This window comes from Ruditapes philippinarum, unplaced genomic scaffold, assembly GCF_026571515.1.
Source record: "Ruditapes philippinarum isolate M1 unplaced genomic scaffold, ASM2657151v2 ctg4246_1_1_1_1, whole genome shotgun sequence".
NCBI classification, from domain to species: domain Eukaryota; kingdom Metazoa; phylum Mollusca; class Bivalvia; order Venerida; family Veneridae; genus Ruditapes; species Ruditapes philippinarum.
This window is the reverse complement of record NW_026863783.1, coordinates 21,671-93,759: the sequence shown is the minus strand read 5'-3', so window position 1 is coordinate 93,759 and position 72,089 is coordinate 21,671. Positions and strand designations below refer to the sequence as shown.

Genomic DNA, 72,089 nt, shown 5'->3' with positions numbered 1-72,089 from the left:
TTTGAATTCGACGACCTTATCCCTACTCTGCCACTATTATGTACCTCCATCAGGCTCACTAGAGAAGATATTGCAATTGTCTGACCTTAATTTATACTCTAACTTTGAATATTATTTTCTTTTTCAGAAACATGAAAACTTCTATACAGGATGTCTTAAATAAAAAAAATGACTTTTAATTTAATGATGACAAAAAAATCGTAACTTCAACAAAGAAGCATTTCATTTGAATGCTTTTGGTTCGAGATGAGAAGGGTCTTTAAACATTGCCTTTTTTCAAAATCTATGTTTTGGGTTTTCGTATCCCCGATCGCAACCGAAACCATTTGAACAACTTAATTGGTAGAAAGTCATGTAAATTTCATCACATTTAGTCAAGTAGTTACTGAGCGGATAAGATTGCACACACATGTGTACGACAGACGGACGAATAGCAATCGGCCAATAAGCTCACAGCGATTTAAAAGTCTATGTAACATTCATACATTTTACCTAGTATATATAGGAAATATCGAAGTCTAAACTGTAACCGAAATCTGGGTATAAACTGTAACAAAATCGGATAAAAATCGCAAGGTCTATGCTGTACCCCTGCTCAAATCACCTCGCTGTATACTGTAACATTGTTTATTTTTCAAACGCATTTAACGAACAGGAAAATAGGTTCAACTGGTCATTTAATTTTATAAACGTTTCCTAACATAAAGGACTAACGTTTTGCAGATTTACTTTTTCTAGGCATGCATAAATAATGTCGAAATTGGAGAAAAATGCGTTGGTCTCTCGATTCAAATTTTCAAACTGTCAAATCTGCATATGTATGAGACAATATAGAGATAAATCTGCGGTGCAGGGTCTGAAGAAATATATGACTAGATACCGGATTTTGTTCCTTACAAGCAAAGCACAAAAACATCTTTTAGAAACTAAACTACTTGTAGTATGGACCGGAATAAAAATCACCTACCTGTCCTCCCAACAAATAATCCACCATCTTTAAAATTCTATACTGTAACCGGAAAACGCGATACTGTAACACGTTCCCTACGGTGAAAACATTACCAGCGACTCCTCTTGGAATTTAAGATTTATTGATACTGGTGCAAAAAAATGAGAGTCTATGACCTGGATATGACAATTCGTTTCCTTTCCTTCTTTTTCGTTTATCACTAAAAACATATGCTTATTTTCTTCACCATGCCACGCTGCTTTTGAAACGGATAGAAATATATTTTTTTAAAAGCAATGCCAAAGTCTGGAAATATCTTGGGACGTTATAATGCAAAAACAAAAGGAAAAGCTATATTTTTTTTTATAAAATTGCTTATATCCGTATTTCAGTTCAATATTGAAAAAAGACGGTAAAAGTCTTTCATCCTTTTAAATATACGTTGTAACTTTATGGACTATGTCATGGATGGATTAAATCGTTACATTATTATTCGTTAAACATTCGTGCAGATCTTCATTTTATTGAAAAGCCTCCCGCAACTAACGAATTGAAAGTTTATAGTTATACATAGAAGCATAGTTATAAAATCATTAATACAAAAGTTACAAACACCAGAAATAATATGCAAATTCACTCTAATGGTATGGCTCAACGCGTGAAACAATAGGTTATTAACAATAATTCTGCTTTTTGTTGCATATGAAATTGCCAAATCAAAATGATTATGTCCATTTAACCATTAAGCATTTATTCCATTAGAGAAAGATCAAGTCAGTCTTAAATGATTTACATTACTAAATCTAAAATATTCATTTATTCGAGGGAAAAGTTACAATTTTTGCATCAGTTAAACGTTCTATGATATATTTTATATTATGAAATTTTCTTAGAGAGATTATGTAAAAGATATTAGTGGAAAGTAAATAATCTATTCTTTTAATTTGAACCAATGGTTAAACGAAGAAATGAATGATTCGGTTCTTTAATATGATACGAGTATGTATTGAAATGTGTATAATAATTTGCATACATTTGCATGAGGGACTTTACCAGAAGCCAACGCCTCGAGTAATTAGGGAAAAACAACAAATGAATCAGCATTACATAGAAATTGCAAAATCGCTTAATATGTAAATGAAATGAAAACAAATGAAAACCAAACTTGTTCGCTTCTAATTTGTAAAATGTCTATGACTGACAGGGCGAATGCATTGTTTATTGATGGATCTGATCGTATTGCTGAACTAGGCGAATACTCAGTTCTGTAAATAAATATATCGGAAATAGAGAAATCATATTCTCCCTATATAATAGTCAGTCTGGCAAATATAATTACTGGAGTCTGTCTATAAAAGTAGGATGTACGCACGTATTTGTTCTAGACCTTCTAGTTACGCTTATATGTGAAGTTGTGTCGAAACAGGAAATTGGATACAAATATCAGTATTTACCTGTCTGCGGAGGGGAGGGTGAAAGGTAAATTAAACATCTTCAATTAAAGTCATATTTCGTATTATGAGCTTCTATAGTTTTGTATATAAAACAATGATTGATAGATATATTAACTTTACTAACATATTGTTGAATGATAATATGCATAGACTAACATAGCATTGTAATGACTAAAGAACGTCCTATTTAGGATTTGAAACGAGATAAGAATAATTATGGAGACTTTATTAAGATATGAAGAACGTGTACTGAAAGATCTTAGTTTATTTTCAATAAACGTGAACACAAATTTAATATAATAGTACAACAATTAACTATGACAAATGAATATGTATATGAAATAAAAAATAGTGTTCATAATATTTATAAAGAGCAATATATTTTTTCGTAAACAAATCGTTTTGTAAAAAAAGTCGATTCAGATTAGTTTTCATTTTAGATTTCTTGTGTAATTTGATGTTTTGCACATTTTGAATAAAACAAATAAATTCAAATAAAATAACAAAAAAATGAAAAAGGAGGAAATGATGGAATTTGGACACATTTGAGATCAAACAACAAAATATCAGTATTTCAAAGAAATCTTCTTTCTAGTCCCTTCTTATTATTCAAATGTCCATGCTTCACTTATAGTTAGTTTAATAATATTTTATTACTCTTTGAATACAATTTAAGAACATTATTTTCACAAAACAACATTTTTAACAAGGGCACAAATGTTAAACAACATGTTCTAGCAACATTAGCAACTGTCCTTCCCTTAAACATTATAAGATATAGAAACGAAAACATATTTAAACACATGAGCAATTACAAATATTTAGAAGGATACAAAAATAAATAAGTTCAAAAATTGAATTTTCATATTTTCAAATAAAGTAATTACATTGTAGTCATTCAGAAGTTGAAAATTTAATATCAATAACCGATGGCCAAAGCACATATGAAAACATAACCTGGACTTTGTATTATATACAAATGTATTTATATAGTTAGTGGAGCACGTGGCAGATATCTAGAACCACATGTTAGGAAATATACGTCTGTATTTATCATCAGAGGTTAACTCTTCGAACATAAGTTCAAGATAGATGTTTGAGTTGGCATACTTATGAGGAGTGGACCACTTTAATCTTTTCAAATACATTTGTGTTTAAACAATCTTCTATTTTTATATTCTCTTAAAAAGAATATCTTGGTAATTGCCTGTCTATATCAATATGGCGATTAAACTTTAACTTCTGTTCAGTGTTGCTCCTATGCCGTCGTTTTTAAGTGCATATTCCCAACAAATACACTATCTATGCATTTATGAGTACGATGTCATTAAAAATCAGATAAAAATTAATTATAAATAAAGCAATCAGTTATTTGGATACCATGTCATTGAGATACTTAAGTACAAATCTGTGTGCGTTTCATGGGAAAATTCTACAACACAAATCATATCAATGATTGTTTCGGACGCACAGTTCTAATCATTTTTCTGCGGTACAATATAAACTGTCGCAGCAGTCCAGTCTGCTGATGAGACTTTTTCTTTTTGTATTTGTTATACTTGTATATACGCAGACGTCTTTTGGATATGGTAACATTATATATATGAATAAAATGTGGTTTTTAAGCTAATTTAATTGCTTTAACATTCTTGTCTGAACTGATTTAAGAGAATTTTATCTCTTAATTACTGTTGTTAGGATATCATTGTAATAGAAAATACTCTCTTAATTATTATTGTAAGGAAATCAATGTAATAGAAAATAAACAAAAAGAAAGGATATGAGTTTCAGATGCTAACACCATTATTTTTTACTCGCCATAAAAAAGAACATAAACTGATTTTGTAGGTAAATGATAATGCATGTAATAATTTCAGACAAATAAGGGGTTGCGCTTAATTTTGTATGAGAGCATTCTTCAAATAATAAAATTAAAAAAGTACATCCTGCTCCAAACCACACGTTTTGGCAACATTCAAACGGATAACCTGCTTGTATAATTAGTCTTAACTCAACTGGAAAAAAATGTAATTGGCAAGAAGATTACGATGTAGTATCATTGCTGACAAGATCCGAAAACCCTGAAAATTGGAAAGATATTACTGATAGTTAAAAGTCACAGGTGCCAAATGCTAAAAATTTATGTTTCCGCATTCTGCAGCATTCCCCCGATAGCAACACTTTTAAATATGAATACCAGCCCATTAAAAATTTAACAGTAGAAGAATGTCTATTGGATTTGTTCCTTACCATAGACGCCGTTCAAACCATTGCAGCACATTTAATGAACACCTTTGCTCATAAAACGTTATTGGCAGCCCCTTTGCGTATGTGGGGATATAAAAACCACACAGCATTACTATTTCGATAGCTTTTTTCTTTTGAAAAAAAAAAAAAAACACATCTATTCAAGACTATGAATTCGATTGCAAACCTTACGATACAACTATTTCCACAAAAAAATTAAACTTATGGATAAGGTCACACTTTTATACAACAAACAAGAACATTTCATATCACACTCAAATTATTAAACACTGAGGTCCAAACGTACCTTAAGCAACTAACACCTTTTTCTTTCTTTCTTTCTGATCTTATTTTTTTTCGTTTGTGACTTTACGAAAAAAACTTTTTTCTGACAAATAATGTTCCCTCAATGTAAACTTGTATATATGCATTTTTATGTGAATGTGTTCATTAACGTTGAGGGTTTCTATCAAGGCAGGTTTCAAGTTTTCTTCTTAAACATGAAATGTACTTGATGACATGTTATAAATTATGTATATGAGTAAAACTATTTAAATTGATTTGTTATCGCCCGATGAGCAGGTACCTGAGGGACGGATATTCCGATAAAGACAAATATTACAACATATATTAAATTAATTTAAGTAAATGACGTCATTGGCGGATGAACATACCAGCACATGTTCTTATACAGATTTATACTAAAAGTTTCCTTTTTTAAGGGGTCAAACATAGTTTCTTGTTCTTAATTTGTAATTCAATTCTTATTCTATAATTAATGTAATTGAGGTGTCATATTGTAGTAGAAAACAAAAATATAGATGATGTACGGGCTGCATATTTCATTGCAATTTTCTTCATTATCACACATGGTTTAACAATAAAGAAGACAATGTGTGCACGCGGAATTAATTGGCATATATTACGTACGTTTCGTTCAAAGCATTCTTTTGCAAAGGATTATTTTGTATAATTATTTTTGGGAAAATAAATTGTAAGTCCTGTTTCGCGGAACCACATACGTATAATCCCATACTTAATGGAATTATTAGTTTTGAACTGATGGGCAAATTAGTAACTGATTGGCTGAAAGATTGCCTTTCAGTATCATTATCATTTAGTAACATCCGGAAACTGAACGATGAATAAATATTTTACTGATTACGTTCTTTTAATGAGAGGTATAAAAAAGTGTTATTGTTCAGCACTAATGCTATATATAAAATAGACAGAGAGGAGGCATTTTAACAGCAAAAATTACGGCAGTAGGAATACATTGTTTTATGGATAATTAGTAAGAACTTTACGTGTTGTACAGGTATGCATCTTTTCAGGCTAACCGATACATCAGTAGTGCTTGAAAAATTCTAATACATTTATTGGCCTTCATTGCAAAATGTGTGTTAGCAATAGTGTTTTGTTTTGATAGAACGGATAGCACGGATATTTTTTAAACGTGGAAACAAGTTCTAAATCTGTAAGTAGTTTAAAGATAGGCAATGTTGTATATGACTTGATTTTTCCTCCTAAATTATCATTTTAAGATATATGATGTGAACATCCTTGAGTAAAATATTTTAATCACAGAAATTTATTTAAATCTATGAAATTCTTATTGAATATGTCTAATTTGAATAAAATAATGAACTAAGTGTGGCAAGCTGCATTCAAGTAGTTTGTCCTTTGATTAAATAAACAAACTGCCAGTTATTTAATGACACTACATATTCATACTATGACCACCTATAGTATGTAGAATTTTAATCACAGGATATCTACATTTTGTTTGAAGTCCAAACATGTTTATATTTACACAGAGACTGTGTAGCAATTATTAATATTATCAAATATCAAATTTAAGCATAGCATATCTTTAAAAAAATCGCAATACTGTAATAAAAAGTCATATAATTAATCACGTAAAGAATTTGTGAAACATTTTCAAACAAATTTTAACATCAAAGAGAATCGCATATTCATATAAATGAATAAACAAATCACTACTAGTGTATCATATTCAGAAAGTATGAGATATGCTTCGTTCACAAAATGTTATAACAATAAAGCGAGCTTTGATTCCATTAGCGGAATTGACTTTTGTTATAATATTATTCATATTTGGAATAAAAACCAATAGATACAACAATATATAGCAATTTTACAATATGATCACATTTTAACGACTGTTTTACAATTTAAACATATGAATGTTCGTAGTTGTTGATATAGATAAGTGCATTTTAACATGTTTGGTGGACAAAAAAAATAAAGTATTGTTAACAGTGCTTATTATTTAATATGGTAAATGATTTATATACGTTGTAAACTCTAATACATTATGTCCATTGTAAAAGAGCCGCGCCATGACAAAACCAACATAATGAGTTTGCGACCAGCATGGATCCAGACCAGCCTGCGCATCCGCGCAGTCTGATCAGGATCCATGCTGTTCGCTTACAAACCCTACAGCAAGTAATGAAACTGATAGCGAATAGCATGGATCCTGATCAGACTGCGCGGATGCGCAGGCTGGTCTGGATCCATGCTGGTAGCAAACCCATTATGTTGGTTTTGTCGTGACACGGCTCAAATTTGTTTTGAATATTTTCAAAGGTTCTGGAAATGCGGGATCGTTCGAAAGCAATGAAACAAAATACAAATAGTTAAAAATCACATACTCGGTTTAATTTAGCCTAGTGAGATAATATTATAATATAAAGTGCTACATCTTTCACATCAACGAGCAATAAATTAAATAAAGTACAGTAAAGATCGGCTGGCGTAAGTATAAAAAAAATCTGAAAATGGAAAATTTCTCATCAAACCAAGGTAGTACATCCCTAGCATCTGTAGCAGTAGTCAATAGTTTTGGAAGAGATAAAGTAAGGGGTAAGTCTGTTGGCGTGAGTATAAAAATTCTGGAAAAGGGATTTTTTTAAGGTAATGGCATCAAGCCAAAGTTTTATTTGGAGTAAAAGGAAAAAAGAATAGATCTAACTGAAATTGAATGTCATTTTTAAGACATTGCAAAACTATATGTACAGTATTATTAACAGTATTTACAAAAGATATAGGTAAAATCCGTCAAACTATAAATACCATTTATCTAAGGAACTGTGTGTTATTGGTTTAAGAAGAAACCTTTCTATCTAAACATTTTTTTTTAACATCATATTTTAAAGTTTTGTATTTTTTCTTTTGAGATGACTTGGATAGTGCTGTGCGGCCTTAAAAACTGTTGTTTTTTTATTATTTTAATTTGTTACATTCGGTAACGGGTCTAATTCCTTAAATTACTTATACTATTATACTATGTTTATGCTCAAAAATCGACTTTTTATTGTTGGTCTTTTGCTTATTAAAAGTTAAGATATCGTTTAAATGGGATAAAATTAATAATGTCCAAGGCATTAGGATAAATCATTACGAACATGTCAGCTCTGTCTATATATAAGATACATTGTGTCGGATTCCTGGCACAAAACGACATTGACCAAAGGGTACCCGTCATGTCACAGTATAAAACAATTGAAACTAGTACGACGTAATGAAATTTTCGTGTCGTTTTGCGTCCCCTTTAATGTCAACAACTGTTCAGATCTAACAGACATTCGACTACGTAGCAATTTTTCGGTTATTCTAAAAGTATGCATTGCACAGCTGACCATTCCTTCGCAGCCATTTAAGGCGTGCGTAAAACCTCGCTTGTATGTATACTTGTATATATAGATATATAGTTGATAAGGAAATATGGTACAATTTAAGGCATGACCTAACGAATTTTTAAAAGAAAATTCTTAAACAAATTTATGTACAAAGCATATGTGTAGAATGTGTAATTGTCTATTCAAGTTTGTTCTAATTAGCAGACACTTCATTTTAACACATGCAATGTTCATTTAAGATCATCTCACACATTGGCACCCAGTAGCTTATACAGTGACAACAAAATTACAAGCATCAAAAGAAGACAAGTGAAAGTTTAACAATTATTGTGTATCGCATTTCTGTTATTGTCAAACAAATTTAGAAATGCATTTTTCTACTTAATGTTTTAGGAATGAACATTGACTTATTTTTGGTATTTGAAATAATTATATACAATAATTGTCTATTATTCTAATAAGGCCGAATAATTTATCTTATAGTTTAATTTATAGCATCAGAAATACAACTGTATATAGAATTTTTGTCCCATTTATAAAATAGAATTATTGAAATATACTGGGTTTCAGAAGGAAGTGTTAACTCATGTACTGGAAATTTTTGAATATATATTAATGCAAAACATTGACATAATTATTTGGATTAACATACAGTATTAACATACAACTTTTCCTTTTCAAACATCTGCTATTTACACGTAAACAAAGTTAGCATAAATTACATTTCAATCATATAATAAACCACCGTGTAGCCAATTAAGCCAGAAATAAGCCAGCCTTTTGTCAAAGGAACTTTCAAAAATATGCAGAATTTAATCACGATGCACAATAGCTTTTCAATTAAAACAAATCGTCATTTGCATTTATAAATATATTGATTCAATTATGAATAATCCATTTAAATACTTGATTTGCAGAAAGAGATGATATCTCGACATACTTTTGCAAAAATAAATAATTCATATGTCTTTTAAATGGAAAATACTTAAGCTGTCACTATATATGCAAATGTAACAAAAACCAAACCTTTCCGTTTAGAATTTATTCATTATTGGCAAAGCAATATGTTATTTATTACATGCATCAGATCGGGTTGCAGCAATGGGAAATTGTAAATAAATATATGGGAAATAGACAGCCAGACTGACAAATAATTGTATTGGACTATAGGGAATAAAAAGTATACTGTCTAAATGAATTCATTTGAATATAAACTAGTGAAAATATCAACCCGGACAGTTAGATTATCCGAAATGGGATAAAAGGTAAATAAGATAATTTTAAAAAAGATATATGAGTTTATTTAGAAAAGGAAAGTTCTTTTTCATCATTCAAATTTTCTGCTATTGTATTACAACGATTGGCATTTAAAACGTTATATAAGACTTATAATGTGAAACACAAATATAGGAGTTAATCTATAATAAAGATATAATTTTTAACTTTATATATTCACTGTCGGTTCAAAGTACCGGATTTTTGTATAAAGAATGAAAGGTCAATTGGTTAATTGGTTCCTCTAAGACATATGTCTTTTTAAATTTTACAAAAATTCGGTTTGTTGTGATTAGTTAATATAAATATAATAAAAAAATTGCTCGATTGAATATTCATATCTAATTCTTCGAAAAATATAAATTTGGTTTTGCATTTGTGTGTATGAATAAATTTGATCTAATGGATATTTAATTAACATTTTTGGGGAAAAATAAACATACAAAGCATCAACCGACAATGAACCTTACACATGTGTTTACATGAACTTTCGTATTTGAATAAACACATTAAAGGATATTGAATGTTAAGTATACAATTTTTGATGAAAGGTACAAAGTGATATTGAAGTAGGTATGCTTTTAAAAGCATCATTCAACATTACATTGGAGTTGAATACATGATAAAGAAATGGTTATTCGTTTAATTTTTTTTAAAGCATTTGATTCCGATAGAGTCATTAAACATTTATTTCTTTTTGTTACTATGATAATAGTTGATACCAGTTTGTTCGTTTTATTCCTTAATGAAATTATACGTTGAAACGGTCAAGTAATGAAAATAACTTAAAAGACTCCTTTGTGTATATTTTTGATAGATAAAGTCACGTTGTTAATGATAATGTAAAGCCGCAGAAGAAGGTAAGCAATACAAAGAAACAAGTTGATTTTACGAATGAGTAGTAATGTAAATAGCTGAAGGCTGGATACATGCGTGTTGAGAAGTTGAGAAACTATGGGATATCCCATAACACTCTATTAATATATGTTAATGAAATAAGCGTGGTTCCATGCTTATACATTGTTATAGGAATTGATATAAGAAATCTTAACTCTTAAATAATGATGCATTCACGTGAATGAGAATAAGGAAAACATATGTGATGCAGATATGAATGATTTATCAATAGAATTGCTCTTGTAGAATAACATGCATGTACATGTATCATATGTTTGTTTATAAATGATATGTTGCAAAGCTTATAAATATAGTAGCACATAATTATTTTCGCCAAAGGAGCATGTTTATAAAACACATTAAAAAGTACTTTTTCACCGCCCATGTTTTGGAATTGTAAATCTTTTTCTCATTGGGGTCATCAGTCTCGATTTGATTGGCAACATTAGCTACCAATCGCCTGGAAAATGACATTTAAGTATGTTTACCTTAGAACATTGGATAAATATATATAGAATACCAATTCGTATAGGTATATAAAGAAAAACAGCTAAATCGCGGTAATGCGTTTTACTTACTAAGTGTGCTTTTGGTGAATTGTGTTCAAATGTTGATATGTTGAATAGGTATTTTAATATTATGGGTGATCAACTCTGAAACATTTTAAAGTTCTGTACACATTTCCAGTTGAGTTGTAAACCTTTCATGTTTCATTGATTTTACCTATTTCCTGATAAAACTTAAAAAAGAAACAATATTTTATATGAAACGGTTTTATGTCAAATAAGGTTTGAATAGTACTTTAGACAATTTAAAACATTTAAAATATACTGTATAGGAAATAATTCGTCAAATGTAAACGTCTTCTCAATATTTTCTTTAAAAAAAAACACAATGTTTTGCTGACTATTTTACATTGTTTCTCAAAGAATGTCGTCTAGGTTGAGGTGCACATCTCACGCAAGAAGAGCGTATATATCTACAGAAAAAAGTTCAATGATCGAAATTTTTCGTTATGATTTGGTTGTACTATACAACAGCTGCCTAGCAACGCATGACTATTTTAGTTGTTGCTTTTAGAGAAGTTAGATTTATTGTGAATCTTACTTTCAGAAGATTTTTATTGTTGTAAAAAGGTTATTGCTCTTCAGAGAGCTGCGATACAGAGGTTGGCAATAAGACATTTTTGTTCAAAGCTTTTTATTCGCAAAATGAAGTATGCGTCTTCAGGTTGATAACCCTCGTTAAATAATAACTGCCTGCCGGAATATATTACTGAAACGCTCTTACAAGTTAGCTCGTAATCTAAAAGACAAAATTGAAGGGTACAATGACCTGGCTTATAAAGAAATAGCTGATCCTGATTTAAAATAATTTTGAAATATCAAAAGACATTGTTGTCCACAGCTTCACTTTCGCAAAATCGTGTATACCTGTTCTGGTAGTTAGTAATGAAACTCTCATTTGATTACTGCCTGCCGGTTTGTATGACTAAAGCGCTCTTACAAGTTAGGTCTTAATCTAAAAGACAAATATTGAAGGTGTGCAATGACCTGACTTGTACAGAAATAGCTTACCCTGATTGGAGATAAATTCGAAATTAATTAAACCAGGCATCATTAGTAAGTTATCTGAGAAAAATATTTTCCAGCTCGCGCGTAAATTAACCCTGGTTGCCAAAATTTCAAAGGTGTAGTAGTGTAGTAGTATTTTTACCTAGATAAATCTTATAACATGTATTCATAGAAATATCGTCCACTAATAAAGTACTTTTTTCAAAAACTTCAAAGCAAAATCAGAAGAAAAAAACAAGTAAAGTCATCAGAACTTTTTGGAAAGTTCATTCTTAATTCAAATGTTCATATAAAAATCCCAATAACACAGTAGAGCATTGATTTCAGCACTTTTTAAATGTTGAAAATTGAGTACCGCTCAATCCGGTGCTAGTGGCATGAGTGACGTTAAACTTTTACATTACCCCTCATATAAAGACTAGTTGAACCCGATTCTGCAATTTTCATAAAAAAAAATGTTGTGATTAATGCTTCCGAGGGATCACTGTACTTCCAGAGTTTTATTGTTACTCATATACATTTAGTGAGAAAGGCTGTGTTATCCTAAACATAAAGAGAATCACATATTAATATTTTGACGAAAAAAAATATGACCATTGTTTGGTTTCGTGTCATGTGGATCGTTCGTGACGAAAACAAATGTTTGATTCTTTACAAGTTCTTACATCAAAACAAGTTCATATTCAATGAGTGAAATGACATTTGTGATTTTGGTTGTTCTAAATGATATAACAGGCAGTGCATGTAACAAGCAATCGTTTTTATGACCAACCACATTTGCAGCTGAGAATTCTAATTTGCAAAGCTGTTGCAAATATGTTATATATTACATACCACATACCTTATACACAATGTACTGGCTTTCGGGGTTTTTTTTTTTTGTAGTTCAACCTATTATGTCATATCGAATACTATATCAATCATACATAAATAAGATATCATTAATGTTATGACGTAAAAAAACTAATACGCTTCTACTATGATCTGTGTTTATAATATATGTCTGTAGGAAGTGCCGTTATGCCAAATATTATTTTCTCGCCGTTATGCAGACAAATCATTGAGGAACGTTTCACGTTTCATTAAATGCTTTGAAGTATGAAATACACCATAGGATTGATTGGCATCTTGCTGTTCATACAGTAGAGAAATTCCGAACATCTCTAGTAAAAGTAGTAAAAATAGTTCACAAATCATTGTTATCATATTTCAGTAATATATCAATTAGAAATACATTATTTCTCTGTTTGATTAATGGCATGAACACTGAAAATGTATCAACAGTAAACTTATATTGGTTCCATTATAATATGGCTGTTTCCCGAAAAATTGTAACATAGAATGTCTCTGTTGTTTAATACACATAAATAATGTACGTAAACAGAATAAATGTTCGGGAACAAAATATCATTTTGCTATTTTAAGTAGGGTTTTATCCGTTTAGCAATGATTTTATGCATGCGCCTTTCGCTTTTAAAGCAATAAATCACCATATTTCTTTCTTACAAGCATTTTGAAAGAATATTTTTTTTTAAATTTAAACAATAATTTTTGCATCAGATATATAGCTTTACACACTTTAATACGACGTGGTAAAACATTTTCGTGCATTCTTCTAATGATGTGGAATATTTAATGAAGTTTAAATTCTGGTGTTTGAAAAACATCTGCATTTATTGACATAATGACATAACCTTTTTTGATAATACTTAAAGCAAGAATATCAAATTGAAACCAGAACAAGTATACAAAATTGATTTGAAATGTGCATCAAATTTGCTTAAATAAAAAAACGCACAGTGTCGTTTTTCTAGTTTTATTTCAAGATTTTCAAAGAACCTTATGACATAAAATTGATTGATTGGTTGATTCTTTGTTTTTCCTCCAGTTTAAAAGCATTTTCATAAGGCTATCGACGATTTTAACCCGTTATTAGAAACTACATATAATGGCATTTTAATAACAAATTCACAACAATTGTTACCATTGCATTATATCATATAATTATGATATAATGATTCAATGTTGTGATAACAAATGCTTTATTCTCTAAATTCTATAATTATAAAACAAGTTCACTATTCCATTAGTGGAATTGATTTTTATTGTTCAGACAATTTAGAGCAATGAACCTTCTCATGTAACAGATACAATAATGTCACAATTTATTGTACGAGTATTTCAACGATTCTTGTTCTCAACAGTGCATTTGAATGAACATATGTTATAAAGAACAAACACTTTAAGAGAGATTTGCTTGAAGTTTGCTTGATTATTTGTTTGACCTATCTATTTTTATTTAATGCAAAATGTGAAAAACGACATTACAGTAAGAGGGATGAGAAAAGACAGATATGATATCTTGTCTTCGCACCAATTATATGATTTTTCAATCGTTATTCAAATTAATGTTGAGAAATTGTCTTTCATTCTGCACAGTATGTTTAGTTATCAATTATGTAGGTTACAACTTTACTATATACGGCGATAATTCACTTACAGACGCTCTAAATGAAACAATTGTCTCACATATACATAAATATATACAGAAATAAACGATCTGATGCATAATAATATCCGCTTAAAAAAGGAAAAGGTCCTTTAACTCCATAGTAGTAAAGTGACTTTCTTTATCTTGTTTCCTATCTCTTCTTATTTGCTCTTATTACTTCTTCTTCAATCATTAAATTTTCTCCTCATACTAGTTAAATAGATCAGACACCACAATTAGAAAAATATCCCTTTAAAATGGATTCTTACTCGTGTTTATACCTCAAATCGAATAGTAATGGATTTTAAATCTAGTTCATGAATACTTATTTGAATATGGTATGTATACGTAAGAAAGCAAGAACAAGTCGCTATATGTATAGTTTAATTTATATATTAAATATTTTGTTACCATTTATTTCAAATTTGTTAAATATTGAATACTAAGGGTTTCAAGCTTCCTACTCAATCCGTAAATTTTATTTTATGTACCTTATTATGTAAATGTATAGATTACAAATGAATATTGTTTAAACTTATTAAGCAGGTTGTCCATTCAAGTAAAGAACTTTCCTGCGAGAAATGAATAAGCCTCGTGACAGCGTTGTTAATTTTCAATATATATCCTTTACGGTGTCGGTGTGTCTTACAACTAACAAAATAGACAAAATAGTAAGAAAGTTGACAATTTATCGCATATGTTTCTATTATAGACTGAATGAACGTCAATCTTTATCTAAGAAAACAAAATGTCGGAAGCTAAGAAATGCGTTTGTTTTCATTGAACTGATTGTATATACTGGCATTATAGACTCTATCTTCCGTTACATGATATTGAAGTCCAAGCTTGCTGTAAAGCGATTTCACAGGGTGTCTTCATGGAACCAACAGTGATGTGTCTTTGTCTCCACTACAGAGCTAGGACATCATGTACATCCTGGCAATTTTAATTTGACAAGACTCAATACTATTGGCTGATAAACTTTATCTCAAATTATAATGGACAGTTTAAAAAAAAAGCAAGCTTGAGAAGTTGATTTAAGAAACTCAGCAGGTTAAAGATATACATGTAATATATTTTATACATACGACTTGGATATCATCAAATATAGTTTGACAAAAACGAAATACAAACAAATTAATCATAAAAGAAGAATTTATTTTAGATGTTCAAGCCCTTCATTATTATGAAATGCAGCCAAGTAAAAGCCCTTTATATATTAAGTTCACTTATTGATTCTTTATCGATGATGCCACTTCAAACGAACGCGTGGATTTTTGTTCTATGTTTATGAAGTACTGGTATTCACAATTTAGGACTTTTGAAGTTATTTCATAAGGAAAAAGCATATTTATCGACCAATAGGATAAATGTATGATTTGTTTTACAGCGTTATAAATAAGTAATTATTATAAAACAATGCGTTCAATAATTGTGTGTGGAATATAAAGAAATTATAGTAAGAATGAATAATTGGGTGTATAGGAAATAGATGTTTAATAAATATATAAGCTTTCTTTATAAATAAGTGATATGTCTTGAAGGTACTATGCCAAATATACATTTTTTTTATATCCCGCAGACATTTTAATGAGGTGCACTTCATCTTCATTAACTACTGTAATATATATACATACTTCAAACACATCCTAAAAATGACTGCTGTTCGATCTCAAAGAATATAAATTCCAAGCATTGTTGATAATAATGCTGGAAATTCAACGATCGTTTTTATTTTTTATTACGTTTGTCAATTAAGAAATATACGTTTCATGTCTTACTTTTGAGACATAAACAGCTACTTGTTCATGGTATCAAAAATGGAAAAAACAATAGAAATGAGTGGAAAAAAAAACAATTATCATATGGACCAATGTATCAAAGCTTTCATTTCTTGTCTTTGAAAAAATATACTTGAGTTTTGTATGTTTTTTTTATTTTTATTTTTTATTTTTTATTATCACATTAGACAATATAAAATATACCGTCATTAAAAAGTATTTGTCCAAGAACAAAACAAAAATGATTATGTCTGGCGAGTTTTTAATCTCCGTTGAACAGTATCGATAAAATTTGATGACTGTTATAAAAACATAAGTTTTTTTATTGTTTTTTTTCCTCTTATTAGTCATTTTTCAAGGATTAGTTACAAGATTATCTGATTATTCACCAGTGATGGAATCTTCAACGTTAGTATGCATGGAATGATAATGTCTCATAGTGGGCACACAAAAACAGTCGTATGATACTAAATTGATCAACTGATAGTCAGAAATACTTTTGGCAACTAGCACACTGCTGTAGGCACTTTAACAAAACAATGTACTGTATATGTATTAGTAATTACAGTCAAGCAGGTGTTCAAATATGCCCAGAAATAAATTGAAAACCATGTTCTTATGCCATCCTCAGCAAGATTCGAGTGAAAAGTGGTGCAACGCTTTTCAATTTTGGATCATTTTTCAAAATTATAAGAATAATAACTATTCTGATAGCAAACGATCTGGAATATTGCACACAAATTATTGGTTTAGATCTACATCAAAGGAACATTAATTTTGAAAAAAAAAACTTTAAGCCCCGTCATGTTAAAAAAACCTAAGTAGATTCCTGTCTATCGAATAATGACCTAGTGTTTAATTTGAAGTAATTTATCTTAAAAGTAGTAAAATATAAAGTAGTAATTTGACTTCAATAAAATACTAAATCACTTTAGCTGTCCTTATTATAAAAAGGAACAACAGAAAAAGTGGTTCAGTTAATGGCCAAAAAGCAAACTTTTTTGAAAGAATGTCAAAAAGATTTTGAGAAATAAGAATTAAAGCATTTCTGGACTTGGTTTTGGGTCTTTAAAAAAAGTCAGAAAATGCAATTATTCACGCAATGTAAAAATATTCAGAATTTAGAGGAAGCTTTAATTGTATTATGTCACATATGACAGAATATGCTACAAAGATTTTATCACCAAAGATGTTACCCCATTATTTACGGAGAACATCTCTTAACGCCTTAGGATAAGATAGGTTTAATCACTTTCAAAACTTTACTCATTGAAATTTCTATTTTTTCCTAAAAATAAACTCAAAACCTGGAGCCGTGCTGCTTTAGTACCTCAACTTATAGATAGAAGGCGGCAAGCACTTGATATATGATAAATTTCAAGGAGCAGAATCAAAATTGAGCAAAATTTAATAATTTCTATTTACAAGTAACTGTGTAACGTACATTTACAGCAAAGACAACTACCACGGACATTCTAAATTACGCTCCCTTAGCAGATACTTAAATTCAAACTAAGAAAGTAAACGGTTGCGCAGGAGAGTAAGTCTATATAGGCAGGTTTTACTGTACATAATGCATAGTCATTTCCAAGAACTTATTCGACTGTGAAACAATGACTACCTAAGACATATACTGCTTGTACGCCTCTCATTTCGTTATGACTGTAAATCTGTTTAACTGCAAAAACTGTAAGAACGATACAGATTGCTGTAGAATGAATACGAAACACTTGTGGATTATTTAATTTAATTAGTATTCTGGAATGACTGTGTGAATAGTTAAAAGAAACTATAAAAGTAGAATTCAAAGGGAAAACCAAGGAAATATTAATTTTCATAGTTTTATAGGAAAGCTGAAAAGTGGTTTAACTTCTTTCACAGGTATACTGTTTTCCTTTATTTGCCTATTTAAATCACTTTATTATTGACATTCCGTAAGTTTCTAATTTGAATAATTTCAGTGTTTTAATTTTACTAAGATCTTTATATCATTTAATTTTATGTATAAACTAGATTATGTTAATTTGAATATAAATACTTTCTAAACAAAATTATAAATCTTGTCTGAAATTTCCACTTTCAGTGAAAATAATGATTAATTAGACTCTAAATAGAAAAAAGTTTAAAATAATTAATAATATTCATAACTAAAATGTCTACTTATAAATAGACTGATGATAAATGACCTGCATTTAATGAGATGCAAATTATTAAATAACAAATTAAACCTATAAACTTTAAAGTGATCTCTCTTAGAAATGTTTTTTATGTTGTTCTGTAAACTGTTGTTAATTTTAATCAACTGATTTACATGTGTATACATATAAAATTTGGAAGATGTGAAATTATTAAAATATCTGTTTTAAAGTGAATTGGTCTAAAATACCATAAATTTGTTTGTTTTGTTTGATGTTACGGCGCACCAACACAGTTTAGGTCATATGGCACCAAAACAGGAAAGGTGATAATTTTGGCTAACCTCGGGTGTTACAAATTAAACTTGAAGCAACACCAGGGGTCAACCCAATAAAAACACGGAATGTTGTTGACATGATCCGATTTGGCATATCTATATATAGCAGACCAATTCACTTTAAAAATGAAGAAATTAATGATTGATGGTTTGGGAAAGGGAGGAGGGATCGAAAGTATATGGGAAAAGTAGAAGGGTTTTAGTCGTTCTTGAGATGTTTGTGTCAGTTAATGTCTAGTGGCAACTTTTCAGATTTGACTGGAAATGAATTGAATTTTGATTTCTTTAAGGCAACACCTGGTTGGGTACCTTGTTAAATTTACTCTGAACCTGCAAAATTTAATGCTAGTCAGATTACAGTATACAGCCTGTTTAGACTCAACAGCATGGACCTGCAGGCTGAACAAGCTGTATGTTCATCGCCTATGCTTTCAGCAGAATATTTATAATAATTTATAAGTTTTACAGTCAAAGGTTTTGAAATACCGGTAATTGACAATCAGTTGTAAAATTCAAACCTTCAGCAAATTACTGTGTAGATTGACATCTTTTTATTATATTTGATAACTAAACAAGTATATTATCGCCAAAGTTGTTACTTGTCCTGTACATAAAGGAGCACTATGACAAATGAGTATCATAAATATAATGATTACAAAATAATGTTTTCAAGTCATCTGTGAGTTGCTATATAAAGAAACATGTGTCATCCATTAAATATTATTTGCATGTATTTTATATATACAGAAAATGTCAAAGGTGTATTAATGCAAATCTTAACATTATAATTGGTTTATTACATTCTTTTAAAGAAGACAGTGAAATTAATTTTCATTGTAGTGAAATTATATTTACAGTGTAGCCGGACTATATTTAAATGCGATGAAAAGAATAAATCATAAGTAAGCAAGAATACATTCTGTTGTGAGTAAAATGTGCTTAATTTATAATGTGAAGCGCATGGAAATGTGCACTTATCATGTTTAAAAAGTAACAAAATTTGTGAAATTTTACGGAATTATTTTTCAGCAAGAACAATGTGATTTTGATGATGTCACAAATAAGAGCACCTGTTGTTACATGGCAAGTTATTGTAAAAGTGACTAAAAACCACTAAAAACGCATGAAATGGATAGAAAATTTGTATGTTTTATATGATAGATCAAATTTTTCACTCCTCTCATGAAAATATTACATCTGGCGTTCACTCTGTAAAATATATTTTGACCATACATACAAATGACATGAATTTGTAGAAGTAATATTATTTTGGATATTATTCCGGATATATTGGTAAAACCAGATTTATTTTATAAGTATACTATATTGCTTACTAAATTGTATACTGATTTATTATCTTAATACATAATTATTCTTATACCTTTATATCAATCATTACTTTTTTCTTGAACAATTATCATATATACAGTTGATTTCCCCTGGGAAGACTTCTACTGATTCAGGGGAAAACTGCTAGTGATTTCCCAAGGTATTAAATCAAACACAAAGATTAATTTCCTTTTTACTTCGTCATTTTAATAAATCATTGTTTATTGACACTTATTTGTCTGATTTTATTTTTGTTAAGCTATTCTTGAAGGAAATCTACAATATTATTATTATATACCCAGCTTTATTTGTGTATATTTCTATACACCATCACTGTTTATAATGAAGAACTGTTTTCTCTCATTCAGTCTAAACAAGACAGACTTTATTTTGTTGATGTAAATACTTTCACAAACCTAAGGTATCATACACGTATTACTGGAGGTTTGACAATGATGATCATTTTATTTTTTAGTATCAGCAATATCAGTTAAAAATATCAGTATTAAGTAATAAAAGATGTAGGCAGTGAAGATAAAATAATTTTTAAAGGTACACTATCATTGAGTTTCATACTTTTTTTCTTAATCACCCACCTTTGGGATAAAAAGTATGCAAAAACTTATTAAAATCACCCTGATAAAGTTTGATGTAAATCAAAAAGAATTCCATTGTCATTTTAAGGCATTTATCAATGTATTTTTAATTTTATTGAAAACAAACTCTATATCTGATGAATCTACTGAATTTGATTAATGGATATTAAATATCACAGAAAACACACATTTAGTACAATACTTTACCCGATAAGATAAATTATGATCAAATTGTAGAAAACACTTCACCATCACTATCTATCACAATACATATGAAAATATTCCAAATTGAGTGGAATATGAAGATGCAACCCTCTTAGTGAAATCCTATTACTTTTTGAACAACCCTTGCATCTGATCTGAATGTGAGTTACAAATTTCAGTATCAGTATCAACGGTGCAGTCTGTGGTTAAAATGTATAGATATGCAGACTTGCCTGACTTTACTGGTGACGTTTGTTCCATGAACAGGCTCTGTAACATTTTCAAATTTGTCATTTTCGCAAATGTTAACATTTTATTTTTTACAATTTGTTACAACTTTCACAGACATTGGTCACATATAACATTAGAGTATGGTAGCCACGTATTTTACTTAAAAGATTTTATATTTTTCTGGTCATTCGGGATAATTGATTCCAGCACTTTTAAGTGTTGAACATTGTGTATAGCTCAAGTAGGTGCTAGGGGCGTGAGGGATGCTGAACTTTTTTCATTATTCCTTATGTACAGACATAATCAAACCAAGTCTGCAATGTACATGTATTTTTGTTGTGATTACAAGGGATCACACTTCATCCAACAGACAATTTCACATAAAAAATCTAACAACAATTTTTTATCATAAGTCAAAAACATAAGATAAATCGATGTTTTGTTTGTGAAAACATCTGTCGAAATTTAAATTTCAAGTCTCCTGTCAACTCCATTTTTCTGAAATGTTATGTCTGTTTTCATACACCTGGTTTAATCTATTTCTTACACATGTTCAAAACATATGATAAATCTAAATTTGCCACTCTTGCTCACGACATGTCAAAACAGTCTTCTTTGTTAAATCTTTAAGAGGTTATTTTGCTATGTAAAAGTTACTGAAGCTTTAAAACTACATTTCTTAACTCTTATGTTTTTTTTCATTTACATGGAATTAAAATGTTTATTTAAATGTTAAATAGACTGGTAAGTAGAAATGTGGAATGTATCATTTCACATGTGACACAATTATTGTCACATCTGTTTTATTACTTAGCCTAAGATTTATTCCTTTATTCTTAAAATTCAAAATTAATGCTTATAGTAAATTTTTGCTAGGATAACTTGAATTTAAACTCAACAGTACAACAGGACGTTTTGTAGATTGATATAAATTTTAAGACAAAAATAGAATTTCAGATAAAATGGGATAAACTTAAATCTTTTATACAATTTAATAAAAATTGTACTTTTTGCATTATTATAAAAAATTTAACCATGTTCTGTTCTGATCATTTTCATATTTCTGTTTTAAATGAATTCTTTATAGATTTCTATTATGTCAAATTTAAAGTATTTTAGTATGATGGGATTTTTCTTTTTTATATTAATTGCAACATGTGTGTGTGTATTCTTGAATAACATTAAGTCTTAGAATACATACTTATACACACATATATATAACACAAGGTAAAACTTACATAAAATTTGCACCAAGGTTTCCCATCTCAAGTACAGAGGAAGGTAAATGGGAAGATTTTTTTTTCTCTTACATAACACTAGACAAAATAAAAAAATATTCAGTCTTAAAAATGCAGTAAAAATACAACAAAATAACGAAAATAATTATTCATCTTTTTTATGTTCCATGCAAGAACATTCTGGTGAGATCATTAAACAATGCTTTCTAATATAGATATCTATGTTTCTTCCAGCTGTCAGTTTGTAATAACCAATTAATCAAACACACCAAGTAATAAATCAAACACACTCTGTAATAAATCAAGCAGACTGTAAACAAATCTGTATGAATTTTCTCATGTTTCAATCAATTAAGTTAATTAACAGCAGTTCTAAGGGCACCTGCAGGAGACTGTATGAATATATTACAATGTATATCATTTGGTTATTATACTTGTACATAAAGACTAGTTTTAGTAAATGGCAAAATGGCATGTGTTAGCAAGTGGTCTTTCTAATCAGGTAACAATGTAAAATCCCTTTTTCAAATGGAAAAACAAAAGGGAGATCTTATGATTATTTCAATGGCTGTAGGAAAATGCCGAGAGGGTCATTATCATATGCTTTTCTGTTCTTCTGTTAATATCATTTAAAGAAATATAATAACAGACAAAAACTGTGTATCATCCTAATGAAGATTTGCATGTAGTAGTTGATAAAAATTTGTCAAAAGATGAGGGACTAAAAAAGATCCTCGTCCTCCCATCAGAGCCTAGAATATTCTACAGCTATACTAGATCTATATATTTTCAAAAACAGTATGAGTAGAAAAAAATGACAAAGGGGATAATAACATATGGTGACATAAGGTTAATGCATTTCTATCCCAAATGTAGCCAGCAATAAAATCTTGCATTAGTCAGAGATATTGCTTGATGCTGCGCCTCAATAAAACCGAGCCTGCACCATTTTCAGTTTCCTTGTTTTGGGATTTCTTTAGAGATTCCTTTTTTTCTCTATTTTAATAAATAAAATCTTGCATAAGTCAGCTTGATGCAGCGCCTCAATAAAACTGAGCCTGCACCATTTTCAGTTTCGAGCCTGTAACATTTTCAGTTTTGTTGTTTTGGGATTTCCTTAGAGATTCCTTTTCATTTTCTCTATTTTTACGGACAGCACTGGATGTATAATGTATATTGTCAACAGCATTAGCAGATTAGCATGTAATATGAGATAAATAAATACACTGCTATCTGTGTATCTATGATCTTACATTTCTTCTGCCAAATGACAAATAATAAATGGCCTTGACCTTTTTATTTTGCTGACAAACATATTGGAAAAACTAGCTGGTATATAAAATAATTGAAAAATTAGGAAACCTGCATTATAAGAAAAGACATATCTACAGAGTACTACCAAAATAAAATGTCTGATTTTTAGTAATCAGTAGCTGATTAAACAAACTTTCAGTGCCTATAAAAAAGCCAGGTCATTATACATGCTGTTTGAGTCAACTCTATGGTTTTAGCGACTCAGTTACAAAAAATATGATGTTTAAATATCTTAACAAAATTCATAAAACCAATAAATGAAGGAGTACTATTGCAAAAGTCTATCTTTGTATAATGTCAATTCTACACTAAAAATATTAAAAACATAATAAAAGTTCCACATTTTTCCACAATAAAATGCCCAGCAGCCTTTTAATTTTGTTATTGCAATTATATTTACAATGTGTATATCAAATAATGGAATCACAAAACCACTGCTTAGGGGCATGATAGCAAAACATGAAAAAGTCAAAGTAAAAACAGAAGCAAATATAAAATATCTAGACTAGCTTAATAATAAGAGTATGAATTCTCATTACTGGGTTTTGTTTGCCTTTGGATATGTTGTACTTTGTCTCTATGGTTACTATATATTATGAATTCTCTTTATTATTGTATCCAATTTAAGATAAAAATACAACAGAGATTTTTCTGCTCTGCCCTATAACCATTGTATCAATACTACTCAATGTAACAAAATAATTGATGTTGATTTTTCTCAACCATGTAAAGCAATAAAATTATCATGGTAACATTAAACTCTGTTTAGACGAAACTATATTTGTTGTCTCAGCAAAATGATATAAAATAATATTGAGTCTGCAAATTATGAAATAATTAAAAGAATCTGATTCAATTTCAATCAGAAAACATAAACTTTTCTTATTTGTCAGGATTTAAGTAAACTAGGCATACTACTTCTAAAGTCAATGATTTCACAACATGTCACTGTGACCTTGACCTTTGATCTAATGTCCACAAAATAAATAGAAGCCATTTACTGGCTATGGGCAAGGTCCCTTCCAAATTTTACAAACTTTGACTTATTTCTATTAAAGTTATAAATTGGGCAAAACAATCAAGAGAGGTCATCAAATGATAATACAAAAACTCATAATTTTAGGAAGATTTATTGTGCAATACCACATTAATATAGATATAAAAATTCACCATTTGAAACATTACATATATGTATATTGACTAGTAAGCAGTTTATGTTATAGCAGCAAGATAAATTTTGACTTCTGGTGAAAGAATATGTTTATTTGGTACTGTATTACAGTAAACATGTGAAGTTAAATGAAAAACAAATTTTTAACTGCTGATGAACAAGTTTTTTTCAATCATTATTGCTATTCTTTGAGCGCATGGAATCTATACTTATCATTCATATGATATTATTTTATGTTCATAAATGAAATACTTGAATTTTTACAGTAAAGTTTGTTTTAAAACACTAATCTTGTAATTTCCCCCTTTTTTACTGGTATGGAATGAACATCACTTTCACAGTGACTTCAGTTATTTTTGCAATACCTTATTTAAGCAACTTACAACACTAAGTGAGAAAATTTAAATGAAATGAAAATTCTCATTTTATTTGGAGACATAATTCATATGTACACAAAATAAACTAATGTCCAACTTTTTTTTATTTCCAGATGATTTGCTAGAAGATTGGTAACAGACTATCGGACCAGAAAGATGGCAGAGAACACAACATTGGGCCTTGAGTCGGCAATGTCACATGACCAACTTGTCATAATTAAAACATTTACCATCGTCACTTCAATTCTTGGAACAGCGGGAAATACTCTTACAATTCTAGCTATTATAAAAGGAAAGTTATATCAAAAGTCATCATTTATATTCATCCTTAATTTAAGTATATGTAATCTAATACATTGTGTGATACTGCACCCTCTGTTGGCAATTCAGGCATTCCACGGAATTTGGACTTACAGAAAATGGAGTTGCATAGCATTCGCTTACGGTTTATTTTCAAATCTTGGCACTGAACTTTGGGGTTATACATGTATAACAATAAATCGTTACATTTGTGTAGTAAAACATCATTTATATGCTCGGATTTATGGGGATAAAAGAGTCGTCATTGGAACTTTAGCAGTTACATGGTTATTTTATCCCATACTATTCTTATTCCCATTAACAGGACTCTGGGGTAATTTTGTGTATGCGCCAAGAAAATTAATATGTTACCCATTTGCGGATTACAACTGTAATGGTTTTTGTTTATTTATCTACGTAATAGCAATTTCAAGTACTGCTCCAGTGATACTGTTTTGTTACGGCAGTATAATTCATAAATACATCAAAACACAGAGAAAAGTTGGACTTGGTCGTGAAAAATCTTCTGTGAAGACCAGTAAAAATGACTTAACAATAGTGAAAACGGACAGTGAGAGATCAAGAACTTTGTCGGAACTGAAAATGGCATTCACAATTCTTGCGGTGATAACAGTTTTTGCTGGATGCCGGATGCCATTCATGATTCTATATCTATATGACCCTTCAATGTCAAAGGTCAACCCGCTTATTCATACAGTGCTCATATATTTCGGATCATGTTCAAACTGGATAAATCCTATTATTTATTCATTTACTAATAAAACAATATTCACATCGTTGAAAAAACTGTTCACAACCTGGAAGAAAACTTTCATAGTTCAAACTGAATAAAACAGTTATAATTATAATAAACATATTGAACCAATTTTGTAATTAAATAAAATTTTATAACCCATTGTTATGTAAAATATTCAAACTTCAAGAAACTGTGAGAAATATTTGAAACAATGCCATGATCATAAGATGAATGCTTTACTCTTGAAAAATAACTTGTTGTAAGACTCACGTAATCATTAACATTCAATAGGCCTTTTTCATTAAGCTGCTTACAGTACATAAATGGAATAAAACATATCAACATGTTACATGTATTTTTAAGCTGAATTTTTCTACTTAAAAAATTAGGAAATATTCGAACACAATCAGTAATTACTGCTCATTATTTAAGAACAACAGAAAATCAACCTATTTAACTCACCCCACTATATATCTTTAAAGGACTTGTTCATCTTTCAATTCCTTATTTCTGGGAAAAAATTCAAATTTTTACTGAATGAAAAGCCAACAGTGCAGACCAAGATCAGAAAGCATGGATGTGCCCGCTGACCTTGGTCTACGATTTTCAGATCCAGAGAAACTGTTTTTGAAAAAAAACCTGTGAGTAAATATGGCGGTTATAACTAATTCCCCAGTATCTTTAAAGAATAATTTAATTACATTTGATTAGTCTGGCTAAAGTTCACAGTATAGTGTCAATCACTAATAATGAACTTTATTTGACATCAGAGTGATTCAAGTCAGAATCTAATGAATTTAACTCACTTGTTTTGTCTTTTACATCACCATGGTAACAATTGTTAACGCTTTTAATGAATATTTATAGATATATGAATATGCACAATAACACATCAATGAATATTTTTACAGATAAATAATTAATAATAAGAACAATAAACACTAAAGATTTAACAATGAAATCACAAGTTAATATTAATGTTATTCAAATTTTATTTCTACATTTGAGAATTTCACCTTTCAATATTCCATTTCATTATCCTTAATAGAGAAACAATTTGGATTCAATCATACTAAAAGATTATAGATGGTTTGTTTATGTAAATTGCTGTGCTTAACATGGTTTATTGAATGCACAACTAAATGCTTACTTGTGGATTATTGCTTCTGTAATAAAATGTAAAACATAAATATATTGTTCATTGTTTTAATGATGATTGTCTCGTAGTTTCAGAAGAAATCACAAAACAGGTATTTGACAATGTTATATACATTATGTGGAAAAAAACAAGACCATGATTTTTACCACAAAGTATTGGGAATATGTACCTCGGCACTTGATTACAGAAATTATGTAAAAGTTTGGTAAAAAACCCTGAGAAAAGTGGGAGTTGTGCAAGGCAAAAACTGTTTTCACCCTGTCACATTCACTTATCTAATATTAGTAATTATTTTGGTAAGAAAACCTGGTTAGAAAGGAATTTAAACCTTATATTGCTACAACCAAAAATGTTAAGTCTTTGCCACAGTATGGAGCCAGACCTGAATGCACATCTGTGCCATCTTACCCGACTCTGTATTGTTAGCTAACTAAAATCTTTTTCATCATGATAATTGGACAGTTTTTTGTTTTTGTTTTAAGTTGGCTTTTATGTTGCATCTACACAGTATAGGTTATATGACAACTTTCCAGTTTTACTTGTGGAGGAAAAACCTCAAGTTCCCTTCCATGCATTATTTCAGGCACAAATGGACACCTGAGGAGAACCACTGACATTTCGTTAGCTAGCTGGATACCTTCTTAACATAAAAGAATCCATAGTTCCTGTCAGATTTCGAACCCACAGAGGTGACGACAAATTCGACAATTCAAAGAAATTTGGAAGCTGGTCTATTCCATTTAAGAAATAAGGCAAGGATTATATACCTTCACAGTATTTGTAGAAACTAGAACTATCACTAAATGTGATTAATACCCCCACAAGACTGCTTCGGAAATGAGGATGTTACTAGTAACAGAATATCTTGTAAAAGAATTGAAATATAGAGTTATGGTTGTGGGCAATTAAAGATAATTGTGGTTCTTGTATATTGCATTTCTTTTCAATGTGGTTGGCCATTGATGAAGTTTTATTGAATTACTCTGTAATAAGTCCAGAAAGACAAAGAAAAGGAACAAAGGGCAATAACTCTATAAATACTGAAGATGGAGTTATAGTTCTTGTGCACTGCACTTCCTCTTTTTGTGCTTGACCATTGTATGAATTTGTTTTGAATTTCAACCAGTACGTTTTAAGTTATGCTCCAGACAAGGAAAAGTATCAAAGGGCAGTAACTCTGTATTTTGTCAAAATGGAGTTATGGCTCTTATGCACTGCACTTCCTTTTAATGTCCTTGACAACTGTATGAAGTTGTATTGAATTCCAAACAGTAGTTTTCAAGTTATGCTCTGGACAAGGAAAAGTAACAAAGGGCAATAACTCTGTAATTAGTCAAGATGGAGTTATGGTTCTTGTGCACTGCACTTCCTCTCAATGTGCTTGACCATTGTATGAAGTTATAATGAATTCCAACAATTAGTCTTCAAGTTATACTCCGGACAAAAGAAAGCAATGGAAAAGTAACAAAGGGCAATAACTCTGTAATTAGTCAAGATAGAGTTATGGTTCTTATGCACTGCACTTCCCCTTACTGTGTTTGACAATTGTAGTTGTTTTGAATTCCAACCAGTAATTTTCAAGTTATGCCCCGGACAAGGAAAAGTAACAAAGGCAATAACTCTGTAATTAGTCAAGATAGAGTTATGGTTCTTGTGCACTGCACTTCCTCTCAATGTGCTTGACCATTGTATGTAGTTATATTGAATTCCAACCATTAGTCTTCAAGTTATGGTCCGGACAAAAGAAAGCAATGGAAAAGTAACAAAGGGCAATAACTCTGTAATTACTTTAGATAGAGTTATGGTTCTTGTGCACTGCACTTCCCCTTATTGTGTTTGACAATTGTATGAAGTTGTTTTGAATTCCAACCAGTAGTGTTCAAGTTATGCCCCGGACAAGGAAAAGTAACAAAGGGCAGTAACTCTGTAATTAGTCAAGATAGAGTTATGGTTCTTGTGCACTGCACTTCCTCTCAATGTGCTTGACCATTGTATGTAGTTATATTGAATTCCAACCATTAGTCTTCAAGTTATGGTCCGGACAAAAGAAAGCAATGGAAAAGTAACAAAGGGGCAATAACTCTGTAATTACTTTAGATAGAGTTATGGTTCTTGTGCACTGCACTTCCCCTTATTGTGTTTGACAATTGTATGAAGTTGTTTTGAATTCCAACCAGTAGTGTTCAAGTTATGCCCCGGACAAGGAAAAGTAACAAAGGGCAGTAACTCTGTAATTAGTCAAGATAGAGTTATGGTTCTTGTGCACTGCACTTCCTCTCAATGTGCTTGACCATTGTGTGTAGTTATATTGAATTCCAACCATTAGTCTTCAAGTTATGGTCCGGACAAAAGAAAGCAATGGAAAAGTAACAAAGGGCAATAACTCTGTAATTACTTTAGATAGAGTTATGGTTCTTGTGCACTGCACTTCCCCTTACTGTGTTTAACAATTGTATGAAGTTGTTTTGAATTCCAACCAGTAGTTTTCAAGTTATGCCCAGGACAAGGAAAAGTAACAAAGGGCAATAACTCTGTAATTAGTCAAGAGAGAGTTATGGTTCTTGTGCACTGCACTTCCTCTCAATGTGCATGACCATTGTATGAAGTTATATTGAATTCCAACCATTTGTCTTCAAGTTATGGTCCGGACAAGGAAAATGCAACGGACGTCTGGACCGACCGACCGACCGACCGACCACCGGGCGACTCCTATATACCCCCCCAAACTTCGTTTTTGGGGGTATAATAATAATAGATTACAAACAGAACCCTTTGTTTTTACGTTCAATTTGTTTTATTAAGAGATCACAAGCAATAATCTTCAATAGTACAAATAAATATCGTTTTTCAATGATTACATGTACTTTGTTTAAAAAAAAAAATGAAATATCTTAAAAACCTGAGAATTTCAATACAATGTACAAAATATCCCATTCCATTTGATTATTTTAGTCATAACTCTTTCAGATTAAATTTCGAAGAAAAATAAGTTCCTTTTTAAGAAATATCTTTACTTTTCTTTTGCAACTTATATTATTGTTACTTGGTCTGTGCTGTAATGCTATTGCGGCAGTCTTCCTCAATTTCAAGAATGAAGCAACACCTCTACCACAGTTAACCTGTGAACAAAGCCCTTTTGAAGACCATGATTTCATTAGAAATATTCATGTGACTCTGTCTTTACTGAAATTTTTTACCACACTTAAGAATGAAGAAAAACAACAAAATATCATCTATGAGTTAACTTATGAACAAAAACAAAGACAAGCAAAAACCAATATAAATAATTTCATGATAAGGACTCTTATTTAAAATCAGATAAAATTTCAAATAAACAATAAGATAAAATATGAGCACCAGTGTTCTTGTAAGTGTTCTTTGCAAAAGTGTTCAGTATTTAGCAGAGATGGGAATGACTATTCTAATATCGGCCAAATATTCAAATAATTACGAAAAATTAAATTTGATGTCATTTTTCCTGTTTACAATTTGCTGTGAAGAAATCCAATTTTAGCAAAACTGACATATCAACTTTTTCATCTGTAACATCTTGCACAAGAAGAAGTTTATTCCTTGAAATACTTGCATGAAAATCACTAATGTATTGCCTTTTTTCATTCTAAACAACATATTTCCTTATATAAATATTATTTACATCCTAAATTAAAAACCACCACTCTCATTGTTGCATCTTTAGATTTGGATGTAACGGTTTTAATTTCATATTTCTTGACAGTCCAATTCTGAGTCCTGAGCTGGGAGATTTAATGTTAACTCCACCTAGTGGTGACTTTCCAACACTGTTGCTGATTGATGGTCTAGCCTTATTGTTTATACCAATTGGCGATTTGCCAATTACACTATTTGTAGCTTTTGTATTTGACACAGATGGTGATTTGCCAGCCATACCTGAAAATATAAAGAAGTTGTTTTAATATTTTTTTCCACTTGGCCTTTACCTTGCACCAACACAAAGAGGTTGAGTGGCAACTTTTCAGCTTTACTCCAACCAAATTTAGAAGCCTACTTTATTACAGACCTCAATTTATAAACAAAGACTGAATAAGGGTAAAAGTATATTTAAAACACCAGTTATCTTTCAAACCAAGTGAACCCCTACTAAACATTAAAGTTAAAAGACCACCAAAAGAATGTTCCTAGCAAAAATGGAAAGACATTGACAAGCAACAGGAGCTGTTGGTAGGACTGCATGCTCGACTAAGATTAAATCTTAGTGCTTGACAGTAAAAGAGCCTTGATAATGTAAAATTTTCTAGGTTCACAAAAGGACCATTTTTTTCTTCAAATCCATGTTACAGTTAAAGGCCTTGGAGAAAGTATTATTATGCTTTCAAAGAAAAGTATAAAATTTCAACCTGTTTTCAAAGTCAATGGACTTTGAAAATATTTGAGGTGGTATGCAAACTTTTTAATATAAACTTTAAGTAAAAAGAAGGGGGCATTATTCTGTCAAAATGTTTGATAGAGATACCTCCTCCTGTCTACAGGTTGAAGGCATAATGGTGAACAAGTGTGCAAAGTTTCAAAGCCATATGTCAATGGACTTTGAAAATATTTGAGGGGCTACACAAACTTTAACATAAGTGGTTACGCGAATGCTTGGGTGACTAGGATAGCTCTACATATTCTTATCGAATAGTCAAGCTAAAAGTAACAAGAATTACAAAGTACATTAAGAAATGTGAAGTAGACTGACTAGGATTATTACATGCTCTCCCTCAATTAAGCATAATAATTACTACCAAAACATTTATTAACACAATAGTAACAGCAATACAGTGAAGAAAACACTTCATGAACTGTTTTTAATTACATAGGGTGCAATATTCATGGTCACTATGTTCATGTTGAAAATATTGAGTTCTAATTAAGTAAAAGGGTGGAGTTTTATGTTTTTCATTCTATTTCATCTATTCTAATACTTAATTTTTAAATTATTAAAACAAATTACCTGGAGGTTTCCAATTAGAAGTTTTATTAGCAGCTGAACCAGAGGTGGGAGTTCTATTAGTTGTTGGACTGCTAGTTGCTAGAGGTTTATGTGTAACTCCTGGTTTACTGGTTGCTACAGATTTTGTTATTTTTGTTGCTTTTGGTCCTGAAGTTTTAGTAGTCCCTAAAATAATTAAGATGTTATTTAAGTTTAATAATGTATATATGAAATATATGTTCATGAAATATAATTATATACAAAAAATTAATTGGGCCATTAAAGCCATATCAATATATATTCTAATAGACATTTTTTAAAATTCATTAAGCTATTTTAAATAAAAGATTTCCTTCCTTCAAAATGTACATTCCTTCCTTATAGCTGAATAAAAGTGCCCACAATTGACTGCATTCTGTTGACAATGATCTTCAATTTTAAAATTGCAAGAAACAAACTGGCAGAACAACATATTTTAGAATATTTTCACTTTTTTATTATAAAATAAAAAAGCAAACAAGTGTTATAAAAACATTTATTTCTTTTATTCATTCCACACGCTTATTCCATATTCTAAATTAAATTTGCAACACAGTCAGTTCGACAATTCTGGTGGCCTTGTAAGTAAAATATGTGTACAAGAAGCAATCTTTTAGATGATATTCCATGTTTCCATAGAAAAGAGTGGATTATTTTGATTTACTTTATTGAAATTCATATTAAGTGTAACATCCCATAATAATAGCGTTTCTCAATTCTGTAACACCCCTTAGAAACTGCATTACAACATGATATTGTTAATTACATTGAGCAGTCTACGTGACTGTAATGCACCGGAAAAGTTCCGATAATATCACCACTTTCATTAAATCATAACATCACACTTCCAGAACCCATTTAGACACTCACTGTATCATATTAATTTAAAAATATCATACTGATTCCATTAACCAAGAATCAATTTATTATGTAAACTGAATATTCCATTAGAGGTAAAGCAATTTTTACAAGTAAATTATTCACTCCACTAGTTACATCAAATGAAGTTAAATGGAAAACTGAGATAATAATACAGATTCATTGATTGATGTTTTAACAAAACATAAAGTTTTGTTTTATAAAAAAGAATCCAGCCAATGGAGGGGGGGGGGGGGAATACAAATTCATTGATTGATGTTTTAACAAAACATAAAGTTTTGTTTTATAAAAAAGAATCCAGCCAATGGAGGGGGGGGGGGGGAACAACACAAATGCATTGATTGATGTATATCAAAACAAAAAGTTTTGTTTTATAAAAAGAATCCAGAAAATGATGGGAAATGATAAAGATTCATTGATAGGTGTATAACAAAACAAAACTTGTTGTTGTTGTTTTTTTAAAAAGAATTCAGCCACTAGGGAGGATGAACATTCTGTTTAAAATTCAAATATTTTATTTCAATGTTGTTTTTTTTCCCTATAGTAATTAAACATTAGCCAGCAGTAGAGTTACAGACATGACTCTAATGTAGTTGTGTTTATCTCAAACTAGACAACAATTAACAATCAAAGGACCGATAATCAATCATGCCATTATGTAATTTTAAACACAAATATTTGTTTGAAAACAAGAGGAATTTTATTTTTAAATTTTAACAAGCAATGTAACAATTAACTTTTACATTTGTATTAAAACAAGGGAAACAGATTTCAAGCATTCCCCTATGACTATTTGCATAAACCTGATGCTAGCATGAACATGGATCATGTTGACATAGCTATACTCTGCCAAATGTATTCCGTATGTGTTTGAGCAGGGGAATAATTTGTTTTGTTTTTTTACAGTTTCTTCAAGTTCAACAATACTGAAAGACAATGTGATTATTGATCTGAAATCAATGGATCTACTAATTCCCCTATTATGAGGTCATCAGGTTAGAAATTAAGGTTACTGTGACCCCTTATAAATTGTTTACTTGACCTTCACTAATTTACAACCTCCTGTTTGAAAAGTATTCTTCCTCAATGAATAGACCCAATTGTGAGCAATTTTTTTCTTTTATTAATTTTTACTTTTTTCTCCTTTTTATCTGGTCAGATTATAGTTTAATTTTTCTGAAAAATCTTTAGCGTAGGTAACAATTACCCGGCATATACTTTTTCTACGAAATAAGTTAACAAATAAAAATTATTTCCAATTTTCCTTTTCCAAAAATGTTCAGAATGGTATCTAAATATTTTTTACTGAAGATTTAACAATGCGTTAATGATATGTGACAAAAATTAAGCTTAAAATATCAAAGGACATTTAGACCCAAAAAACAGTACAATAAGCCAGCATTAAATTACTTTATGTGTAAAATACTGAGAAACAAAATTGCAAACATCCATTTGTCTTTATCATTTTAAAATGATTACCCATTAATGCTCCCATTTCATTGCATATTACCCTCACATCAATACAGAAATCATTCAACAATTTGTTTGAAGTATGATTCATTTCTTTGTTTGTTTGTATCAAATCACCTTCACTTAACAACTTTGATTTTAAAGAGAGAAAATATTTTTGCCCATTTCTATATTTTTGCCCATTTCACAAGTGGCTTTAAAAGAATTCTCCATTTATAGTCAGAGACATGTTTCCATCACACTTAACAAAACACATTTAAAGTTTATCTATGAGCCTTTTACATCATCGTAATTTAGATAAACATTATCCGTGTCATATTTCAAACTGAGATATGAGCATAGGGAAAAATGAATAATCCCTGGAGAAAAATACTGAACAATTTCTGCTTTATCTGAAGTCATTCTACACTAAAATGTGTACACTTCACTAAGTGATAACCTATCTTCAAAGGAAATCAAAATTTGAAATTTCAAAATATTGTCAACTTTTCATTCAAACTTGATTACAATGTACTTAATAGAGATTAAAACTGTAATCTGGAATGATGAAATTTAACAAACAGATCTAATATAAGCAATTTTATCAAAGCATTTGAGACATAAAAAGCTTGTAAAATATAATTTATATATATATTACTGAAATACAGTAGAATCCCTTCTTAAGACCACCCCGGAATTAAGACCACCTCGCTATTGAGACAATTTTTTAAAAGTACGGAATTTTTTGTTCTTTATGTCAATGGTTTCATGATCCAGAATTAAGACCACCTCGCTTATCCACTTTTAAGACCACAAGATTCAGTCCCAATTCTTTGTTTTGTTATTTATTTGACCCCAGTATTGAGACCACTGATTTAAAGTTAACACCTACCAAGATCTAAAATTTGCTGTTATTATCAGCTTGAGTGCTCTAAGGCATGACACCTAATTTGACAAGGTGTCAAGAACACCTTATATCATTGGGATATTGTATGAAATAAGGTGAGAAAGTAAATTTTAGAGTGTTTAAATCTTACTTTAAGCACATTGATTATGCTAAGAACTTATTTTTTTATTTGAGGGTTGAATTATGTACATCAGATAATAATTAATATATTGAAATTGATATTGAAATCAGACAAAATACATTTTGATATTTCTTTCTTTCCATCAGATGCTAATTTATAACATAGTTTTATGTTGCAGTTGCTGGTAAATATTTTGTTTGTTCTTAAAAATGCTTAAAATAGACCATGGTCAAAAAGAGTGTAAGCATCGATTAGAATATTCAGAATTAAGACCACCCCACAATTAAGACCACTTTGGCCCAGTCCCAATGGTGGTCTTAATTGAGGGTTTTTACTGTATATATATTTTCAGACTAGAAGATTCTTGAAATTTATATTTTTAAAACCCCATTGGCCTTGTGACATACTTGTGTTACCGACAAGAACCGTTTGAACAACTATGATAGGTGACAAGGCAATGATGATCGAATCATTCCAGTGCAGTTTGGTCAATATCCAGTCACGGGTTTCAGAGATGTTGCATCAAGAAATTGATGACTGAACAACAATCACAATAGCTCACTCTTAGCATATTGTCTTTAGGTCTGCTAAACAGCCCAATGCAATATTCAACACACCAGTTGAGTTTGCACGTCCACCTGCTTAGCTCAATAGAGAGAGCATTGGATTGTACTACAGGGGTTGCAGGTTTGATCCTCAAATGAGGTGAAATTTCACAGTGACAATTGGTCTTGGACAGAGCCTAATGGTTATTCATCTATCACCATTGTTTTCTATTTTATGTGAGATTGCAGGTGGTCACTTGCCAAGAAATTAGCAACAAGATAGTTATTGAGGAAAGCCATAATATAACCAATACTGTGTTAAAGCAGGCTTAAAAACCAAACCAGATATAAGTTTAAATTAAGTAGACACAAACAATACCTGCTGTAACTTTTGTAGTTTTTGTTGTAGCTTTTGCAATTTTTGTTGTGGCTTTTGTAGTGTTTGCAGCAGGCTTTTTAGTTGATTTCTTCTTTTTAGATGATCCAAAGTCACTATCACTGTCTTCAGGATTATAATCATCTTCATCATCATCATTATCATCATCATCTAAACTATCATCATCCTCAGGAGCAAAATCACTGTCTGAAAATATATCAAGTATCTATATTTTCATCATGTATAGAGTATTTCTTTCTGTCATTTTAAAATAAATTGAAACAAAGATAGCTTTTTAAACTGATTGGCTCTGACAAAGTTCCTGCCTTAAAAACTTACATGTTAATTTCATGGAAGGGAACTTACAAATATGTGCCATTTTGATCTGACTGGTACTGACAATTACAGTTTGACCAATAATTGAAGGTAAAAATAGCCTATTCAATTATTACTTTCTAAATTGATTTTGTAGCATTTTGTTTTGAAAATAGTTGACAGTAATATATTTATTTTCTTAAAGTATTTTTCAATTTATTCATAGTAAATATGACAATTTCTTTATTCAGACCACTTCAGCCCTTGTAGCTCTATTACAAGTGTTAACAGACCTTTGCTTTAAAGCTGCATGCCTCTAGATGAGCCAAAACATTACAAGAAAATTAAACCTAAGACAAATGTACTAAAATTTATAGAAAAGTAAAAAGATTTAAGAGTCAAGTATTAATTTGCATGTTATATCTTATATGCGATTAAGCACTGATTTTCCAGTATTTTTCACTGCATTTTTACTGTGTTACTTATGCAATAAGGGCTATTTTTTTGCTTATTTTGACCACTTGTTGGTAAATTACATGGATGACAACTGCTGTTTGCAAAGTGTAAAGTATTTGTTTTGTTTCCTTCACAATCTTTAAATTTTAATTTTATATTTAATAGTTTCATGAAAATAAGCATGAATTTGGAGGCATGCTGGTTAAAGCATGGAACAAGTCTATTACAAGTACATGGATAGGTCCTGACAAAGCAGTAGTACCCTCAGTTTTTACCAATGACAGTCTGGACAATATGGGATGTACAAATAAACTCAAAAATACATGCATAAAAACATGACTTTCATAACACAACATATTACAACATAAATAAAATACTTTATACATACAAAAACAATAAACAAAGAGAAAATAATTTAAGCCGAACAAATGGACTATCAACATAAGATGAAAATTTTCAACACAAACCACTATCTTTATTTCTCTTTCTAACTTTAGGAGTCAGAGGGCTGCTTAAAAACTTTCTAAGATCTATTTCAAAGTCTGAAATATAAGTATCTCTATTTGCAAACACGATTTTCATGCATTAAAAAAAAACATTTTCTAAGAATTTTAAAAAGCTCTGAACAACTGCAAGCTTGATTCATATGTACATACATGTATATCTTTCATTCCTAGGAATGTTCAGTCTGGTAGCAGATTATTTTCTTTATTATATTTGGGCTAAATTTTGTTCATTCAAATGGGGATATGTGGTTTTAAAAGGTAGCAGTCAGAAACATTTTTAAACATACAGTGAAAAGCTCTGATAAAATGCATTTATTTTGATATCGCCTTTTTAGAAAGACTCTAAAACAGATTTTTAGTTATCTATCCGTCAGAGGAAAAAGGCATATAGTGTAGCACAACAATAGTTCCTTTTACTCATGAAACACTGCCGTAATTTAATTTCTCTTAAGTTTATATCTTTGGCAATTTGCAACAGGTTCTACCCCCCCCTCTCCCCCTCTCTTTTCTATTTGTTTTGCAGATGTCCCAAAACGCCAGATGATAAAAACCACCTAGCATTAAACAATTTTAAGCAACAGGTGAGGGAGGAATGAGGTATTAAATGATGGGGGAATGAGGCATTAACTAAGGGAGAAATGAGGTATTAAATGAGGGAGGAATTAGGTATTAAATGAGGGGGAATGAGGTATTAAATGAGGGGGGAATGAGGTATTAACTGATGGGGGAATGAGGTATTAACTGATGTAGAAATGAGGTTTTAAATGAGGGAGAATGAGGTATAAACTGAGGGAGAAATGATGTATTAACTAAGGGGGAAATGAGGTTTTAACTGAGGGAGGAATGAGGTATTAAATGATGGAGGAATGAGGTATTAAATTGGGAGAAAGAGGTATTAACTGAGGGGGGAATGAGGTATTAACTGATGGAGGAATGAGGTTTTAAATGAGGGAGAAGGAGGTATTAACTGAGGGAGAAATGATGTACATGTATTAACTGAGAGAGAAATGAGGTATTTACTGAGGGAGGAATGAGGTATTAAATGAGGGGGAAATGAGGTATTTACTGAGGTATAAATGAGAGAGAAATGAGGTATTAATTGAGGGTGGAATGAGGTATTAACTGATGGAGGAATGAGGTTTGGTTTAAATGAGGTTTTAAATGAGGTATTAACTGAGAGAGAAATGATGTATTAACTGAGGGAGGAATGATGTATTAACTGAGGGGGAAAATGAGGTATTAATTGAGGGAGGAATGAGGTATTTACTAAGGGGGGGGGGTAGGAATGAAGTATTAACTGAGGGCAAAATGAAGTATTAACCAAGGGGGGAAATGAGGTATAAACTGATGGGGGAATGAGGTATTAACTGATGTAGAAATGAGGTTTTAAATGAGGGAGAATGAGGTATAAACTGAGGGAGAAATGATGTATTAACTAAGGGGGAAATGAGGTTTTAACTGAGGGAGGAATGATGTATTAAATGATGGAGGAATGAGGTATTAAATTGGGAGAAAGAGGTATTAACTGAGGGGGGAATGAGGTATTAACTGATGGAGGAATGAGGTTTTAAATGAGGGAGAATGAGGTATTAACTGAGGGAGAAATGATGTACATGTATTAACTGAGGGAGAAATGAGGAATTAACTGAGGGAGGAATGAGGTATTAACTGATGGAGGAATGAGGAATTTACTGAGGAATTAACTGAGGGAGGAATGAGGTATTAACTGATGGAGGAATGAGGATTCACTGAGGGAGGAATGAGGTATTAACTGATGGAGGAATGAGGTTTGGTTTAAATGAGGGAGAATGAGGTATTAACTGAGAGAGAAATGATGTATTAACTGAGGGAGGAATGATGTATTAACTGAGGGGGAAAATGAGGTATTAATTGAGGGAGGAATGAGGTATTTACTAAGGGGGGGGGGTAGGAATGAAGTATTAACTGAGGGCAAAATGAAGTATTAACCAAGGGGGGAAATGAGGTATAAACTGAGGGAGGAATGAGGTATTAACTTAGGGAGGAAATCTTACCTTCAGCAGCAGAGTCTGAGTCCGAGTCTATGTACTTCTTTTTCTTACTTGCTCCACGACGTGATGACGGCACAGCCTCAATATCTGTCTCTAACACTTCAATTTCATCATCACATTTTGTCATTCTTGGCAATACTGGGGGAAATCCTGAAAGATAAAATAAACTTTTTAATTTGTCCACTAGACATGAATACTGCCATATTTATCTGATGTAATGGTACTAACCACTACTTTTCACAGTAATAAATTATAAACATCAATGTGATATGGACTTTTCTTTAATACTGCAGCATATAACTAAGCTTTGGAAACACATTCTTATTAAGGCATGTATATATGTAAAAAGTAAGCTTAATTTCTCATTAAAATTCAATGTTCGATCAGATACTTTTGTGTCCTTGTAAATAAAAAAATCTAAGAACCTGTTACACGTAAGAGATGCAAATTTTCATTCTTAATATGCCTATTCTGTCTTAAAATACACATGAGTGATAAAATCACAAAATCAATTTTTAACAAGAACTGTCGGAGTAACGCTAGACTATTCGAAAAAGTTGTCACAAGGGTGTTTCAATTGAGTATAATAATGCTTACCTATATGAATACATAAAATTGTCTGAAAAGGTACAAAGGCCTGTTATTAAAATGTTTTATATAGTAAATCACTGCTATATTATTATGAATGCATAAAATTGTCCCAAAAAAGGCACAAACCCTTCAGTAGTTATGCAGTTACCAGCTTACAAGCAAAACCTTTACCAAGAATTTCTAAGCCGAAAAAGGGGCATAATTATGAAAACAAGAGGGCCATAATGGCCCTGGGGTCGCTCACCTGTACATAGGCCCCCAGGGCGGGGCCAGTTTAAACCAAAGGGCTTTTATTTGAACAAACTTGGAAGACACCCATTAGAAGATGTTTCATGATGTTAAGTTTTTACTATACACAAATAATGAAAAACAATGACTTTTGCCCCCCTCCCCCTGGCAGGGCCAATTTTAACCCAAGGGCTTTTATTTGAACAAACTTGGTAGACACCTATTAGAACATGTTTCATGCTAAATATCTTAGCTCTAGCTCTTTGGGTTCTTTAAAAGAAGATTTTTAAGTTTTTAATTACTATATGCAATATAGGGAAAATCAATGACCCCCAAGGGCGGGGCCAATTTTGACCCAAGGGCTTTTATTTGAACAAACTTGGTAAACATCCATTAGAACATGTTTCATGCTAAATATCTTAGCTCTAGCTCTTTGGGTTCTTTAATAAAAGATTTTTAAGTTTTTACTCTATGTATATAGGGAAAATCAATGACCCCTGGGGCGGGGCCAATTTTGACCCCAGGGCTTTTATTTGAACAAATTTGGTAGACACTGATTAGAAGATGTGTCATGCTAAATATCTTAGCTCTAGCTCTTTGGGTTCTTTAAAAGAAGACTTTTAAGTTTTTACTACATGTATATAGGGAAAATCAATGACCCCTAGGGCTGGGCCAATTTTGACCTCAGGGCTTTTATTTGAACAAACTTGGTAGACACACATTAGAAGATGTTTCATGCTAAATATCTTAGCTCTAGCTCTTTTGGTTCTTTAAAAGAAGATTTTTTAAAGTTTTTACTATATGCATATAGGGAAAATCAAAGACCCCCTGGGGCGGGCCAATTTTGACCCCAGGGCTTTTATTTGAGCAAACTTGGTAGACACCCATTAGAAGATGTTTCATGCTAAATATCTTAGCTCTAGCTCTTTGGGTTCTTTAAAAGAAGATTTTTTAAAGTTTTTACTATATGCATATAGGGAAAATCAATGACCCCCTGGGGCGGGGCCAATTTTGACCCCAGGGCTCTTATTTGAACAAACTTGGTAGACACTGATTAGAAGATGTTTCATGCTAAATATCTTAGCTCTTGCTCTTTGGGTTCTTTAAAAGAAGATTTTTTTAAGTTTTTACTATATGCATATAGGGAAAATAAATGACCCCCTGGGGCGGGCCAATTTTGACCCCAGGGCTTTTACTTGAACAATCTTGGTAGACATCTATTAGAACATTTTTCATGCCAAATATCTTAGCTCTAGCTCTTTGGGTTTTTTTAGAAGAAAATTTTTTAAGTTTTTACTATATGCATATAGGGAAAATCAATGACCCCCTGGGGCGGGGCCAATTTTGACCCCAGGGCTTTTTTTTGAACAATCTTGGTAGACACTCATTAGAAGATGTTTCATGCTAAATATCTTAGGTCTAGCTCTTTGGGTTCTTTAAAAGAAGATTTTTAAAGTTTTTACTATATGCATATAGGGAAAATCAATGACCCCCTGGGGTGGGGCCAATTTTGACCCCAGGGCTTTTATTTGAACAAACTTGGTAAACACTGATTAGAAGATGTTTCATGCTAAATATCTTAGCTCTAGCTCTTTGGGTTCTTTAAGAGAATTTTTTTTTCAGTTTTTACTATATGCATATTGGGAAAATCAATGACCCCCTGGGGTGGGGCCAATTTTGACCCCAGGGCTTTTATTTGAACAATCTTGGTAGACATCCATTAGAACATGTTTCATGCCAAATATCTAAGCTCTAGCTCTTTGGGTTTTTTAGAAGAAGATTTTTTAAGTTTTTACTATATGCATATAGGGAAAATCAATGACCCCCTGGGGCGGGGCCAATTTTGACCCCAGGGCTTTTATTTGAACAATCTTGGTAAACACTCATTAGAAGATGCTTCATGTTTAATATCTTAGGTCTAGCTCTTTGGGTTCTTTAAAAGAAGATTTTTTTAAGTTTTTACTATATGCATATAAGGAAAATCAATGACCCCCTGGGGCGGGGCCAATTTTGACCCCAGGGCTTTTATTTGAACAATCTTGGTAGACACTCACTAGAAGATGTTTCATGCTAAATATCTTAGCTCTAGCTCTTTGGGTTTTTTAGAAGAAGACGTTTAAAGTTTTTTCTTTTGGTTGCCATGGCAACCCGAGTTCTGCATGGAATGGAATTCTTTGAACAACTTTGTTAAGGCTTCACAAAAGGAACATCCCTGTGAAGTTTCATTATGATCTGCCTTATGGTTTCAGAGGAGATGTCCTTTGAAAAGTGTGAACGAACAACGGACAACGGACGACAGACGACGGACGAAGAGTGATCCTAATAGCTCACCCTGAGCATATGCTCAGGTGAGCTAAAAACAAATCAAGAGTTATGGGACTTGTGCCAATCATGTAATATAATCACAGAGAACAAGTGTGTGAAGTTTCAATCCATTTCCTTCAGTAGTTATGGAGATACCAGCTTACATGCAAAAACTTAACCAAGAATTTCTTAGTCGAAAAAGGGGCATAATTATGCAAAAAAAGCAATCAGAGTTATGGGACTTGTGCCAATAATGTTAGATAATGACAGAGAACAAGTGTGTGAAGTTTCAATCCATTCCCTTCAGTATTTATGGAGATACCAGCTTACACGCAAAAACTTAACCACAGGGACGCCGACAAATGGGTGACTGCATTAGCTCGATTATTCTGTGAATAGTCGAGCTAAAAACTCCTTTGATATTGCTAGAGCACTCAAACAGGCTTATGTTTAGTAGTTATGTTCATGTAGTGCTCTATGAAATGTTAAAGTTTTTATTATACGAAATTGTTTAAGTTCAATTGTTTATTGTTTTGGAAGCTATAAGCTTATTAAAACATTCTCGAATCCCTTCCTTGAAATAACAAGTACTAAGCAAAGAGTGTAAAGTTTCTTGCTCAAGGAAACAACAGCAATTACCAACACAAATCAAATCAAATTAACACAAGAGCACTGCTAGGCGGAGCATTATATGCCCAAAGGTTTTTTTTTGTTAGTAAGGAAAACAAAGCAATCCTCCTTTATAGCTGAAGACCCTTCATATATATACAGTTGCTGTTTTCAAAGCACCAGCATCAAGTTGTAGTTATGCTTCAGAAACCATAACTTTCAGTGTTAAGATCATTGTGACCCTACCTTTGACCTTATGACCCTAAAATCAATAGGGGTCATGTATTGGACATGGCTGTTCATCCTATAAAATTTTACAGCTGTAAGTTGATTAATACTTCAGTTATTGAGTGGAAACTGTTTTCAGTTTTAAGGTAAAAGTGACCTTGACCTTTGACCTTGTGACCCCAAAATCATTAGGGATCTTCTACCCAATATGGACAATCATCCTATGAAGTTTGAAGAATGTGGGCCAAATGGAACTTAAGTTATGCTCTGGAAACCATTTTCAGTTTTAAGGAAATAGTGACTTTGACCTTGTGACCCCAAAATCATTAGGGATCTTCTACCCAATATGGAAAATCATCCTATGAAGTTTGAAGAATGTGAGCCAAATGGAACTTAAGTTATGCTCTGGAAACCATTTTCAGTTTTAAGGTTATGGTGACCTTAACCTTTGACCTTGTGACCCCAAAATCAATTGGGTCTTCTACCCAATATGGGCAATCATCCGATGAAGTTTGAATACTGTGGGCCAAATGGAACTTAAGTTATGCTCAGGAAACCAAATTGCTAACGGACGGACGAACATACTCACAAAATGGTACTTTTGTGACTTTTCCTTTGATCTTTTTGGCCATTTTTAGTCACACAAGGCTTAAAAAAAGACACACAAGTAAAAACGGAATGAATAGGATCAAAGAGAATTTACTGTTACCCATTGTTCTCCAAGTCACACAAGTACCTCTGGATTCGTACGGACGGACAGACGCCAGGGGGTATAACCTAATATGCCCGAAATTTTTTCGGCATATAAAAAAAGAGAAATTTGCATTACCCATCACAGGCAATATTGGAGAGGGGGCATCCCTTTCATCATCCTGGATGATTATTGATGGAGCCTCATTCTGGTTTGTATCATCAATCACAGGTGGCGCCTCATTCTGGTTTGTATCATTTATCACAGGTGGAGCCTCATTCTGACCTTTGTCATTATCTGAAGTAGCAGTGGCAGATTCCTGGGAAGGATCTGATTGGCTCATTGACAACTCTAATGCTTCCTGTAGCTCACGCTCATAACGCCTTTCTTCTACAGATTTACGACTAACAAAAAACAAAATGGAGTAGTTATATACCAACAACATAAATAAAATTTACGACGAGGTAAAAGACTTACTCAGAAATAAATTGTTGAAACTAGCAGGTAAAATAACATGTCAAAAAGGAAAGATTGTTGAGTAGTTTCTAAATCATATATTTGGATACATTATAATACAAAACTTATTTGATACTTTATCTATTTAATTATGAAATAATCATTTACAAAAGCATTAAAGTTGGTCTTTGATTCTTACTTGACTATAATGACAGCAAAAAAATGTGACCTTGATGTAAACTAAAAAAAATCAACAAAGGGCCATAATTCTGTTAAATTTGGTCGCAGCGAAAATTCCTTTCTTTACTACCATCTACACCTTAAGGTTGTTCATCCCTGTAAGTTTAAGCAAAATCTGCCATCCGGTTTAAGAGGAGTTGCGTTCACAAGATTTCGGGACGTACGGACTGACGGACGGACAAGTGCAACGCTATATGCTCCCACATTGTGGGGGCATAACAAATGAATTATGAATGAATGGATAAATGAACAAATGAATGAGCAAACAAGATCTGTCAGTAAGACAGCACACTTGACTATTCTCAGTGCTTGACAGAAAGAAAATGGGCACAGCTCTGTTAAAAAGTAACTCAGAGTTATTGGACCTGTGCCCATCATGTGATATAATCACAAAAACAAGTATGTGAAGATTCAACCCATTTCCTTGCAGAAATTTTAAAAATACCAACTTAACATAAGTGTGACAGCAACCACAACGCTAGTACAATAGCTGTCTCATTTCTTTAATTGTTGAGGTAAAAATTCATGAACCAACAAAAAGTAACCACAAACTAATAAATGAAGAAATGATTGATCAACCAATTTATAAACATTTTCACCTGACATTTTTGTGTTGAACATTATCATTTTCCCTCGGTACTTTTTTGCTTGTCTTTTTCTCTTTGTTTTCTTTATTTGACAAACGAGGCTTCTTTGAGGGAGGTGGAGTGCTGTCAGCAAAGTCATCTGTGTAAAAGAATGAAAATATATCAAAATTTCAATTTAAGAAGAAACTCATGATCTAATATAATATGGAAAGTTAGTCAGAATATTAAAAAAAACAACATAATATTACACAAATAAATTTTTAATCCTAGCCATTTGTGCAAGCTAAGTTTAGCTGCTGTATTCTTCCAGTGTTCAGGTTTTCTATGAAAGTTCACCCTTTGGTTTTATACACAACTATTTTGATACATTTATTTGCTTAATACCTACATTTTTAAGAACTATTTGTAATACAAGGTTATTATACATTGTTGAATACAATACTGAATTATACAACTGTTAAATTGAGTACAATATGGTTTTGACACACATTTCTTGGAGTCAGGGAAATGAAAACATTGAAGAAATTAACTGTTAAGATTGGATCCAATAATGATTTCTAAATTTGAACAATCAGATGGTGCAAATGCAGGATATTTATTGATTAAATTTTATTTATAGAAAATCTAAAGGTGTGAAATAATAGAGTTACCATTATACCTACTAACTCATTCAAAGACCTCATGTATTTGCTGTTGAATGACTGTTGCAAAACCTGTTTGTATTGTTCCTTGATTGCTAAAATAATGTTCTTAAATAACTGAAATCATTTGTTAACTTTTTTATGAAAAATGACATACCATCTAAATCATCTGCTCCAAATTTTGTGTAATCAACTACCTTTCTTGCCCTGAAAATGATTAAGTTTTCATACAGAATTTATTTCATAAGAAAAAGTATAAGAATAACTATGTAGTAAGCTATAAGCTTATTGTATAAACATTCAGTTCAATTCATTTCTGGAACCAACCAGTACTAAACAAAGAGTAATAAGTTTCATAATTGTGAACAGTTTCTTTACAGCTTTTTTTTCTCTCTACTTTGGGAATGGTGCCGGTTTTATTTTGAATTAAATTGGGATTTTTTTTTATGCATTTTTTCAGCGACAAATAAGATTAGTCATCATGAATAAAGATAGCTTACAGCTTCCACTGTCCTTGTAGAACTATTGAGTGGTGATTTATATGAATATGTTGGATTTAAATGATTTCAGAGAAATCACTTGGCCGTGTGGGAATTTTGAACAGCCATTTTGGGAATTTAAACACTGAAAATTGGGAATTTTAATGTCTATTTTCTATTAGGAACAGTACCGTTTTAGGGTAGTAGTTATAAAAAGAAACAAGAGCCGGTTGAACCGGGTGATGCTCCCCTACAAGGTTTTGGACACAGAAAAGTATATCCTTGGTAGTGTCAAGAGTTATGTCCCAGATAAAGTTCAAAGTGTGATAATTCCAAACTTAGGCAAGGCAGAGTTATTGTTCTTTGCACTACACTTCTACTCAATGAGATCTAAATAGTTGTAAATCCGACTTCAAATAACAAAGTTGTGGGCCGGACACGATTTTGCTGCAAGGTCATGCTGTGACCTTGACCTTCAAGGTAGCAACGCAAATGTTTCATGCGACAGGTTGTCTCAATATGGTGATCATTTATGTAAAATAGTTGTATAATCCGACTGCAAATAACAAAGTTATGGGCCGGACACGATTTTGCTGCAAGGTCATGCTGTGACCTTGACCTTCAAGGTAGCGACCCAAATGTTGCGCGCGACATGTCGTCTCAATATGGTGATCATTTCTGTGAAATATATTTTAAAAATCCGACTTCAAATAACAAAGTTACGGGCCGGACACAATTTTCGGGACGTACGTACAGACAGACTGACAGACAGACAACCCCAAATTTTTCGGGGAGCATAAAAAATACCAACTCACTAAAAATTGATTAATAAGACATGGTTTTGCCGCATCTCAAACAGGTTTTTGAATGATCCACTTTAAATGATTCTGCCGATCTTTAATCTTTATCAGTGCAGCACTAATCAAAGAAAATCGAAGGTTGAGTTGAATTCATTGATGTAAATTTACAAGGTCCTTTTGATGACACAGCGTGTAATACCTACTGCCAAATTATAAAAGAGGTAAATTGTTGAGATTTTTAAAAGTGACACGCGACATTTGTTAAGTTAAACATGTGAGAATAACTTTGGGTAATGGAACTGTTTATTATGTCACCTTGCTGTCAATTAGCAACACGCTATAATTTAGGATATGGACAGATAACAATTAATGCCCAAAAGGAACGGTTTATATTTTAGATACAGGTACTGTGTTTGATTTTTTTATGTTGATTTTTTATATTGGGAATTCAAGCTGTAAACAGTAATATCGGGAATCGGAATCAGTGTTGAAATATCTGGATTTTTTTTAATCCTGCCTGGATATCACATGTATGGAAGTACTTTTCGTGAGAAAATTGAATGGTAAAGTGGTAATATAAATTTGCTTTACAAAATGTTTACTAAAATTCACTTGTGTTCAGAAATAATGCAAATCTTACGCCTCCTAGCTTTATACGAAGCAATTTGTGCGCAGAAAACTTCTTTGACAGTTTTAACGCTGATTTCCATATTTGTGACGTTGAAATGAAATAGCGTGTGTGCATTAAACTAAAAACATCCTGTATCTCAAAATTTTTGGGTATATCACAATTTGGGGTGATTGGAGGAGATAAATATTTTTTTCAACAAATTCTGATAGAAAATAGCTTCAGCCCCTGGTAGATTCGTTTAAGGAGCGTTTCTTATAACATTGGGCTACAGGATAATGAATACAGTAGTCTGACCCACAGGTGGCAGTATAGGTGTTTGGAGACCATACCCCTAGCTGCCCCTGGACTCCTACTACAACCCTGAAAAAATAATAATTCAAGGCTTATTATAAGGTACCAAATACAAAACCACCGATAAAATTATAAAAAATAAATTTTCAACTATCAAAATTATAGTTATAGAAAGGTGAAAAGCCTACTATATGTTCATTTGCCAAACAATGTGGAACACGGGAAATCGTCGTTTTGGCGACTGAGGCACATTCTGGCAGGATTTTGCTGCATCATTCATTAACATCAATAAAGAGAACTAGACTTCCACAGCTTATCTAATTCAACAGGCTGGTGAAAATGCCCGATCGGGCTTATAACATAAAAAATCATATTTCTAGAAAAATAATGACGATATTTCTTTTAAACTAAATGTATGTTTATTGAGCATAATATATGACATAAACAGAAAGGACAATAATTGGTTACTGTCACTTTTGTGAGAATTATTTCCCCTTTTTCATGTTTATATGACACATAATTTTTGAAGTCTTTAAAAAATTGTTTCAATGTTAAGTTCTTATCAGAAATGTGTCCAACATCTTCATTTTGCTCAAAATTATTGCGCTAGTACTTTTATTCTATATATATATGCAGTGGTTTTTTCACCAAAATTCCTCCCTCAAAATTGTATGTCCCCCCCCCCCCCAAAGCCTAAATTTCCCCCTATTTGGCAGCCCGAATTTGCCTGGAATAAAATATCTTTCTTTTTTTTTGCAACTAACTGCCAAAAAATGTTTTATTTAACGCCTGTAAGAGTTAGAGTTACTATTAAGCTAGGTTGTTTACAAATCGTTCTCTGGTAGGTAAGGGGAGCTACTCCAGGCGTCCCAACAAGTTTAACATGTGACGCATCAATATTTTAGATCGGTATATTAAGAAAAAGAGCCGTATTTTAAACTTGTGTTGCAAGAGTTGCTCCCCTTTTCCACCGCAAAGAAAACAATATAAAATAAGTAAACAAATAAAATTCCCCCTCCTGTTGCATTTTTCCCCCCTCCAAAGGGCACCGACAAAAGTGAAAAAAAACACTGATATGGATTTAATATTCTGTTTCTGGCATAAATACTTTGACAATTATTTAACACTGAACATTATACTTCGAAGTTGACTTAATGTATGCTGACAGGTGTTGGCGCAATGAAATGGATCATAAAGAAGTTATTTAACCTATTTTGTTTTATAAATTGTATATGTAACATATTTTTTAAGGACTTGGAAAATTATGTGTTATATACATTTGTAAACATGAAAAAGGGAAAATAATTCTCACAAAAGTGACATTTACCAAATATTTTTCTTTCTGTTTATGTTATACATTATGCTCAATAAACAAAGTTTAAAAGAAATCTCTTCATTTTTTTTCTAGAAATATGATTTTTTATGTCATATATATAAGCCCAAGCTAGTCCTATAAATATGACGTCGCTTTGAGATTTTTTTGCTTCTGGGCAAAGCAACGTCATATCGAAATTGCTCAAAAACACATAGCATGTTCCGCCAGAAAATGGGGCAGAACGAAAAAACAATTAAGACAGCGTGTATTTACATTAGTTTTGACCTATTTATGAACAAAACTAAAAAATAAATACCTTTTGTCAAAATAATTAAACTGTCACACCCGAAAAATCATGATTAAATCCTCTCATGTATTTAAATTCTTTTTACAGCCGATAAACAAATGGCGGCATACAGTGCGCGAAATCTGATAGGCAACTGAGTCAGAACATTCTAACGGAATATTTTTTTAACGAAATAATTGCCCATGTACCGTCAGTGTGTCCAAATATATTTTTCCGTTCAAAAAATTTGGAATCAATCTGTAATGCATCTTGCTTAACTAGTATGGCTGATAGACAAAAATAGATTGATGTTTATATTTTATTTTAAATTGATAAGTATACATTGTTTGAGAGGTTTTGTGTATGATTGAGGATGAAATTGAAAGAAAAGAAGATAAGCTTTTGAATAAAGCTTGAAAGGCAAGACAAGAGACATTTTTTTAATTTTTTATGATGCTATGCGTTTTTTAGCAATAACTATTAGACGTCAGGCTTGACCGACATAAACTATAACAAGCCTGTAACGTCTAATTAATATATTAGACTAAAGCCTGATCAGGCATAATTTTTCACGAGCCTGCCTGTTCAAGTCCAACGAATATCAATATGATTCCGATTTTTTTCTGTTTCACGGTATTTTTTGAATTGTAGTAGGGCTCCAGGGGCAGATTGGGGTGGGGTGTCTAAAGACTAATACTGCCACCTGTGGTCTGACCTTAGATGCAACTATTTTTACACGGTCGCGAAAACTTGTTACAAATATATATATTAATTCAGAATGGTTATTTCGGGATTTCCTACCGTCCAGATTTTCTTTCGGACATTGTTGATACAATAGTTTCAGGCCGAATTTTTGTTTTCCATTTTCTGTCAACCAAGTTCAACACAAAACAAAATTTCAGAGGTTTGTTTTTGTTTACAAATTTCCCTCTTCTTTCTTACCGCGCATATTCGAATTTTGATAAAAACAAAAGTTTACACTTCTACAGATATCTAACCATATTTCTACAATATCTACATATTTTATATAATTTTATGCCAACTTTCTGCTTTTCTCGTACATTGATAAAAAGATAAGAAAGACGGTCTTAGCTTCGGATATTAAAGGGAGATAACCATAAAAAAAAACTCGCGCAAAAAAAAAAAATAAATGGAATTTCCGAGCTGTTGAAAGGTACACAGTTACTTCAGACAGATTATGACATGTGTATACCAATATATACTTCTATGCTGAGAGTTTTTCTGTTTAGATGAGTGGTTTAAATAAAAAGGATCCTTGATATATTATTTTCGTACAATTTTCGTTTTCACCAGTGGCAGTTCACCATTTGCCCATTTTACAGATAATTTTTATATATGGATACTATCCAGGATAGATAATTTACAGATCTAACTCATTACAGGACTTGAGCAGTTACTCTATTCATGATGACAAAATAGACAAATATCGTTTCTTTCGACGATTATTACATTTTTCATTCATTATCATACATAAATCGGTGTGAAAAGATGAACTAAACGGTTAACCTTTCAACTGTTCAAAGTTCCTTCTGTTGTATAAAAACTTAAAAAAGGCAAGATTTTAGCATTTTATAATTCAAGGGCCTTGTCCGGTTTTTACCTGAATATGGTATGAATAACTTAGTATGGTGCTTCAATCCTTTTTTTAGTCTCACTCGTAGATTACTCAACATCCAGTAATTGAATTTGAAGTTATTCCATGATTATGGCATATTTCCATACATGTGACCAGTGTTAAAATTGGCCAGAATTGTCATATTTTAGTCATACACCTAACCAACACAGTTTTTGTGCTAAATTCATAGATTTTTTTCGTAGAACAAAACAACATTTTACTCAACTATTTTTTAAATGTTATTGTTTGTTGAAAAATATAATTTTGAGTTACAAAGTAAAAAAAAGTTTAATATTTAGAATTGAGCAATATAACAATTGTTAATTTTAACTGAGTCTTGAAAAAACTATAGTTTAACGCCCATTACCACAATTTAAGTGATGACATACTGTTTTCAAAATGGTTGACCTGTGGTCTACATCTGACCCATTAAATCTGATTTTGATTGAATATGTTGTTGTTGCCTTGTGTTACATGGCAGAAAAGACCTTTTATGTTACAGCTTATGAATATTTTTTTGTATCATAAGGTCATTGTTTGTTTTTCTTTCTTGTTTCAGAGCATTAAGTGCCATGAAGGCATGAACTAAGAGAAGCAAAAGCCTTATTTGGCTCATCATTAGATAATACTGAAATTTTTTTGGATGACATTATTTAGGGGTGTGGATCGTCCGATAAATGACGATCCGATCCAATCCACGATTCAGCACTTACGATTCACAAATCGAACCACAAATCTTTTGTTATCAAGACAACCATAAAAACATGTACATTAGTTCTAAAAATATGTTTATTTAAAAAAAAACAATACTAAACATTACTGGTTTCCTAGCAGTTTCCGTCCCCTAGCAGTTTTCCGGCAGTATAACATTTTCGTCCAGTACAGTCTATTTTTACCAGTAAGTTATCCACATTACTTCATCAATCAGAGGGACATTTGTTTTTATGCTAAACAGCATTTAAAAGAGTACAACGATTTATATGTTTTGAAGTTTTGCCTGTTATTTAAAGTTACATAAGAGAACTTGCGACTTTCAAAAAAAAGCAACACCTGGGGAATTCTAGTTTGAATATCCATGCGTTATAACTAAGTAAATCAATACTTTGGAAAATATTTTTGCAGACGAAACGGATAAGGCTGGGAAGCTCTGTTTGTCTGATAAAACCATATTAATATTGCTTTATGGTACTGAATTATATTGAAAATAGAAACGGTCCGGAAAACTGCTATGAATTTTTGAATAAAAGTGAAAAAAGGTCTTACATTTAAGGCCTATATTCAAATTAAAAAGTAAAATGAAAGTGCAACATTAAATACATGGCAATGCTGGACAGGTACCTAACTTTGTCCTGTCAAAGTTTTATACCCCTCCGTAGACTGATTTTTATTTTATTTGTTACAAAGTGCGATCTGTGTCCGGAAACTAACTGTCAGGAAACCAGTAAACATATATGCAACCAGGTTTATGTTTTTATTCTTTGGATGAGTATTTTTGTTTTGTTTTTTGAAACCAATAACTTCCTAGCTCGGCATCATGGTACATGGTCTTTAACCTGCAAATTGTATTTAGGTAAACTTCCCATAATTATACTCAAATCGTTTTTTTCTCGACTTTTAGTGTGTGAGAAACAGTGAATGTATATAAACAAATAAGATCGCGATCCACGATCTCTGGGCTTACGAATATTCAAACTCGATTTTCACTTTGATTCGTGATTATCCGAGTACTCCGATACTCGCCTCAGCCCTAACATTATTATTAGTTGAAGAATCTACCATTTATAGATAAAAATAACCATTATTAAAAAGAAAGTTTAAATAAATGTAAAAAAATAGTTCTGTAAAGAACCTCATATGAGAACCATCTTTGTTTCTAAGGATTTTAATGTGTTTAATGTGAAGATAGGCTGTGAAGTCAGTTTTAAAAAAAGTGTTCATTTTTTATTTTTCATTTTAAAAGTGTCATTTTGTTATTTGGTCAAAGACACTGCCAATAAAATTTATGTATGGCCCTAGTTAAAATACTGTTCCACAGTTTGGCATTATATTCTTCCATAGTTTGGCATCCTAGGCAAAAATATTTTGTTTACAAATTAGAACAAGTTGAAAGGTCAGACAGCTGCCAGATATGTACATTATACATGACTACAATTACACCAGTACTAAGTGTATTTTAAGATGTTAAAAGATTTTAACTTGCAAACTTTTGAGCAGAGGCACAACATCAGCTCTGTTACCCTTTTAATATCTACAAAAATAAATCCAACACAACCTTCTGAGTTATACTCAAGGACACAGCATCACTCCCAGAAGTATTTGTCTGTGGAATGGTCTACCCATGTCCTTACTAGCCAGTCCCAGTTTAGGTACATCAGTGTTTTTTTCCAGGATTTTGGGAACATGACCCATACCCATCATGGAATTGGGAATTTCAGCGATGTTTTGTTAAAAATTGGGAAAAATGCATGACTTAAATTTTGAAGTGATTAGATGAATGCAAAGAATCATCGTCAAGAATGGGGTCTTCAAACATTTTTAGCACCATAACAGTGAAGAAGCCCCTATTTTCAAAGATTGTAGAATGTGTTTTTCAGTATTTTTATTTTGTAACTTCAATTGGGAATTTTTTCATGTGGATTGGAAAAATAAATATACTATTTTCAATTTGAATATGATTGAATATTGGCTATAAAATAAGCCAAAAAAAATCCCTGTACATATATCTTCAATGGGCAGCTGCATCCTTGCAGTTTTGTTTTATTTTATCTCAGTCTTGCATAGTTTGAATTAATGGAATTAGAGCATGTTAGATGTTTATCAATTGCAGAAAGTAGTGCTGAATGTGCAATAATGTGTCATAAATTAAAAGGTAGCAAAATGTAAAAAAAAATAGTGTTTTGACTTCCATATAATTCTACCCATTGCCAACAGAGCCATAGTTGCAAAAGATAGTCCATGTATATGGCAAATGAGTATAATACTTTGAAAACTGTAACAAGATACCAAAAATTAAGTGTTTGAGAAATAAAATTGGTAGCATTTATGGGGGTGGGTATAATGGGCCTTTAAATATAAGTTTTCTCAGTTGTAATGTATATTGTCAGAACATACAATAAGAAAGTGAAAGTTAAATTCCAGTCTAGGAGTCCCTTGAGAATTTTTATATAATACTGAATAATTTGGAATTACACGTAACACAGAAATATGGGACAGGGGTATTATGTTCACTATAAACATGCTGAGAATGAAAATTGTAAAAATGATTCCAAGAGTTTATATTTCAAATTAGGTATAGATGGTCTTAACTAAAGTTGTTGGATTTGAATCCTGGGTGGTTTTATATGTCAGCTGAGTCTGACGGCAGTATTCTGTCTTTACAGTGTTTTTTTTCACTTTTGGGGGAAGGGGGTCGGTACCGTTTGGAGGGGGAAAAATGCAATAGGAGGGGGAATTTTATTTCTTCACAAAGGAGGAGAAACAAAAACGAATCCAATGCATATTTTAATACACCACTTACCACTGTAAGATTTACTTTTGTTTGACATGGTTTTCTTTCCAGGGAGTAGAAAAGGGGAGCAACTCTTGCAACACAAGTTTAAAATACGTCGCTTTTTGTAAAAGCGAAGAATTATTTAAAGCGTCGCACGTTAAACTTGTTGGGACGCCAGGAATAGCTCCCCTTACATACCCAGGAACAATTTGTAAACAACTTTGCTTAACAGTAAGTCTTACAGGCTTAAAATAAAACATTTTTCGGTAGTTATATGCAAAAAAATGGTATTCATTGCAGGCAAATTTTGGCTGCCATATGGGGGAATTTCGGCTTTGAGAGGGGAAAAAAACATATTATTTTGAGGGGGGAATGGGGCCGAATTTCGCCGAATATTTTGGTGAAAAAAAACACTGCTTTATATAGTTATTTTTGATGTAAGATCAAATATAGTTACTTTTGATATAAGGTCAAATAATTATTATGATTTCAGAGCATTTTCATTGTGATAAGATTTAGGCAGGAAAAGAAAAAAGAAGCGATATGTTTGGAGGTGCAGGAGGTGGAAGCGGTGGAAGCGGTGGAGGCTTTAGTTTTGGTACCCCAACAACTACCACTGGCTCCACAGGTAACTAATATATCATCAAATTTAATATTTGTTTTTCATTTTGAGGGAAAAGTTTCTAAAGTCTTAGGCAGTGATTTTTTTTAGTTTATATTACTGCCTATTAAAGCTACAAAAATATGGTTATAGCAGTGACCTACTAGATATCACCTGTACAGTAAAGGTGTTCTATCCATTAACTGCTGAAATAGGCTTGTTTGTTTGGTTTAAACATATTTATTTAAGCTCGATTGCGAAACAAGTTCTTGCAACTTATATTATTCACTTTTGATTAAGCTTCCAGAAACATGGTCGTGACCCGAGTAGGGCTTGAACCCATGATCTCTGGGTTGTTTGGCAGACACCTTAACCACTAGGCCAACGCTTCCCACCAAATTGAAATAGGCTGTATCTATCAATGAGTGTACTTTGGGAGTGAGTGTGTTGACAAAGTTGAAGACAGACAAACAGTTGCTTTTGTTCATATGAATTTTGGAAGTTGTGGAGACCTGTGGCAATACTTGCTCAATTTCTGTTATAAGCTAGAGATGGACATGCATATATTACCTTAGAACAATTCTCTATTGTAGGCTTGTTTGGTTCTACACCTGCAGGTGGTGGGGGAGGATTCTCATTTGGAACACCAGGAGCAGCAGGTGCGAGTACCACCACAGCAACTCCTAGTGGAGGATTTGCTTTAGGTCTGTTTATAATATGTACAAAATGTACACCTTCTTACTTACCTCTTTTCATCTAGTTTAGATTTTTATATTTGAAAATCATCAATTTTCTTTTTATATTTGAAAGAGAAAATTGTAAGAAATGATAAATTTATGGAGGTGTTATGCTATTTAATTGAACCTGTACTGTATAAGGTATTTTGCCATTTTAAATTTTAATGGCCTCAAATGATTTATATTCTCTAAAACTAACAAAGTTCTTATATTACAAAATCATATTCCTTTTTTTGTGTGCAAATTTGAAACTTTAATAATGATGCAATTATTCAAAAGAAAAAAGTTTTACTGGAGTAAAATGATTCTTAGTTATATGGCATCATTATGACATTATAAAAATTTCTATCCATTGATTGGAGTATTCTGTATTCAGTGCTTTTTTCCATGTATTTTACCGCCGAATAAAGGCTGTTTCCCCTTGCCCAAAATAGGTATATTTTCCCCTAAAAATGCTTATAATATTCCCCTTAAATGCCCTGTGCACATTCTTCACGACAGCTGCTGACTTGTATCAGCTAGAAGACAGAAAGTCTCTATAAATAGCCTCTGCTATGTACCATGCATGTTAAATTGAATTGAAAATGAAAATTTTATAAAATGTGTTGGTAAATTTCATTTAATTTTTCAGTTGTTGGAATTTGATTTTCCCCTTTTCTGATTTTATACGCTATATTTTCCCCTTCAGAAAGCCACAGGTTGTTTTAATAATTAAAAAAAAAAACAAACTGGTATTGCTTGATCTTTCTTATACAAAACAGGAACACTATTCGTTAGTTCACTGTTTTCAACTTTTGTTCTCAGATCATGAATTTAGTATTTATGTGAACAGCATAAAGTAATATATGAACTATGTTTTTCTTTTACTCTATTTGACATATACATGTATAATGATGGTTATTTTACAGCAGGGGGAGCACCAGGATCAACTGGTGGAAGTTTTAGTTTTGGAGCAACAGCTACTCCTGCTTCCATGCCAGCAGGTGCCGCAACTAGCACAGGAACCGGTTTTAGTCTCGGACAACAGCCAGCCAGTGAGTCTTTAGGTGTCAATCTTCGTAAGTTGAGCCTATCTTTTTAAATTTGATTTATTAGTAGCTGAAAATGTAAGTTGAATTATACAATACTTTGCATGGGACACCTGTTATATGTGTGTATATCCGTTTCCCTACTGAAATTATGTAATGTTTATGTATACATGTGTTTATTATTGAACTTGTTGACTAGAAATTGGAAGGTCTGAAATTATAAAATTTGTGACCAATAGTAATTCAAATTGATATAAGCGGATAAAATAAATGCTTTTCCTACATACTCAATATTAGGTTATTTTTGCAGCTATATTTGATACATTATAGAAGTATAATTACTTATATATTATATGAGAATAATCTCTATATCAGGTACAAGTACTGGAGGATTCAACTTTGGTGGAACTCCTGGTGTAACCCCTGGTGGAACCCCTGCATCCACGGCAGCTGCTCAAGCATTTAGTTTGGCAAAAACAACAGCTCCCACAGGTATCATGAACTTTATCAACATCATTGATCAATTATATTGTGCTCTTAGTGTATGTCCCAAACACTTTGTAAAATAAAATTTGATAAAATTGTCAGAATTTCACTTTTACAGATTTCAAAAATTATTCATCTGAAGGTATAAAAAGGGTTTAAGTCCCACATGCGATTTGGGATAATTTTATGTGAGGAAGCTATGCATCTTAGACTTCAAAGTCAAAGGTGATTGTTTTACTGATTGATAATAAAAACTGGAAAGGTATTTTGGTGTGACATAACACTTAACATAAAGATAAGATGACATTGGCCTCGTTATGACATAAGTGAATTTTTTTTAACATAAATTTGTATTGAATTGTTGTAAACTTTTGTGCTCTGAAACTGGGGATCTCACGTTTTTGACATTCTTTAGAAAAAAATTCTTACAATAGAAGATTTCTTTTCCTATTGCTAATGAATGAAAACTTTAAAGGTTTCATTATCAAATTGTTGATTCTCTTAATAATTCTAAAGGTATATGGCTGTAAGACCTATCCAATTGTTTTAATAAATTATGACTTATCAGTATAATTGATTTATAAGGATATGGTCCAAGCATTTCATTTGTTCAATACTACTGTATCAACTAAGTGAAGACGGGATAGGAGAGTATCTAAAATGATGATGAACTTTATGTGTGCATTAAATTGTATGATTTGCAAATGAACATAAAATTATCTGTTGCAGTTGTTTTTATGACAAATATTTAAGCATCATTACTTCACTAAAATACTTATAGTTACACTGCAATTATGACTACAAACCTAAATAGCTTTTGTTTGCATGAGGCATTTTTGTGTCATCTTTTTTTACGCATGTTTTTCGCATGGTGTAAAATCGTTAAAAATCAAGGGGTTTTCTTTAATGGATAGGCATAAAATGAATAAAAACAATAAAAATAAATAACATAACATAATAAATAAATAGATAAATTAATAAAAATTTAAAAATGTGGGTTACGTTATAAGCTAAACATTTCATATAAAATTGAGAATAAAAAATCCAGATTTTCACTTGCGAACATTAGTTCTTTTACTTCTCGAAACAAACCAAAAACCCTTTAAATATCTTCAGTGATGGATCATATGTGGTTCTCCTTAATGCTCTTCAAATACTTTATTTAAAATCGAGAGAAACTCCTGTGTGATTGATGGCCGTTGGCACATTATGCACTTAAAAATACGAATTGCTCAGCAACATTCCCGAGTGTCCGTATATGAAGTTACGAAATACCAGTTTAGCCTTGTTTCAAAATGTCTTGCGGTCATTGAATATTACCAAAACGCTTGACTTATTCTGAAAACCTTCTTTGAAGAGTTACGCACTATTCTAACGTAAGTCTAAGAAAAAACTTACGAACATTTTGTGAAACACACTTCCGATTTACGTAAGTTTAAACGTAAGCTTAAAGTTACAATAATTCTTACGGAAAAACTTAAGCAATAATAGTAAAACGCTGCCCTGGAACTGTGATTTGGACAATTTAAAGGGCCCTGTTTGGTACCACAACAAAATTACTGCATTGAGAGGTGGTTACAGTTAACGTGTGCATGACCATATGATGATAATTTACACACAACTTTAAAATTTCAGCTTCAACAGCAGCAGTTGGTGGATTTAATTTTGGTGGTGTTGGGAGCACACCAACACTAGCATCAAGTGGGGGATTAAGTCTGGGTGGTGCTGGAACAACCACAGCTAGTGGAGGACTGTTAGGTATGTTTATTAAAGAATGTAAAAAAGGAAAAAAGTGTATTTGATACTTGTGCTACTCTTCTGATGGAAGTAATTCAATACACAGTTTTCATAATTGTTTTATTTTAGGGAGGGCAATGAGTAATGATTTCAGTACTTGCTTACCCACACCAAATTGATTACCCCATTACTAGGAAGATTTCTTTTTAGCTCACCTGTCACTTTGTGACAGGGTGAGCTTTTGTGATCGCTTTTCGTCCGTCGTCCGGCCGTCCGTCGTCCATCCGTCCGTAAACTTTTGCTTTAATTGACATCTCCTCATAAACCGCTGAGCCAATTTCATCCAAACTTCACAGGAATGTTCCTTTGGTGGTCACCTTTAAAAATTGTTCAAAGAATTTAATTCCATGCAGAACTCTGGTTGCCATGGCAACCGAAAGAAAAATCTTTAAATATCTTCTTTTAAACAACCCTAAGAGCTAGAGCTTAGATATTTTGCATGAAACATCTTCTGATGAGTGTCTACCAAGTTTGTTCAAATAAAAGCCCTGGGGTCAAAATTGGCCCCGCCCCAGGGGGTCATAGATTTTCCCTATATGCATATAGTAAAAACTTAAAAAATCTTCTTTTAAAGAACTCAAAGAGCTAGAGCTAAGATATTTGGCCTGAAACATCTTCTAGTGAGTGTCTACTAAGTTTGTTCAAATAAAAGCCCTGGGGTCAAAATTGGCCCCGCCCCGGGGGGTCATTGATTTTCCCTATATGCATATAGTAAAAACTTAAAAAATCTTCTTTTAAAGAACTGTAACAGCTAGAGCTTAGATATTTGGCATGAAACATCTTCTAGTGAATGTCTACCAAGTTTGTTCAAATAAAAGCCCTGGGGTCAAAATTGGCCCTGCCCCAGGGGGTCATAGATTTTCCCTATATGCATATAGTAAAAACTTAAAAAATCTTCTTTTACAGAACCCAAAGAGCTAGAGCTAAGATATTTAGCATGAAACATCTTCTAGTGAGTGTCTACCAAGTTTGTTCAAATAAAAGCCCTGGAGTCAAAATTGGCCCGCCCCAGGGGGTCATTGATTTTCCCTATATGCATATAGTAAAAACTTAAAAAATCTTCTTTTAAAGAACCGTAAGAGCTAGAGCTTATATATTAAGCATGAAACATCTTCTAATGAATGTCTACCAAGTTTGTTCAAATAAAAGCCCTGGGGTCAAAATTGGCCCGCCCCAGGGGGTCATTGATTTTCCCTATATGCATATAGTAAAAACTTAAAAAATCTACTTTTAAAGAACCCAAAGAGCTAGAGCTAAGATATTTAGCATGAAACATGTTCTAATGGGTGTCTACCAAGTATGTTCAAATAAAAGCCCTGGGGTCAAAACTGGCCAGCCCCGGGGGTCATTGATTTTCCTTATATATGTATAGCAAAAACTTAAAAATCTTCTTTGAAAAAACCCAAATAGCTAGAGTTTAGATATTAAGCATGAAACATTTTTAAGTAAATATCTACAAAGTTTGTTCAAATAAAAGTCCGGGGGTGAAAACTGGCCCTGCCCCAGGGGTGTCATTGTTTTTAACTAAATGTGTATAGTAAAAACTTAAAAAATCTTCTTTTAAAAAACTCAATGAGCTAGAACTTAGATGTTTAGCATGAAACATCTTCTTATGGGTGTCTACCAAGTCTGTTCAAATAAACAAATAAAAGCCCTTGGGTAAAAATTGGCCCGGGGGGGGGTGGGCTATAGGGCTATATACAGGTGAGCGACCTCAGGGCCATCATGGCCCTCTTGTTTGAAATAGAATAGACTTGAAATGTACCCCAAAAATTAAAAGTTATTAGCCCTAATACGTGGTTTACAGTACTTAGAGACAAATTGCAGTAACACACAGGTAGTCAGTTGTAATAAGCGGCCAAAAATTATATGAGTTGTTGTTTATTGCATACACCTGCCAAACTGTTGATAAGCCTTGAAAAGACATTAACCATTGGAATATGTTCTTGTTTCATTTTTCCAAATACCCTAATGTAGTGGGCAAACATATATTATGGAGAGAGGGGTGTAATATTGTTTAAAATCTTAGTTGCCAAAAAAAAAACAACAACAAAAAACAATTTAATTCTAATGTTATAATAGTTTTTGCCAAGTTTACTGAACTCATGCCTTACTTACAATAGGGTTAATTACCAAGCAAGACAAATGTCTTATATCTAGATCATTTTTATATAGGTGAGATGTTTGTTAATTGCTTTAGTGCCTTATATATATTTATGGTTTTATAGGAGCCCCTGCTACAACATCTGCAGGTAACCCATTGTTAACAGGGTTACTTGGTACTACACAAGCTGCCACATCTGCTACTTCTAGTGCCCCAGCATCTGGTTTCACTCTTGGTAAGTCACAATGGCATGCATTCAATTCTAGGACAGGTGTTTTTGAAATTCAAAGATTAATTTCTAAGATTTCTAAAAAAAAATAATTCTGATAGATAATTTGATCTTAATTATGCATTTCAAATTAGAAGCTAGGAAGCTTAAACCTAAAACAGAGTGTGACATAAACATTACCTTAAGGAATAGTCATATTTTTTTTCCAAAATAACATACAAACCCACTGACCTAAAGAGAATACCTGCGAGTGTTGTAAATATTCATGACTGTAGCCATTTTGTCAAGTTTGCAAACAATTTTCTCGCTTGAACCACTTCATGTCCTGTCCCTTGAATTATAGTCCATAGAAAAGGCACTAAATATGACCATAATAATTTTAATGCAATTTGTCCTAACCCATCAGCTGTGATTTTCATGTAGTTAAATAAGTCCATAATTTCTAAAAATAAAAAAAATTGAAGGTACTGGTACAAAATATTTGTACACTTGTTACACATTTAACTACTTTAACTAAAATTCTGTAAGTAATTGTTACTAAGTCAAGTAAGCATTTTCCATAAAAATGAATATTTTAGGTAGTGTTCAAGCTACAACAACAACATCAGGGTTTGGATTAAAAGTTGGCACACAGGCCACCACAGCAACAACATCGAGTGGTATGTATACAGTCATGTACCAGTTTTGTTATATAAAACTGGACATTTGGCAACTTTGTATTTTAGATAGCCATACTCTTACATTGATATTTTTTTTTTCATTAAATATTTATGACTGGTATTGTTTTTATGTCACAGGTGAGGATGAAATTATCTTTGACCATTGGACCAATGTTTAGTCCCATGATAGGGTGCCTTGTAAAAAAGCTGATAATAATTGAAACTGATAGTTGGGTTTTATTTTGTTGTTTTCTTTGCAAAGTCTTATCCTCTGCTTAGGAAATCTTTTACAAATGTTTAATGTGTTTTATGGTAGATATTGGAATAGTGTGGTATTTCAGTTAAGTTTTAAGTAAAGTAAAAAAATCCCTTTTCAACTCTTACTATCAAAGACGTATAATGCATAATCTTCTCAAGTTTTTCAATTTTTGAAAGTTGTCATTCCATTATCTTTTCTAAATAGGTCTCACTTTAGGTGGTGGGGGACTAACACTAGGAGGTGCAGGTTTAAAGCTTGGTGTCCCAGCATCTGCAACTACAACAGCTTCTGCTGGAGGGTTCGGGTTTGGAGCGACTGCTACAACAACTTCAGCAACCTCAGGGTTCGGTCTTGGCACATCAACAACTTCGACAGCTGGAGGGTTTGGACTTGGTGCCACAGCTGGGTATACTATCTTTATATTACAAACAGTGTATATATGTGCACCATCAAGATAATCCATTTATTTATTAGCTGATGAGAATAATTTTTTTCTTTTCTAATTTGTAACAAAAAAGCAACAAAAACATCTTGTATGCTGGGTTTGCTTAATAAATGAATTATAAAATGTAAAAATTAGCATTATTTATACAAGCTATTGATAGATGAAGTATATCTTGTCTGCCTCGCAACCCAGGAATTGTTGGTTTGAGTCTATACAGATTGATACTGTTTTTGTAAATTTTTGCCACAGTCAACTTAGTGTTGCAAAGTAAGTTAAGCTTGAGCATAATTTCATAACTTTTTTTGTGTCATGTCAATGTGTGATACCCCTAGTAAAAAATAGATATTGACATTGTTCCCACAACTGCAAGTAAAAACAGTCCATCGCATTTGTAACTAAGTACAATTGTTATTTCTTCATTTGCAGTACTGCAAAGCCAGCTGTTCCTAGTTTACAGATGAACTATCGACAGCTAGAAGATCAGATAAATAAATGGATGACAGAATTAGATGAGCAGGAAAGACTGTTCCTACAGCAAGCTACCCAGGTTAATGCCTGGGACAGACTTTTAGTAGATAATGGGGAAAAGGTAAGACTTAAATATTGTAAAATGCTTGCTTGCTGCAATAATGACTTCCATGTTCCTATAAGTTCAGGAGTCCGCCCAATTAGCTCAAAGACAAAGCCCAAGATATGTAATCCAGTGGTTTCTTGATCAATCCTCAGACGAGAAGGTATGTCTTAATGACTATTGATCTCAGACATTGTGTCAAATGGCCATTTTCCTTTTAATTAGTCCCCTACCGGTTTACCGGAGGGGACTTTAGGTTTACCCTCTGTCCGTCCGTCCGTCTGTCTGTCCGAGCAAACATTTGATATTTATGAGCTTCATTCCGTAGTTAAATAAAGAACAAAAACAAAAAAGCTATTTTTAGCTCACCTGTCACAAAGTGACAGGGTGAGCTTTTGTGATCGCTTTTCGTCCGTCGTCCGTCCGTCGTCCGTCCGTCGTCCGTCTGTAAACTTTTACTTTAAATGACATCTCCTCATAAACCACTAAGCCAATTTCATCCAAACTTCACAGGAATGTTCCTTTGGTGGTCACCTTTAAAAATTGTTCAAAGAATTAAATTCCATGCAGAACTCTGGTTGCCATGGCAACCGAAAGAAAAAACTTTAAATATCTTCTTTTAAAAAAACCATAAGAGCTAGAGCTTAGATATTTGGCATGAAACATCTTCTAGTAAGTGTCTACCAAGTTTGTTCAAATAAAAGCCCTGGGGTCAAAATTGGCCCCGCCCCGGGGGGTCATTGATTTTCCCTATATGCATATAGTAAAAACTTAATAAATCTTCTTTTAAAGAACCCAAAGAGCTAGAGCTAAGATATTTAGCATGAAACATGTTCTAATGGGTGTCTACCAAGTTTGTTCAAATAAAAGCCCTGGGGTCAAAATTGGCCCCGCCCCGGGGGGTCATTGATTTTCCCTCTATGGCAACAAATAGACTGAAAATATGGCAAATTTTACACATAACCTGGATCCCGCGATAATGCAAAAAGTACTGAAAATATTTTTATGAAACTTGATAGATGGCAGTATGGAGATTATGCACGTCTTTTTCTTTTTTTCTTATGCTGAAAATTCTGGTTGCTATGGCAACAAATAGAAAGAATTTCAAGATTTCTGATTCTAGTTTTTAAGTTTTTTCACTATAGGTTCTTTATTTCTTAAGGTATTTTCTTCAAACTTTAAATATAAGTTGCTAGTCATCAACCACATCATATGTGACAAGGTTTACAACTCTAGCACAAAATGTATCAGAATTACCTCCCTTGAACTTAAAATTTTCATGAAAAAAATATTGTTTTTTTTAATTACTTCTTTTTTTCTGAATGTATCTACTTCAAACTTCATATATATGTTTCTTATTATCACTCAACATTTGTGAGAAAGTTCAATACTCTAGCAAGACTATTTCCAGAATTATGCCTCTTTTGAACTTAGACTTTTTTTTCGAGAAATTGGTAATTTTACTCCAACTTCTTCAATCATGATAGGATTTTCTTCAAACTTCCACATCATAATAATATAACAAGGTTTATAAATCTAGCATCCATATTTCCAGAATTATCTCCTCCTTAAACTTTTAATTTTTCTTATTTGTTCTTTTAACTTTTATTTACTTCAAATTAAAAAAAAACATGAATTATTCATACCTTCATTACTAATTGTTCTTTGTTACACTCACATCATGTATGACATCTTGCATCTTTATTTCAATGTTATATTTTGATAACAGGGATGTTTAAAAAATAACTTTAGAGTGTCCTTCAGTCCGTCTGTCTGTCTGTACATAAAAACTGTTTCCTGTGATCACTTTTAAAGAACTTTTCCAACAAATTTACTTAAAATAGAAACATAAGTGAATGGCCAATGGCCCTTCAGAATGTTGCTGGGGTTCTAACCGGTAGGGGACTTATGGATTGCTTGCAATACTATGATAATTGCTTGTTCATTAAGGGTTAGTAGTAATTCATTTGCAGGGAAATTTGATGATTACTGGTTAGTTATCTTGGAAAGCTGAGATATGACCAAAATAATGTGTTCAAATCTGCGTGAAAACCAAGCGTAAAATTATAATTAATCGTTTCTTTCAACTTCTCTGATTTCATGTTTGGGATGCAGTTTTCTTAGAAACATTTTTGTCTTTGAAAGCATGTACATGCTCATAATTATGAAAAGTGATGGTCTACTGGTTAAGGTATCTGTCACTCAACCAAGTAATTGTAGGCCCAATACCTTTACAGGGGTCACAACCATGTTACCTCATATGACAGTAGTAATGGTTAATTCAAGGAAGCAGACTTGAGAATGGTTTAAGTAAGCTTTCAGTTTTCATTACAATCTAGCTAAAAATAAATGTGTTAAAACTTATATGGTAAAAATTTATTTTTCTGATAATTTAGATCACTCAGTTAAATGGGGATATGGAGAGGGTGAAAGTAGACCAGAACAAGTTAGAACAAGAATTGGACTATATTAAAACCCAGCAGAAAGAGTTAGAAGACCTATTGTGTCCACTAGAGAAGTCATTAGAACAGTTACCAAGTATAAGCTTACAACCCCATGCTGATCTGGAACGAGAAAACACGTTAGTTATTTACAGATATTTATCCAGATTTCTATGAAATACAATGTTAAAAATTTTAAGTTTTTGATGGATTAATATAGTTCTAGCATGTGAAAACAGGTCAGTAATATCCTTAAAGGGAACACTTTGTACATTCTTCATAATTTTGTAAAAAAAGAGAGATGGACTAGTGCATAGGGTGTCTGCTTCTGAACCCAAAGATTGTACATTCAACTGATTTGAGTCCTAGTGAGGTCCCAATCATGTTTTGATGTATGGCACCAATACTGGTTAATTTCAGGTATCATAATTTAAGGTGGTTCAAATAAGGTACAAGCTTTTTTTCAGCTCAGTTTATCTGATGAAGACTAGATATTAAAATATTATTGTGACGAGGAACAACAAAATCCTCTCGCCTTATCACTTTCTATATAGAACGAGAAAACGTTGGTCAATTGTTAATTTATTGACTACCTAAATGAGATATTAAAAATACAAAATGTACAATAATTTGAAGGGCCTCATTGGCCTTATGTTGAAGTTCACGGACAGATTTATGTAGGATTGAATCCTGCAACTGATGTTGAAATTTGTCATATTTATAGGAGCCCCTGCTACAACATCTGCAGGTAACCCATTGTTAACCCATTGTTATATTTAGATGACTTTCATACGGTTGTTGGTTCTATACAAATGTGTTCTTAAAATGATACATGTTCAGGGGCACTTTGAGCTTCACGGAGAAAACCTAATATGACCATAACTGTTTTGTGTGTCATATTACCCACCGAAAACGAATTATAATCAGTATTTTAATTACATTTGTTCTTTTTTTTCCTTCTACATAGATATCAATTAGCGGACAATATTGATGCACAGCTGAAGAGAATGGTACGAGACTTGAAGGAGATTATTGATCATCTAAACACATCCAGTAGCTCCCAGGATAATAATGACCCTGTAAGTATAATCATAACATATTGTATAGCCCTTACCTTATGATTGTATATCTATTAAGCACTTATTGTGAAAAAGACAAGTCAGTGCAACGACTATAAAAATTGACCTATCTATACTTACATGCAGTCTGACAACTGACAAGATTACCATCACTGAATTGGGAAGAGGCATTAGTCTTTCGATTTTTGGGAAGATTTATCACTTGTATTGCTAATTTGGGAAGTCAAAAAGCTAGTTCAAGTTTGCTGCTTTTCATTGGTATATAGATATTTAAGTTTTCAAATTAGAAACAGTTGTGGCAAAGGTTGTTACACAATCTGCTAGCCGTGAAGAGCAAATAAACTTCAAAACAGAAAAAATGTTTACTGCAGACTGAAAAGTTGTTAATTCCAACTGATTGTCCTGTTCGGTTGAATGGGGCATCAAATCCATCTTTATCGTGAACCATAATAACAATTTCTTTAATGTAGTAAATAGGTCTAGGTTGCTTTTAACAAAGCTAATGTTCCTTTTAAAATGTTCACTTATACTTAAAATAATGTGTGTTAAATTGTTTGTTGATATGAAAGTTTACACAATGTCAGTGATTGTACTCGGGTGCCTGTTCGTCCCTGAAATAATGCTTTGAAGGGCATCTGAGGTCTGTCTCCTCCAGTAAAGCTGGAAAGTTGCCATTGTTTTTTACCAATACTGTGTTGGTGTGATCTAAACCCGATTAAAAAAATAATAATAGGAAGTTACGCGCAAAGAACTTTTCTTCTTATTTTTTAAAAGCAATATATTGTTGTCTTAGAATTATAAGGTTTTAAAGCAGGTAAAATTATCATATATATTTTATAATTTCAGATCTTACAGATTACAAAGATTCTTAATGCTCATATGGATTCCTTACAATGGATAGATACCAATTCAGGTAAATTAAATTATGACTTCCAGCATATGTTCTCAAAATGTCTCATCTGTAAAAGGAACACCACTGAAGTACAGAAGCCGAACAAAACCTAAAAATTTAAATAAATCAATATAAAAAATATGCAAAAGATGTTAAAGGAATATACTCAAAATGAAACTCAGAATCGAGTTTTGCGCAATTCTCAGTCAGAGTTTAGTTTAAAACTGTTTGTTGTTTGTTTTGCACCATACTTACGATTATTAAGCAAATGCACATAAGTTTTTAAGATGGACCAACATCAAATGGTATACAAGTATTTTAAACCTCAGTGGAGTCCTTTTAATAATGGCAACACAGGTTATGTTGTTAAAATTGTAACAAGTGCAAACTGTCACTATTTATCCTAGTATGTTTTTAGTAAAACAAAACAGTAGAATACAAGTCATTTTCTCATTATATTAATGTCAATATGTTACTCATAGCTGGCCATTTCTATTCAAGTTTATGAATAAATATTGTGGCAGGTTGAGAAAATGTAATTAAAAAAGATGTTAATTCCAGTTTGTTTTATTAATTATTTCTTTTTTTCCCCAGCATTATTGAACAGAAGAGTGGAAGATATCAGTAAGCAGATGGAAAGTCAGAGGAAAGACCAAGAAAGAAACTTTAGACTGGTGTATGACTGATAATGCAGACTGGTTTAACTAAATTTGTGTAACTGGACTGGTTTATAAATAACACATCAGACTGGTTAATAACTTTTTTAGTCTGAAAACACTCTGGTTTCATCAGATAAGACAAAATATAACAAACATCTTGCTTTAAGACTGGTTTATTGTTGATAAAATAGATAGTATAATGTGACACTGTTATCATCATTTTTTAAATTCAATCATATGTTAAAAGTTGTGGTTTATGAAAGTTTGAACATTTCATTGGATATTAGAATTATTCCCGAAACAGTAAAATTATTATGTAACTATGTGTCTCTGGTTGAAGGTTATATGAATTCCCGTGAGAGATGTAAGACTGAAAAATGCACTTGTCTTGAGGTAAAATATACAAAGTTTGCAGTAGGGGTTGAATAAAGTTTAAAAGTTTTCCTACCTTGACATTCACAAGGCTTAAGCTCATCCTTTGGAAAAAAATGTAAATTTCTAAAATGGCTATATTTAAATCAATGTGATTTGAAAAATGTATAATCTCTTTAATGGGGATTAATTCTTTCAAATAACTCTAAATGGTAAGAAAGATAGTTAAGACAAATGATTCATCAAATCACAATGAAAGATTACTGATTACAAGATTCTTTTATTTTCTCTCCTTGAAAATTTAAGAAGCTTTATTATTGTATGTATTAATTGAAATTCATGAGATAAATTTTGAATGTATATGTTCAACCCTTAAACTGCTGGAACTGAAAGTGATAAGCCTTTGCCACCAGTATAAAGCCAGACCAACCTGCATATCGTTGCAGACTGACCAGGTTTTATACTGTCAGTGTTGGTAACTCAATTTTTGGCTTGATTATTTGGTGAATAGAGAGAACTATTGTACATACCAAGGCATTAGTGTCAGTGTCACACTTTGGGTTAGGTTCTGTACTCTAAAACTACTGAAGACCTCACACACTTTTCTGAGAGCATACTAGAAGGTCATTATCCAAGGCCCATAACTCTTACTTGGTTTTGATAGAATTATGGCCCTTTTTGAACTTAATAAACTTGAATAAAAAAGAACATTATCCAGACTTGTTTAACTTTCAAGCACTATACTGTCCTGACAGCTCTTGAATTTTTTGTATTTTGATATTGAAATCCTTTAAGTATTGAATGGACTTTTCCATATTCAAATCAAATCAAAACCATTACTCAATTTCAGCCGGTTAAGGGTTTGTATAAAATTTGTCCTAACATCATCAAGAATGTAGTCAGTGAGCAATGTTATTTTGAAAATGAACAGTTAAAACTTTTTTAAAATTTTTGAATGATTTGGCCTTTGATATGAATAGCATGTGATAAAAAAAATGGTATATGGTGAAATTCTATAGATACTGACATAAAACGCATCCCAGAAATGTAAACTTTTCACAAACTGGATATCTTAATGCTTTCTTAGCCTAAATAGAAGCATTTTTGCAATAATTACTAGGCATCGGTCAAAAAAAAGTTTGACATTGTTATATCACTTTAACTGATCTTATGACTATTGAAGTTAAATATGTGTTCTGTGGACATTGTCATGCTATGTTTTATAAATAAATAAAATCGAAACACACAATTTGGTTTTTATTGTAACCTGCTTATTTACATATTTAATAGTTGATGCTTGGTCTGTGTTTGAAGAATACAATGTCATGTCAGTGAATACCATAAAAATCTACCGTACTTAAGAAATTTAATTTTTAAATAATCTATTAAAGTGACATGCTCATTTCATCACTGATGAGTTGAGACAAAGTAGTTGTATATTTCAAAAGATTGACTGTTACAATGGCGATTGAACAATGATTGATAATGACAAATATTTTGGATGAAATTATTATAACAACAGTCTGATAAAAAGACTGCCCCACTGCTTTATAGATTGAATATTACCGATTTTTGATAGAAAATTATGCTGGTCACAGTGGTTATTACTATTAAGGGGACGTTTATTATGAAAACAAGGATGACATAGTTAACTGTAAAGTTATTTTGAATTTTACCTGAAAACTAGCCATTTACTCTGAGATGGACATGATGTCACTTTAATATAACTAGAGCACCACTAGGCAGAGCATTATATGCCCGAAAGTGTTGTTTTTAGTAAGGATGAGCATTTGTAAGACATGGGAATTAAATAATGTATTACCTCCTTCAAAAAGCAAACCTCCCTTTATAGCTGAAGAACATTCATATATATACAGTTGCTGTTTCCAAAGCACCACCATCAAGTTGTTATCTTGTAAGTAAAACTGCTACGACAGATGGACGGAAAGACGCCAGGGGTATAACATATTATAAGCAAATTTTTCAGGGCATATAATTAATGTCCTCGATATAAGTGATCATCCTATGAAGTTTGACAGTTGTAAAAAATCATTAACAATATTAAGGTCATTTGATATTGACCTTGTGACCCCAATATAGATCTTTTATTAAATATAGGCAATCATCCTATGAAGTTTGAACACTGTAAGCCAAATGAAACCGAAGTTACG

The 72,089-nt window shown here is 31.9% G+C and overlaps 3 protein-coding genes across 7 annotated transcripts; 2 read left to right on the top strand and 1 right to left on the bottom strand.

Moving 5' to 3' along the window:
* The first annotated feature begins 2,204 nt into the window (after positions 1-2,204).
* On the top strand, positions 2,205-26,418 carry LOC132723321 (G-protein coupled receptor moody-like). The gene is made up of 2 exons (XM_060708004.1): positions 2,205-2,428; positions 25,380-26,418. Exon 2 carries the CDS (start codon positions 25,423-25,425, stop codon positions 26,416-26,418), a length of 996 nt encoding a protein of 331 aa, XP_060563987.1. The 5' UTR covers positions 2,205-2,428; positions 25,380-25,422.
* Positions 26,419-30,266: 3,848 nt separating this feature from the next.
* LOC132723319 (nuclear ubiquitous casein and cyclin-dependent kinase substrate 1-like) lies at positions 30,267-51,393 on the bottom strand. Of its 2 annotated transcripts, XM_060708002.1 has the most exons (9): positions 51,235-51,393; positions 46,789-46,838; positions 46,003-46,129; positions 44,846-45,111; positions 40,060-40,206; positions 37,988-38,062; positions 36,753-36,956; positions 32,455-32,619; positions 30,267-31,391 (listed from the first exon to the last, which is right to left on the bottom strand). In XM_060708002.1, the coding sequence occupies exons 1-9, from the start codon at positions 51,255-51,257 to the stop codon at positions 31,162-31,164; spliced, it is 1,287 nt and encodes a 428-aa protein (XP_060563985.1). In that variant the 5' UTR covers positions 51,258-51,393; the 3' UTR covers positions 30,267-31,161. The 2 variants fall into 2 exon arrangements, with proteins under 2 accessions (XP_060563985.1, XP_060563986.1); XM_060708003.1 differs by lacking the exon at positions 37,988-38,062 and having other exon boundaries at positions 30,272-31,391.
* Positions 51,394-51,518: 125 nt separating this feature from the next.
* Positions 51,519-71,167, top strand: LOC132723318 (nuclear pore glycoprotein p62-like). 4 transcript variants are annotated; one of them, XM_060708000.1, is made up of 14 exons: positions 51,519-51,607; positions 56,053-56,187; positions 56,754-56,864; positions 57,809-57,931; positions 58,301-58,417; positions 60,047-60,169; positions 62,437-62,547; positions 63,120-63,200; positions 63,664-63,865; positions 64,331-64,493; positions 66,872-67,056; positions 67,884-67,995; positions 68,842-68,908; positions 69,482-71,167. In XM_060708000.1, exons 2-14 carry the CDS (start codon positions 56,103-56,105, stop codon positions 69,571-69,573), a joined length of 1,572 nt encoding a protein of 523 aa, XP_060563983.1. In that variant the 5' UTR covers positions 51,519-51,607; positions 56,053-56,102; the 3' UTR covers positions 69,574-71,167. The 4 variants fall into 4 exon arrangements, with proteins under 4 accessions (XP_060563983.1, XP_060563981.1, XP_060563982.1 ...); XM_060707998.1 differs by having other exon boundaries at positions 57,809-57,955; XM_060707999.1 differs by having other exon boundaries at positions 57,806-57,931.
* Positions 71,168-72,089: the final 922 nt, after the last annotated feature.

Excerpts from the sequence above, each read along its gene's own strand:
- LOC132723321 (XM_060708004.1), top strand. The coding sequence starts at position 25,423 with ATGGCAGAGAACACAACATTGGGCCTTGAGTCGGCAATGTCACATGAC.
- LOC132723319 (XM_060708002.1), bottom strand. The coding sequence starts at position 51,257 with ATGTCCGAAAGAAAATCTGGACG. Across the intron at positions 40,207-44,845 it reads TCCAATATTGCCTGTGATGG|GATTTCCCCCAGTATTGCCA; the intron begins GTAATGCAAATT and ends TTTATCTTTCAG. Across the intron at positions 31,392-32,454 it reads TTCTAATTGGAAACCTCCAG|GTATGGCTGGCAAATCACCA; the intron begins GTAATTTGTTTT and ends TTATATTTTCAG.
- LOC132723318 (XM_060707997.1), top strand. The coding sequence starts at position 56,103 with ATGTTTGGAGGTGCAGGAGGTGGAAGCGGTGGAAGCGGTGGAGGCTTT. Across the intron at positions 60,170-62,436 it reads AGCTAGTGGAGGACTGTTAG|GAGCCCCTGCTACAACATCT; the intron begins GTATGTTTATTA and ends ATGGTTTTATAG. Across the intron at positions 63,201-63,663 it reads CACAGCAACAACATCGAGTG|GTCTCACTTTAGGTGGTGGG; the intron begins GTATGTATACAG and ends TTTTCTAAATAG.